This window comes from Papaver somniferum, chromosome 8 (genome assembly GCF_003573695.1).
Source record: "Papaver somniferum cultivar HN1 chromosome 8, ASM357369v1, whole genome shotgun sequence".
Taxonomy (NCBI): domain Eukaryota; kingdom Viridiplantae; phylum Streptophyta; class Magnoliopsida; order Ranunculales; family Papaveraceae; genus Papaver; species Papaver somniferum.
In genome coordinates this window covers 64,511,721-64,583,809 of record NC_039365.1, presented here as the reverse complement: position 1 = coordinate 64,583,809, position 72,089 = coordinate 64,511,721, and the positions used below count along the sequence as shown (strand labels likewise).

At 38.3% G+C, this 72,089-nt stretch overlaps 1 protein-coding gene across 1 annotated transcript; it reads right to left on the bottom strand.

Annotated features, from left to right (window-relative positions):
* Nucleotides 1-22,726: 22,726 nt before the first annotated feature.
* LOC113305629 lies at nt 22,727-25,423 on the bottom strand. Its single transcript, XM_026554643.1, has 3 exons — nt 25,240-25,423; nt 23,288-23,580; nt 22,727-23,203 (listed from the first exon to the last, which is right to left on the bottom strand). The coding sequence occupies exons 1-3, from the start codon at nt 25,421-25,423 to the stop codon at nt 22,727-22,729; spliced, it is 954 nt and encodes a 317-aa protein (XP_026410428.1).
* Nucleotides 25,424-72,089: the final 46,666 nt, after the last annotated feature.

Sequence of the window (72,089 nt, the reverse complement as noted above, 5' to 3'; positions counted from 1 at the left end):
AATCAATTGAATGTTGTTAGAACCCTCAGGAGTGGTAGAGTTGTAAACAATAAGGTAACCATGCCCGATAGTGAACATACTGTAGTTCACCCCTCAGGATCTCACCCCTCAGGACCAGTAGCTGAGGAGATTGATAAAGTTTCTGATGATGTGAGTTCGGTTTCTGAGAGGTCTGATTTTATGCCTAGAGACCTATTTCTACAGCTATTAGTACCAACAAATAAGGAATCGAACTTTAATGACATATTGGAGGTTTTTAAGCAAGTTACCATAAACCTTCCTTTATTAGATACAATTAGGCAAATTCCTTCTTATGCCAAGTTCCTTAAGGATATGTGTACGCGAAAGCGAAAACTTAGCGTCCATAAGAAAGCCTTTTTAGCTAGTCACGTAAGTTCAATCATTCAGAACACCACAACCCCAAAGTACAAAGACCCAGGTTCCCCTACCATTGCTTGCACAATAGGTAACTTCCGGGTAGAAAAAGATTTACTTGACTTAGGATCCAGTGTGAACTTACTGCCGTACCATGTTTACTTACAGCTAGGACTTGGTGAAATGAAACCTACTCAGATGACACTGCAGTTAGCTGATAGGTCTGTTAAAATTCCTCGAGGTGTTATCGAGGATGTTCTCATTGAGGTCAAAAAGTTTATTTATCCAGTGGATTTCGTGGTCCTAGATACCCAACCTATCCCTGACTCAGAGAACCAGATACCTGTGATTTTAGGTCGCCCATTTTTAGTTGCGTCTAATGCGACCATTAACTGTCGAAATGGTGTGATGAATTTATCTTTTGGTAATATGACTATGGAGATGAACATTTTTAATGTTAGTAAGCTACCTTATGAGATAGATGACACATGTGTTAAAGAGGTGAACATGATAGAAGCCTTAGTTCAAGAGTCATTACCAAACATTTTGTCTGAAGATCCATTAGAGAGTTGTATATCCCATTTTGGTTTAGATTTTGACGACGATAGCATTATTGAAGAAGTGAATGCTCTATTAGATTCTACCCCTGTGTTAGACACTGATAGATGGAAATCTAGGTTCGAACCATTACCAATTTCTGAGACTACCCTAATTCCTTCTTTAGAAGAGCCCCCTAAGTTGGACCTCGAACCATTACCAGATACTCTAAAGTATGTGTTTTTAGGCCCATCTGAGACTTTACCTGTGATTGTAGCTTCCGATTTGGATAATGATCAGGAAAGTAGGCTAGTAAAAGTACTTCAAGAAAATAAGGAAGCTTTAGGGTGGACTATAGCAGACATTAAGGGTATAAGTCCTACTGTGTGTATGCATCAGATTCATTTAGAGAAAGAATCCAACCCTTCCAGGTAGATGCAACGTCGACTGAACCTTAACATTAAAGAGGTAGTTCGAAAATAGGTGCTTAAGTTGTTAGATGCGTGTATTATCTACCCAATTTCAGATAGTAAGTGGGTCAGCCCCGTTCAGGTTGTTCCCAAGAAATCAGGTATTACTGTAGTCCAAAATGATAATAATGAATTAATCCCAACCCGAGTGACCACGGGATGGCGTGTTTGTATTGACTATAGGAAATTGAACAAGGTCACAAGGAAGGATCACTTCTTCCTTCCTTTTATCGACCAAATGCTAGAGAGATTAGCTGGACATAGTCATTATTGCTTCTTAGATGGCTACTCTGGATATAATCAGATTGTTATTGCCCCAGAAGACCAAGAAAAAACCACTTTTACATGTCCCTTTGGTACCTTTGCGTATATACGCATGCATTTTGGGCTTTATAATGCCCCTGCGACTTTTCAGCGTTGTATGATGAGCATATTTTTTGATATGGTAGAACGGTTTTTAGAGGTCTTTATGGATGATTTTTCAGTATTTGGTTCATCTTTTGATGAGTGCTTGCATCATTTGACATTAGTGTTGACTAGGTGTAAGGAAAAGAATTTAATGCTTAATTGGGAAAAACGCCATTTCATGGTTAAATCAGGAATTGTGTTAGGGCACATCGTTTCCTTAAAGGGTATAGAGGTAGATAAAGCCAAAGTTGACCTTATTAAGACTTTACAGGTCCCAAAAACCGTAAAAGATATTAGGTCATTCCTAGGGAATGCAGGTTTTTATCGTCGATTCATTAAGAATTTTAGCTTGATTTCTAGACCTCTTTGTAATTTGCTTGCGAAGGATGTTAAGTTTGTCTTTGATGATGCTTGTTTAGAGGCTAGAGAAGCCAGCGAACGGAAGCAGAAGAGGAGGCCGGTTTTGGGGCTGCGGCTGTAGCCGTCTGCAACTGGAAGTGAAGACTAGGGTTTGAAGTTTCATTTCCCATTTTCGTTTCTCCGCTTAGCTAGTTTTTATTTTGATATTTTTATGTCTTTTGAGAAATCCATATCTAGCTAGAGCCATGTTAGGGTCTAGATATAAGCCATATTTAATCGTATAAATTCTTCAATGATATTTCTAGTAATGATTCATTGAGTAGTAATTTTTCTTCATATATAGCTTGGTGTTTAATCGTTTATGTGATTTTCTTGATTATTTATGCTTTTCAATTGATATTTCGTGCTTGGGCTAGGTCCTTTGACGTGGTATGCTTTAGGATTGATAGGTAATACTTTAGAATTACTACCTATGAAGCGAAGGAGATTACAACAGAGAAACAATATTTAGAATTTAACATACCATCTTCCGGGACATGAGATTGAATTCAATATTTGTCTTGAGTAATAAATAGAAATTAGTAGAGTTTTATATGATTGAATTGGTGGAAATCGAAAACCCTAATAATATATTCTCCATTTGGTTTATTGTTATAATTATTTGTTATTTCATCTTGTCCCAAATTTCTGAAAAATCATCAAAACATCATCTTGTCGATTAGTCACTTTTGATATTAGTTAGTAGTAGTATTTCACACTCCTCGTGGGAACGACCTGTACTTGCCATTGTTATACTAGTTAGACACTGTGCACTTGCAGTATTTTATAGTAGGTTTCCCAACCTACCAATTGGTATTTTATTTGATGGACACAATTTCCTGTTTGTCTCGATTCTATATATTGATAGTGTTCATTTTTGTACTAATTTTGGTGTTTTATGTGTTTGTAGGTATTTTTGGTCAATAAACGATTTTGGAAAAATCGGCTCAAAAAGTTGTCTAATGCACCATGAGGAATTGATTTTGGCACCCACGGTTTTGATAAGGGGCACCCCCAGGAAACCCCCCAAGAGAGCTGCTATATGCACCCCTACTCTGGATAGGGGGCGGCCATCTTCTTTGTTTGAAATTCATATTTTGGCGGGAAATAGTAGCAGCAGCGATGCAGATTTAGGGTTGAAGTTGAGCGATTTCTGGTGAGATTCAATTGCATATATCGGTTGGGCTGGACTTCCTGGAGCTTAACAGGATTGATGTGTGTGTTTGGACCCAACCAATTGGGCTAGATAAGCCGAGAGAAGCAAACAGAGGAGGTGAAGTTTATCGGGTCTGTTAAAAGATTTCGGTGGAGATTGTGTTGGAGGTTGACGTGCAGATGGGTTTGGATTCACTTGATTTGTAAAAACAGGATTTGTATGTGTCACATATTCGAAAAAATAGCAACAAATCTTCGAATCAATCAAAAAAGAGGAGGAGAAGATATTACGGGTTCTGGTGAGTTTATATATGGCAGATACGTGATTCTGTTAGGTTTAATTCTAGATAGGATATTGCTCTAGCCTAGTTGGAGTGTAGACATCTCATCTAAACGCGTAAAGAAGATTTGGCAGGGAAACAAATCCCGAGACTTGAGGTGGAGGAAAAATAAGAATAACCGAAGATTTCTTGAGGTTTAATCGAGTTGTTGGCTATATATAGGTTGGTTGCAAGTCAGAGAAGGGTTAGGTAACCTTAGGAGAAGTTTAGAAGAGAACAGAGAGCTGAAATCACTAGTTGGAGTTTTATTTCTGCTGCGGCAATACCAAGAACACGAAGAACATAGACTCACACGCACCTGTCGCAGAACACCATCGCTATTCAACAGCAGAACCTATCTATCGTTTATCAACAGTGATTACCTTAGGTCTTTATCTACTGTTTCCTCTTTGTAACAGAGATTCTGCAACACCTTAAACCTGTTGCGAAGCGGCTGTGTTATCACTTTTTCACCTCCTTGTACACTTTTGAGCTATAAAAACATATTTTGAGAACATGATTAATATGAGGAGCTAAACCCCTTTGCTGAGGCGATAGAGGAAGCTATTTTTCTAACAAAAAGTGGTAAACTCTTACTTATTTAATAATTGCAATTATTATTATGATTATTTTCCTTGAACTATTATTGAATATTATTTTTATTTGAGCGATTGTGATCTATTTTTATGGAGGATGATTGTTTAGAGGCTTTTGAGAAGCTTAAGAATTTACTCACTACTGCCCCGATAATCCAGGCACCTAACTGGAACCTATCCTTTGAGAGTATGTGTGATGCTTCAGATTATGCTATAGGAGTTGTGTTAGGACAAAGAGAAAACAAATTACTTCATGTGATTTACTATGCTAGAAAAACTCTGAATGATGCCCAACTGAACTATACAACTACCGAGAAGGAACTGTTAGCCATCGTGTTTGCCTTGGATAAGTTTAGATCCTACTTATTAGGTTCTAAGATCGTAATCTATACTGATCATGCTGCTTTGAAATACACTTTTGTCTAAGAAGGATAGCAAACCTAAATTGATTAGGTGGATCCTATTGTTACAAGAATTTTCTCCAGACATTAGAGACAAAAAGGGTGCAGAAAATGTAGTAGCAGACCACTTGTCTAGGCTAGTTGTCAGTTCCCATAATGATTCCCTTCCTATAAGGGATAGCTTTCCTGATGAAAAATTGTTCTCTGTTTCCCAGTCACCTTGGTATGCAAATATAGTGAATTATCGTGTTACTGGTCGAACTCCTCAACATTGGGGTAAAAAAGATCATTCTAGGTTTTTAGCTGAGGTTAAACATTTCTTTTGGGACGATCCTTATCTGTTTAAGTATTGTCCAGACCAGATTATTAGGAGATGTTTACCTGAGGGTAACCAGTCTAGTATTATCTCCTTTTATCATGAACATGCGTGTGGGGGTCATTTTAGTGCTAAGAAGACTGCTGCTAAGATACTGCAGTGTGGTTTTTACTGGCCTTCGTTGTTTAAAGACTCTCATAGTCATTGTGTTTCTTGTGATCATTTCCAGAAGTTAGGGACCATTTCTCGTCAAATTATGATTCCTTTGAATTCTATTTTAGTGATTGAGGTCTTTGATGTGTGGGCCATTGATTTTATGGGTCCATTTCCTAATTCTTTGGGTTATATTTACATACTTGTTGTTGTAGACTATGTGTCTAAGTGGGTTGAGGCGGTTCCATGTAAAACAAATGACCATAGGGTCGTAATTAAGTTTTTGAAACAGAATATACTTACACGTTTTGGTACGCCACGAGCTATAATTAGTGATGGAGGTTCACACTTTTGTAATAGACCGTTTGCTCTTTTAATGAAACAATATGGTATTACCCACAAAGTAGCTACCCCATAGACTAGTGGTCAGGTAGAAGTTTCCAATAGGGAACTTAAACGTATTTTAGAGAAAACAGTTAATCCCAATAGGAAAGACTGGTCTTCGAGGCTTACTGATGCCTTATGGGATTACCGTACTGCGTTTAAGACAATCATTGAAATGTCACCTTATCGTTTAGTGTTCGTCAAGGCATGTCACCTTCCTATTGAGCTAGAACATAGAGCCTATTGGGCTATTAAGAACTTAAACTTTCACTTGACAAGGCAGGAGCCCACAGAAAGCTCAAGCTCAATGAGTTGGAAGAGATTCGTAGAGATGCATACGATAGTGCTAAGGAGTATAAGAACAAAATGAAACTTGTGCATGATAAGAATATTTTACGAAATTCATTTTCTCTAGGTCAAAAAGTTCTTCTGTAGGACACTCGTTTGCATCTATTCCCCGGAAAGTTGCGCTCTCGGTGGAGCGGTCCTTTTGTGATCCGTACTGTTTTTCCTCATGGCGTTGTTGAGATTGATACACCAAATGGTAGTAGTTCTTCAAAGGTTAACGGTCAGAGATTGAGGCCCTTTTTAGAGCCTTTTCCTACAGGTGATGTTGAGGAGGTCCCTCTGGAGGACCCTGTTTACCTTTATTGACCATCGAGGCGGTTTTGTATGTTGTATATTATTTTTGTAGGTTTTTGGTTACACTTCACCCAGGTACTATCTTTCCGACTTCTCTCTTTACTGATTCCTCATGTTATTTATACTTTTGGTACTGTTCTTTCATTATAAAAATTGAGGATAATGTTAGATTTAAGTTTGGGGGTGGGGTAGAAACTTTTTGTTACCTTTTTGTTGCAATAAATAAACTCTGCCTAGAAATTTATGCTTCTTAAGGATGGCACTAACCAATCTAAGTGGATGGAATCATTTTGGTTGTAGGAGTTGAGGAACCAATCTTATTAGATGGAAACATCTAAAGAGTCTATTCATAAAGCACAGAGCTCAGGTGTTAGAAAAAAAACATGGTAGTTTCGCTATATCTCGTTGAATCCTTTTCACTTCTATTTTTTTTTATTTTAATTTTTAAAATATGTTTCTCTAAGTGATTAGGTGGGGATCACGAATCAAGTTGTTACCACTGCTAGGGTGAAATAGAGTGATTGAGATTAAAAAAAAACAATTATAAAAAAATTTATAAAATAAAATAAATTGAGACTAGACCACTAGACCAACCGGAATAAATTCAATAAAGTCGACCACTGGTACCCTTGTATATGCCAGCTGAGTTGACCTAGAGTTAGGATTATCGACCACTGGTTCCCTTGTATATGCCAGTGTGTTGATATTAGTCCAGACCAGTATCTCAATCCATTAGGATAGGTTCGTTTTGGCAGTGGTCTTCAGAAAGATATGAGAAACACTGTTCACCTAGTCAACATCAAAACCATCTATGTTTTTCTCTATATACATCTCTTAATCTATCCATGTGATTGGTTGACTCCGGTTATGATGTCCAGAAACTATCTGAGTTGAGCTCTGTCACTTATATATGAATTTTAGTATGCTTGAGTGTAAACTCGTGTACATCAATTAGAATTTCGCATCAGGGTACTTCCTCCTGTAGTCAATAAGTATGTCAAACAAGGAGATTCTTTAGTTCCTTCCAAAGCTCTGTGTAGATAGTTAGGGTCTGGAGTAAGGTTTTGTGGGTATATCTCTGGTAAGCCCTCCCGAGACTATAACTCGGCCACTAGGGCCACCTAGGGGTTTAAAGGCTTATTCCATATGCTAAATGCAATCGACGATGCCCGCGACAGTGAGTTAGGATTTTATTTTATTTTATTTTTTCTCGAGGACTAGCAAATAATAAGTTTGGGGGTATTTGATGGACACAATTTTGTGTCCGATTTGTCTCGATTCTATATATTGATAGTGCTCATTTTTGTACTAATTTTGGTGTTTTATGTGTTTGTAAGTATTTTTGATCAATAAATATTTTTGAAAAAATCGACTCGAAAAGTTGTCAAATGCACCCGGGGGAATTGATTTTGGCACCCACAGTTTGATAAGGGGCACCCCCAAGAGAGCTACTATCTGCACCCCTACTCTGGATAAAGGGCGTCCATCTTCTTTGTTTGAAATTCAGAATTTGGCGGGAAATAGTAGCAGCATGATGCAGATTTAGGGTTGAAGTTTGAGTGATTTCTGGGGAGATTCAATTACATATATCGGTTAAGCTGGACTTCCTGGAGCTTAACATGATTGATGTGTGTGTTTGGACCCAACCAATTGGGCTAGATAAGCCGGGAGAAGCAAACAGAGGAGGTGAAGTTTATCGGGTATGTTAACAGATTTCGGTGGAGATTGTGTCGGAGGTTGACGTGCAGATGGGTTTGGATTCACTTGATTTATCAAAACAGGATTGGTATGTGTCACAGATTCGAAAAAATAGCAAAAAATCTTCGAATCAATCAAAACAGAGGAGGAGAAGATATTACGGGTTCTGGCGAGTTTATATATGGAAGATACGTGATTCTGTTGGGTTTAATTCGAGATAGGATACTGCTCTAGCCTAGTTGGAGTGTAGACATCTCATCTAAACGCGTAAAGAAGATTTGGCAGGGAAAGAAATCCCGAGACTTGAGGTGGAGGAAAAATAAGAATAAACAAAGATTTCTTGAGGTTTAATCGAGCTGTTGGCTATATATAGGTTGGTTGCAAGTCAGAGAGGGGTTAGGTAACCTTAGGAGAAGTTTAGAAGAGAACAGAGAGCTGAAATCACTAGTTGGAGTTTTATTTCTGCTGCTGCAATACCAAGAACACGAAGAACATAGACGCGCACGCACCTGTCGTAGAACATTATCGCTATTCGAAAGAAGAACCTATCTATCGTTTATCAACAATGATTACCTTAGGTCTTTAGCTACTGTTTCCTCTTTGTAACAGAGATTCTGCAACACCTTAAACCTGTTGCGAATCGGCTGTGTTATCACTTTTTCACCTCCGTGTACACTTTTGAGCTATAAAAACATATTTTGTGAACATGATTAATATGAGGAGCTAAACCCCTTTGCTGAGGCAATAGAGGAAGCTATTTTTCCAACAAAAAGTGGTAAACTTTTATTTATTTAATTATTGCAATTATTATTATGATTATTTTCCTTGGACTATTATTGAATGTTATTTTTATTTGAGTGATTGTGACCTATTTTGATGGAGTATGCTTAGTTTAAGACTTTTGATGCTTCATACTTGGTATTTACAATTATTGCTTTTGAAAATCTATTTTTTGCAATATTTTAGAATCAAATTAAACGAGAAAATTGCATCAATATAAATATTGTCTTAATCACTTTGAACTTGGAAAATAGTGGAATCTTAGCCTCAGTGTTCTTTTAATATTGATATCATCTTTGATTGAGTTTGCTACAACTTTTAGTGTGTTTTCTATTTTAGTTTTAGAATTTAAGTCTAAATATCATCCTTCACAAGTCTGAGAATCGAACCACTTTTTACCATTATCACAACCACACCAGTATCTTAGTATAACTAATCACAATGCCTAGACTTATGATTTGGTATGGCCGGTTTTGATAATTGATGTGACCGATCATGAGTGTTGTGTGACCGATCCTTGTAATTGGTGTAACCGGTGCTGGTAACTGGTGTGACCGATCACAAGTAATACCATGTGTAGATAGATGGTATGATCGATCCTTGTAATTGGTGTGACCGATCATGAGTGTTGTGTAACCGGTCCTTGTAATTGGTGTAACCGTTCCTAGTAACTGGTGTGACCGATCACAAGTAATTCCATGTGTAGATAGAACTGATCCTTGTAACTGGTGTAACCGATCCTAGTGACTGGTGTGATCAATCACAAGTAATTTCATATTTAGGTATAACAGATCCTAGTGATTGGTATAACCGATTGAACTCATGTATGTGATTTGGTATGATCAATCACATGGTAGTCTCTGAATACAGGCAAACCAATTCTAAACTTGTTTGGAAGTATGATATAACCGATTCCAAGAATGCAAATCCATGTAAATATGAAATAAGTATTTGCAGTGAAAAGATGTCAACATACTTTGAACACGAGCAGTAACTCTTATCATTTATTGTTCAAAGATATTCCTTGGTACTCAAGGTGATCCTGTGCCGGAATAAATTAAGAATCTTTTAATTAAGGTTTTTGGCTTTATATGCTTTAATTTCCAGCAATTAATGCATAGCTATAAAGAATAAAAATTAGTAATGTGCATTTACTAATTGGAGATTTTCCATTGAGAGGTTTCGGAAATATTGGATAAGAATTTATTGGAATTAGGAAAACCGAAATTCGCATTCATTGCATATCTTGAGAATACTTTCCATTTTGGAAATTCCTTGGTGTCCAAACATCATTGGTCTATAAATACCTAAGTTTTCCTTTCGAGCAAACTATCCTATGAGCCAGGAAAACTTCATTTCTTGTTGTTTCTGGTGGAGCCGTCTATTCGGAGAGGAAAGTATTCTAAGAAGCTCTACGAGTACCGTTGGTGGGAAACTAGATAACTGCAGTGTTATTAGTTTTCGATTGATTTGATTGACTAATTGTTGTTGAAAATTTGATTGCACCTAGTTTGTTTATGCTTGATAATCTTCTCTTCTGATATAAGATTCACTCAAACTAGATCAGAGTATCGAAAGGATCTTTAGAACTGTTGTTAGATCTAAAGACATATTGTGATAATCCATTGTTAACGGATTCCGTTCTGTGCATGATTGATCACAAGAGATTAAAGTGGTGTTGTGCAGGTTTTGAAGATAAAAGAAGATTTGAAGACAAAGAAGATTTCTAATTAGTTTTCGTATGTTGTGAATTGTGTGCACAAACCTTGATCGTATGGGATCCAACTAGAATTAGTTTATCTTTGATATATATGATTGATTAGTTGCGTGAGATCAACATTCTTTATATTTCTCTTTGGGATTTGTATTGATTGAGTGCGAATCTATACTTGACTATTTTGGTAGTTAAAGTTAGATTGATCTAACCAGATAAAGGAGTTTATGAGATTAAACGGAGAGCCTTTGTCAACGACTCATCTAAATCTTTAGCAATATTGATTAGAGTTTGGTTACCAAACAAATTCTTCCTTTGCTGTTTGGAATACGATCCAAAGGACTTGATATTCACGTGCGTGACTCTAGAAGTCGAAGGCGCATAGATACTGAGGGAACTAAGTATCTAGGGGTAGTATGCTTGGTCTCAACTATACGAAGTTGGTATTAGTTTTCTTATAGCGGCTTAATTCTAAGAGTATTCAAAACTGGACTAGATCCCGGGAGTTTTCTGCATTTGCGGTTTCCTCGTTAAAAAAATCTTGGTGTGTCTTTATTTTGATTTCCACATTATAATTATTTATCATAATAAAGTAAAATACTCATATACGTCAACTCCATAATACTTGATAGTGATCCTATAGAGTTTGGTTATTACTGAACCTATTATCAAGTAACACACTTTGTTGTAGTATTGTCTTGATCTTGTATCGATAGTCAATCACACAAGTTATCTTGTTGTTGTATTGTCTCGATCTTGTATCCATAGACAATCACACGAAGTGTGAACCAAATCGTCGCATTGTCTCGACTCTGTCCATAGACGATCACATTCGGTAGAGGACTTATAGGTTTAAACAAAAAGATTGTGGTGTATTTGGGTACCCCCGTCTTTCCATAATATATTCCAAACTGAAAATAAATTTGATAATAAACTTGACATACCAAGAACTATAGGTTCAGCGGAGCATTTTCTCTAACATACTCTTTGTTTACTCTTTGAGAATTTCTCTATGTTTTTTTTTTGCTCTTTCAAGTTCAGAAGTTATATGTTAGCATGTAATCTATGGATTTAAGGTTCAAACTGATAATAAACAATTGAGAAACTCTTTGGGCCCAACTTTAATACTTATGTATGTTGATACATGAAAATAGTAACCCTCTAATATGTCTAGGGAGTTCCCAAGAGAGAGGGCAAGCACATTAGGAAAATAGAGACTTGGGGACTAAAGCCCAAGTCCAATAGAGTATTTCCATGGAATAATAAGGTTAAGGAGGGGATTAATGAGAAACTAGGGGTTGTATTAGAGAGAGTGGAAACAATAGTAAATAAGAGGGTTCCAATGACATGTGGCATGATGTCATGAGAAGAAGGGATTTTGGGAAAAGACTATAAAAGGAAGGATATAGTACAATGGAAGGCAAGATCTCTCTCATACTATTCTAGGAAAAGGTGTAGTCATTATTGTGGCTAGGACGCATATGACATATATCATCTTTACCCTTCAATATTTGGCGACCACCCACGGAGGCTCGTCTCTCATCCACCATGACACACCCAGCAGGCATTAACACGGGCGCGCTAGAGGATTTACCAGTCAAACAACCGCTCAACCTCGATGACGAAGAAGTTGAAGTTGCGTGTGGAGGAATAGTAAAAAGTCCGAAGATACAAGGAAGAAGAATATAGGTTTCGCAAGAAAAAGATGAACATCAAGCGCCTGGGGACACACCACCCGTGCGTCCAACTTTACAAGATATGCAAATAGAGTTGGAGGATCATGTCTAAAGAGAGCAAGAACTGAGGAAATTGATGAAGGCGGCTGAAGCAGAATAAAGCGCTGCTGAAGAAGCGGTAAAAGATGTCGGACACGGAAGGAAAAACACGTGCGGTCATGTCACAGGAGGCGGTAGTGAAGTTCCTGGAAACAAACTACCGAGTGGTCAAACAAGACAATTATAATTCATGAACAGTCCATATTCCTCCGAAGTTTAAGAGTACTAGTACCTGTAGGATTACACCTCACCCAAGTTTAAAGTATACAATGGGCAGGGGAATGCGCGTGAATACCTCTGCCGGTTCCTGTCAATTATAAATGATCGAGCATCTGACAGAAAGCTATGAGAATTCCCCAAGTCACTCACAGACACAGAATGTACCTGGTATGACAACCTAAAGGCCGAAAGTATATACTCGTGGGTATCCATGTCCGCCCTTTTTCTCTGAAAATTTTACTCAGCCAAAAGGAAAGTAACATCATTAGACTTGAGTAGATGCAACCAGCGAATATGAGAAGAAGTAGGAAAGTACATCACCAGGTTCCGCCACCTCGCATTGGACTTCCATGAGGATATTAAGGAGGACGCATTGGTCGAGATTTGCATACGCGGAATGACACCCGCCTTCAAGAGGAATCTAGTTAATTTTCGGTTCCAGATCTTTGTTGAACTAGAGGATGCGACATCAAGGATCGCCGACTACGTGGACGTGTATAACGTGGATTATACTTGGTGCCATTCAGTTAACGCAACACTAGTGGCTCCCCGAAACACCCGCGCAACAACAGTCAGGATGGGTGGAATGCGCCAGCGCCTCCATCTTATAACCGAGAAGGAGTCAGAGGACCAAAATAGGATTTCATCAAACCACCCTCTTTACCTTACAATCGAGAACAAATTATAGGACTAGTTGAACAATGGTTGGCAAACAACAAAGTTTTATTGCCACCAGCAACGGTAGATCCCAGCACAATTTATCAAAAAAGCACCAAGTACTGCCATTTCCATCGAAGGATACATCACCCAACATTACTCCCTCTGGCGGATAATCCAATGGAAGCATGCGGCAGGGGAAATCAAAATAAAAAACCAAGGAACTGATAGACTTCCTCAGAACGAAGTCATAATGCTTACTCACGATCCAAGCGAAGATGTATGGAAGCCGTGGGAAGACACTGAAGACGATATATGTGAGGTGGAAATGGAAACCCCCGCATTCGAAAACACCGAGGGTATATCCATCAAATTCGCACAAATAATATTGGTTCGACAATTTTTCGACTCGCTGGGATTCAGTGAAGACCAAATCAAGGAAACTTCCAAAGAAATAACAGCTATTGTAGCCGGAAAACCTTACGACCCCATGCCCAAAGGAGCGATCGTGTTTACATATGAAGATATTTGCTATCCGGAGAAACATCTTAGGCCTTTGTATCTCACAACTACCATAAACATACAATAATTGAAGAGAGCTTTTGTAGATGGTGGCGCATCTTTGAATTTGATCTCCATGAACACTCTTGAACTCCTAGGAGTACAACGATCCTCCATACAACGACAACAAAAGGATTTGGGGGCCACACGCAGACGGCTATAGGAATCGTTAACTTGGAAATGAGGGTTGGACCTATAAGAGCACTCACTCTATTATATATCTTGGAAGATGATACCACATTTCATGTACTTTTGGGGAGAGGGTGGTTTCTTAATCATAATATCATGACGCCAACGTATCATCAATGTGTATCGGATTCCTGCGACGAGCAACCTGTTCGATCCGGAGGAAGTTTACATGGTGAATGCGGTGTTTTACGACACCCCTAAGGAGTCAAATGAGGTACCAGAGATACAACCCATCCCGCTACCCAAATGGGAAGAGGAGGAGAAGCCGAGAATGAAAAAGTCAGTATTCAGTCCTTCTAGGATGACCTGTTCATCCAAAAAGAAGCGGAAGCAACAAGATCAACCTAAATTCAAGAGCTTTTCGAAACCATACGGAGGACATGTGTACCGCTTATAGCAACTAGCCAAGGGAGCTCACATCAATGAACAAGTGCGTCATGTCATCGGTTGATGAGGAAATCGAGTCTCCCTCCAGAAGTGTCGACTAAGAGCTAGCTGAATTGCCATATGGAATGCTCGACGATAAAGAGCTGCGCGAGCAACAAGCAATAAACATACGTACCTCATCTGAAGAGCATACACCAGAGGACCTCACTATGGATGGAATGGAAGAATTCAATATCATAACTCAAACGGACAAGCGTCTTATCGAGATAAGTAAGAATTTAGGTAAGGAGGAAAAAGAAACGTTAATAGGGTTACTCCGGAAGTATAAAGACGTATTCGCCTTCGGATATGACGAGATGCCAGGACTCGGAAATAGCCTCGTCGCCCACAACCTCAGCATCTCGCCTGAATTTAAACCAATGAAACAGAGGAGCCGTAAATTCCCTCGGACAACGGCCCTGGAAATCAAGGAAGAAGTGGAACGCTTGTTGGAAGCTAAATTCATCCAACACCCAATATGGCTCGCAAACATCATCCACGTGACAAAAAAGAATGGAAATATCAGGTGATGCGTCGACTATCGAGACCTTAACCGAGCATGTCGTAAGGAAGATTTCCCGTTGCCCAATATTGATATGACGGTAGACGCGACAGGATGTAATAAGAGATTCCCATTCATGGAATTCTTTAGCGGGTACAATCAAATAAAGATGGAAACAGTAGATGCAATGAAAACTTCCTTCCAGACCTCATACGAAAATTTCTACTATGATGTCATTCGGTTTAAATAATACGGGCGCCACACACAAACGCGCTATGACGTAAATCTTCCATGATTTATTACACAAGACCGTAGAAGTATACGTTGATGATATATTATTCAAGTTGCAAATACTAGAAGACCATGTGTCGCACTTGAGGACAGTTTTCAAACGATGCCGCAACTTCAATCTTAAAATGACACCTCTCACATGAGCGTTTGTGGTAGCATCGGGGAAATTCGTAGGCTTCGTTGTAACCAATGAGGGACTTCAAGTGGATCCTGACAAGGTCGAATCCATCACAATAATGGCGCCACCGTCAAACGTCAAAGAGCTACAAGCCTTCATTGGAAGGGTATCCTATATAAGGCGTTTCATACCCGGGCTTTCCTATTTGTTATCCGCGTTCCTACCTATGTTAAGAAAGGATGTCGAATTCGCATGGGGTGAAGCAGAAAGTTCTACGTTTCAGAATCTCAAACAGTTTCTGGTCAGCCCACAAGTGCTCAGACCACCGATAAGGGGAGTCCCCTTGTACTTAGACACATGATTTACATACCTGGAGATAGGAGCTATACTGGCGTAGGATATGGAAAACGACAATCTATCACCCATCTACTATGTTAGACGAGTCTTGAGGGAAGTAGAGCTAAGGTACCCGCGCGTAGAGAAAGCATGCCTAGACCTCATTTATGATACGCATAAATTATGACCCTACCCGCTACCCCATGAGACAATTATCATAGCCTCCGTCAATACAGTAGCATACCTGGCATCAAATCCGGTGTTGACAAGGAGAACTGATCGAATTTTATATAGTGGTAAATACGGTTGTCGTTCACTCAGACTTTATGGGATTGATTTTAGACTTAAATATAGAAAATACTAATAAGAAAATATATATACCAAATATGGCCACAAGATGAAGAGATGATCGGGACTCGGGATTCCACCAAACTTGTAACATAAGGTTCAAATATTAATTCTTTAAACAATTATAGCTCAATAAATAAAAACATGAACTCTTATTTTTGCTAACACAGATTCTCAAAATATTAGTTGTAAATCCTAAGCATGGGACATCAAAACTTCTAAGCAAGCATGACCCATCAAATGAAATGACAACTAATTAGTCAAAATCATAATTCAATTTTAATTAGTGCAAAAGTCATAAAAAGAATTAATTAAAATTACCCACGTATGACATTCGGCTTCCTCCGTCATTCCATTGATGGGGTTTATCTCCTCATGTTGTGGGAACTCTCAAAATGATTTTTCATTGCTCAAATAGTGTTTACAAAGAAGAAATTATATAACTCAGTGAATTTCCAACGATGTTGTTGCGTTACAGAATTCACCGTTACAATATATGTCAAAAACTGAAGATAAACGTTACAAACAGATCTTTACAAATTGTTGGATATAAGACGCTGGAAACGACAGTTTTTGATGGTACTATGTTCTTCAGGTTCTTCTTCTCTGCAGCTGCAGAAAAATCTGCTCTGCAGCTTCCTATTCTTCTCTGTATCATCCCCAATCCCTCGACAACCTTTCTACAACAACCCAATACCCCTTTTATACTCTTCAGTGCCTTCAAATCTTCACAATAACTCCAAGAAATCTCCATTAATGCCTTACATCCTCGGAAATATTTTTTACCAAAGTTACGTAATTATTTCATTCTTTACCTCGTTCACGTGTTTGTTCAAGCTCTACACACTCCAAAGTCGTTCTTATACGCCTCATCTGACAACAAATACTCTCAGGCCACACGAAATCTCCAAAAATAACTCGGAGAATCCCGAATGTATCTTCCTTCCTTTGATCTCTTCAAATCGTGAATCTAGCCCAAATTAGTCCAAACAAAAACCCATACTACGCTTGTTAGGCTTAATCAAGTCATCCTAATCAATTACAACCATTTAGTCTTCCTAAGACACCTTCAAAAATCGACGAGAAAAACTCTGCAGTTGAGGTCAATTTTCCCGCCAAAATTGTTTTAGAGTGAGAAAGAAGAAGGTTGCCCCTTATCAGTTCCAGGGGTGTGAATACCTGATGGGTGCCCCTTATCCAAAGTGAGGATTTGTTTAGCAGTTGTCCTCCGGGTGCCAGTAACATTTTTCTGGGTCATCTCCGACATACTTCTGGGGTGCAAAAACCATTTTTCGAGGAACTTTTTCCATAAGAGTTTATTTCCCAAAAATACCTACAAACACATAAAATAACAAGATATGCACAAAATCGAGCACTATCAATATATACAATTGAGATCATATCAGACACAAAAATGTGTCTATCAGATATCCTCAAACTTATTATTTGCTAGTCCTCAAGAAAATATAATCTAGAAATTAAAAGTCCTAACTCACTGTCGCAGGAAACACCATTACGCTTAGCGTGTGCAACAAGCCTTTGAACCCCTAGGTGGCCCTAGTGGCCGAGTTGTAGTCTCGGGAGGGTTTACAAGAGGTGTACCCACAAAACCGTGACTTATAATTGATCACAAGTATCCAAAGAGCTTTGAGGACATACATATTCTCAACATATCGCCAAGTAACTAGAATACAAGAGAAATTAAAGGTATCCGCTCTACAGCTGAATGAAGAAAAGGGGAGACTCCGCTTTGCAGCTGGATAAAGAGATATCCTCTATACACCTAGATAAACATTATGAGATGTATCCACTTTTCAGCTGGATAAGATTATGAGAGAGTTAAAGATGAGAGGGACATCTGCTACACAGCTGGATAAATACGTGTGATGAGTTGAACCATTGCTAGGAAGATCTTGTGCCAGATGGAAAGCGGACTAACAAAGCAACCAATATGCATCTATCTTCGACTCTCTCATAGTGCTTAGTAGAAACAACGTCTTCTTCAGATTCAACTGTTGATGATAAATTCTCGAACCTCGTAGAACCTTGACAATTAACTCTTCTCCTTAATTTCTTGTTTGAAACTTCGTTATAGATTTCTACTTTCCCATGGCCATATTGAACAAAATTTAAATGTACATATATATTATTTTTTTCAATTTTTATTTTTCTTTAATCTTTTTTTTTTCTTTGCAACTTGTAATATCTTGGTATCATGAACTTCAACAACTTACACCGTTTGATTTTCTTTGCTCTTATAACTTCTTGTAACTGAGTCTTAAACTTCGATTTTGAATTTTGCTTTTCTATTGTTACTTATAAACCTTCAATTTTCTTCGTAGATTTTGATGTCGTTCCGCTTGTTGACGATGATAAGTTTATACTGAGAGAGAGCCGTAATCCAGTAACCAAGACTACATTATGAGGTTGTTTTGTCTTTCTGGCATTTCCTTCTGGCCTAATTTTCTTTCCATCATGGATGGTTAGGTCCATCACGATTACCCTCTAAAAGGTAGATTCTCTCTTCTGAGTGTCAATGATTTCTCAATAATGTATTTATCTCTAATGTCTCACTATGATGTTATCTCTAGCAATTCGAATTTCCATCTTTTCGGTGAGAAACAGTATATAAACTTAGCTAACTGAATACTATGTGACACTATAAGTTTCTCCCTTACCCCCAAACTTAAATCTAACATTGTCCTCAATGTTCTAAAGATAAAATTAAAAGCATGAAAAAGGAGAAATTGTTACCACTTGAAGGAAAGGAAAAAAGGAAGAAAAATATTACCGTGTCGCAAGAACATGGATTACCTCCAAAGAAGTGCTAAGTTTAAAGTCTTCATCCAGATATTAGAAGAGATTAGTTATCTCATAGAATCAAATAGCAGTATCCAGAATGACTGCGGGTCATCTGGATCAAAAATTGCTAACCACAAAAGAGGAAACTGCAACAAGCCAAGAAGATACCGAACATACCCTTATCTAAATTTTTGTTTAAGACAACTACATCTAGTTGTGGTTCAGATTTAGGCTTTATAAAAGGGTCTAGATAAAAAAAATCATCGGTTGGATTTCCTCAAAGGCAGGATCCTGAAGATCAGGTTGTAGAGTCTGGAAAAACTCAACTAAGAACCTAGAAGCACATATCAATAACCTGAATAATTGGGGATCCTCTAAGTCAAAAAGATTTGACTCACACAGATGACCACAATGAAAGAGGTGGTCTTCCTTACGCAAATGTGTCGATTCTAATTTCCTAAAGTAATTAGGTTTAGCCTCAAAACTTAATAATTGACACATCTGAAACTCATAAGTTCCCACAATTGGAAGAAAAGTTTTTGGTGGGAAAACAAAGTCAATCGTGGTATGGTATCCTGGGTTAACCACATCAACCAGAGGATGGGTTTCTAACAACTGAACTTCTTTATGGACACAACTAGGTTCAGGAAAAAGTGTATGAAGATAATCTTGTAAAATGGTTGAGGCACAGATGTCCAGTCCTAAGTGAGGGGACTTTCTGAGAGTTAATGGTAAGGCACTAGGAAAGTGATAATCACCCCCAAACTTAGAGTTTTTGGTGTCTCTAGATAGACTAGTCACAATCTCCCTAATTTCTAGATCATCAAATTCTTAAAAATGGTCAACTGATTCTTATAAGTTATTATCAGGTAGTGCATCTTTACTTATCTCTACGATTTCATCTTCTTTATCAAGGACTATTGTTTCTAAATCTCTAGAGTCTAAAGCACTATTCTCATAATAAACTCGTTCCTCTAAACCATCATTAGCTTTGTAATCAAAAGGAAATACTACATCGTCTAAAACGGTGATATCTCTAGTCAAATCCTCATCCTTTTGAATAGGTGAATAATCATTAAAATTATCGGGATTTGAACCATAAATAGTACTATCATTATGAAGCTCAAGTGGAGTAACAATTTTCTGATCACTATGCCTACATATGTATGATTCTTCATCAACGCTATACTCATCATAATCATCATTATAATAATAGGAAAATGGTTGAACCTCATTAAAACAAGTAGTGTTACCAATTCTAACCTCGTCAACTAGATTATGTGAATAACTATCCTCATTCTCAAGGGTAATATTAACACTATATCGGTAATTAAGATTATTTCGAGCAGTTCTTTTCTGGGCCTCTAACAAAAGCATTTGATTCGACTCACATGACTTCCTGATTGAATCTAGGAAAGAAGGTTTACTCGTTTCATTGCTTTCGTCCATAACTAAGTTATTTATTTCTGCTAACTTACGTATCGACTCAGCTAACTTACGTGTCGACTCGAGTAAATAGGAATTATAAGAATTTTGCTCGTATGACCGGTGGGCGTGTGGATAGTAATTGGGATCACCATGGTAGGGAACATAACCTTCAAAAGTTTGTCATTCCCAACCACTATTCACACTATACTCATAAAAAGAATAATGTCCATATTTCTCGGTTGGATATTCATTGTATTGGCTATTGTAATACTAGTTCAACATCCTAACTGCTAGGAAATTCTACACAAGCACAAACAAGGCTGACTCGACCAAAACAAACCTATTTAATATAGCAAACAAAAAGCATGATGGATCCACTTAGATTGTTTCTAGACCAGCTTATACTCTTCCAAGAGGCAACTAGGTACAACTTTAACAAACCTCGTAGGACGATCCGAATAAAGTAAGTCGAAGAGAAGCTGGAGAAGCTCAGAGGTGCTTTGATATCCCCACCTACTTTGCAACGCTTCCCTGGGTTACAAGGTGGCTCAAATCGACTTCCAGTAATCTTCCTGAACTTTGATCTAGGCTAACAAGATACCCAATACGATCATTTTGAACGACTTTCCTATAAGCTCGTTACCCTATTGGTCTCGTTCTAGTCAGTATTTTAAGCTTGGGTTCGCGTTTGGTATCTTTTTCCTAAGGCGTGGAAGAAAATAACGATGATGAAAACCGAATCCTTATCTTGTGTGGCCAGGCCTTGCCCTTTACTAGGAAATTAAACCGTTTTCAGTCATCAACATATATGCATACGAAGGAAGACAGTACACCCGCTGACAGGGGATTCACGAGTGTTTAGACAAACTTACCTCCCGTTCCAGACGAGGGATGAACCGTTGAAGTCGACTCGGACCACCGACTCCTATGTCAGTGTACAAACCCGAGGGGCCGAGACAGTATCGTAACTGTCACCCGTCCCTGTGCAGTTTAATATTTAAACTAACCTTTCTTTAGGGTTTAAAAAAATAGTAAATTCCAATGTCCCAAAAATAAAATTCAAAAAGTCTAAAATAAAAGATTACAACAATAAAACCCTAATTAAAATTTCTAAAAATAGAAGAAATTAATAAAATCTAAAAAATAAAATCGAATAAAAATAAAAGGTTCCACCTATTTCCCACCCTCATTTTTCCTATTTGCCACTCTTATCAAAATTTCTAAAGCAATTTTACTTTTCAATTCTACTTTTCTTATTTACCACCTACAAAAATCAAATTAAATTTGACTATATCTAGCACCACTGTAATTTTCCTTCTTCCCCATTAATCACTATTGTCAACTAAAAACCCGTTAAAAAAATAATAACCCCAACCTTTTTCACTGAATGCATAAAAATTTCTCATGATCAAATACCATGAAATTGGTCTTTTACGCATGTCTAATGTTTCTAATCGGTTTTGTGGGGAAAAAAAAGCTTGATGTTACCGTAGATGTTTCTCGTAGTATGACCTATGTCATTTGAATTGATTATTTGACTCGTGACTATAGATACTCAATCCTCTAAGTGGGGAGGATAGTCCTGTTTTTGAAAATGGCATGATAAATTAATACTCTCTAGAATGATTTTAAGCCTAGCAATGCCAAGATCCAACCCAAAAAAACATACCAATCACCTGAACTAGTTTTTGGGTTTATTTTGTTTTTATTTCTTGCCTTCTATTGGTTATTCTTTAGTCTTTTCGGTTTCTGATTCCAATTCCATCCATGTATTGATCAAGGTTTGAAAAACACCCGTTTTTACTGAAAAAACTGCCGTTAAAACGGTCACACCCATATTGATTATTCTTTAGTCTTTTCGGCTTCTGATTCCAATTCCATCCATGTATTGATCAAGGTTTGAAAAACATCCGTTTTTACTGAAAAACTACCGTTAAAACGGTCACACCCATATGCCGTGGTCGTGAGGGTCTCCGGACCCTGTGCCTTTATAAGGCCGATAAATAGGAAATAACGACAGTTTTTTAGGACCGTTTTTCAGTTTTCATACACGTTATAACCGTTTTCCTAAAATTAGTTTGAATGTTTTTTTCTTCTAAGTAACATTTTAACGTGCGTTTTTTAGTATTGTTTTCCCGTTATCACGCACATTATAATCGTGTAAATAACTTTTTTACCATTTTTTTAATTTTTTTTCTTTCTCTGGATTGAAAGTGTAAAACTTCGAATTAAATTTTTTTATATGATACAGGGAAAGTAACTACAGGATTAAAAACTTCAAATATAAAAAACAAAGGATTATTAAACTAGTGTTCATCATTTAAAAAGCTACGCGAACCAACTATGGCCATCACCTTTTTTTGATTTATTCATGTGTTCTTCATTTTCTCAGCGGTTACTTTCCACATCATAGTCATCGTCGTGGGGCTACTAGCTATCTTCGTTTGCATAAGTATCATCATCATAATAACCTTCATGTCAACATAATCTTCTTCATTTACATCATCATTGTTATCTACTTCATTATTGTTATCAATATTACAATTATATCATTCATTCATATATTGAACACCATGGTCAGAGTGATCGGAAGTGTAATGAGAATCATATTTTGGATTCACAATGTCATAACCTTATGTATTGTTTCCAAATGAAAGATTACCAAAGTCATAAACAAAGTCACTCACCGGCAACCTTTCGTATGGGATTTGAACTTCAGAATCATGTCAGTTGTATGGTAGAGGGACATGCTCTGGATTATTAACGGCTTCCTCTTCCAGCATATTTGACCATTGTTTTTCTTGAGGTAAAATCGGTGTTTCGTCTTCCCCCGTTATCCAGTCAAGCATATTTTCATCCCTCAGTAGATTATGAACGTCGTGAACATCAATGTTATGTCGCCTTGTTTTACCTTTAATTTTTTGTTGCTCCAACTTCAAATTGTACTGGACATACACCAGATCATTTATTCTCGATGAAAGCAAACGATTGCGTAGTTTGGTATAGATTATTTCAAACACACTCCAATTCCTCTCTAATCCAGACGATGTATTTGTTTGACTTAATATCTTTACTGCAATCTTCTGGAGGGATGGATACTCAACACCATAAGATAACCACCAACTTACAGGATCACCATGTTGAGCTGCAATACGTGCTGATGGTGATGCAAATTGACCTTGCATCATTCGCATTCTTCCCTCCTACAAATAAAAGTACAATTGATACTAGAATTTCAAAAATTACTTAATTAAACATATTTGGAGATAGTATTAGTAATTTTGTACCTCTAGCATGCATTTTGCTTGTTCTTGCGGGTCACTAACCATTTTTGATATAACTCCGGTAAGACAAATTTGGGGCTCAGAAATTTCATTATTGATGATATTAGTTACTGGGTTAAAGATGTAATAAGGATTGAGAAAATATGCTACAGCATGAAGAGGAGAACTCAACTGACTTTTCCATCGCTTCTTTATTACACCCACGACAGAAGCATTTCGATTTGATCCCAAACCCATTTGTTTAGTTTCCATACATGTCGCAAGTGCATGGAACAAATAACCCATGGTGGGTTTATCTGTGTCCAAGAAACAAACCATTTTCAATAAATTAGATAGGTTATGCACTCTCTTAAATTGGATAATTGCTGCCGAAAATATTCTAGTAGTGGATATATTGTACGAATTTTATCAAACTTTCGTAATTTGTATATTTAAAAGGATTTTAAAACCCTACGTAAAGAATATAAACATGAAAATCGAATTATACATATTTCTTATACTAACAATAATAAATTAAAATGGTAGTTTAGTGATATAGGTCATCTATTAGTGGGACAAAATTTAAAAATGAATGGCCATAACGTTTTTTAGGCACGTTATAACGTTTTCACGCACGTTATAACCGTTGCATAGGAATTTCATATCATGATTTTTTTTTAATTTTCTACTTAACCGTTATAGCGTCCGTTTTTATGAAAAAACGTACAAAAAACGCGATTTTTCTCTAAATAACGCGTTTTTCCCCAAAACGTGCTCACACCCGTCAAAATGCTATATAACGGTCACGCCAAGTGCACGTGACCTGAGCCGTGACCCGTTTTTCGAACCTTGGTATTGATTACGGTTGATATTCAAACTTAATTATGTTGAAGACTTGAATCATAGTGTCTGCAAGAATGGTGGAAAAGATGGAGAAGAAGAAGTGCGGTCCGAATAGAGTTTCAACTTAAGTTTTTTTTTTAGTTATTAGTTGGGGTGGTTCCATTATTGGGTGTAAACAAAAAGTCAAAGGTGTAGTATTTAGGATATTTGAAAAAAATATGGGGTGGCAAATAGGATAAATAGGGGTGGTAACTAATGAGAGTGGCAAATAGGAAAAGTAGGGGTGGCAAATAGGTGAAACCAAATAAAATAACTATATACAAAATTTTCTTCTTCACTCCGTTTGGATTTCTCTTTTCTTTCCTTTTTGGGTTTTGCTTTTCTTTTCAGCATTTTCTCTTTTTCTTTAGCTTAGCTCTGAATCTGAAAGCAAACATAAAATACCAAAACGCGTAAAAAGGAACAAAAATAAAAATAAAGCTAAAAACAAATCTAAAAGCAATGTCCGCAGCAGCGACGCCAAAAAATGATCGAATTTTATATAGTGGTAATATACGGTTGTCGTTCACTCAGACTTGATGGGATTGATTTTAGGCTTAAATATAGAAAATACTAAAAATAAGGAATTATATATACAAAATATGGTCACAAGATGAAGAGATGACCGGGACTCGGGATTTCACCAAACTTGTAACATAAGGTTCAAATATTAATTCTTTTAACAATTATTACTCAATAAATAAAAATATAGACTCTTATTTTTGCCAAGACAGATTCTCAAAATATTATTTGTAAACCCTAAGCATGGGACATCAAAAAATCTAAGAAAGCATGATCCATCAAATGAAATGACAACTAATTAATCAAAATCATAATTCAATTTTAATTAGTGCAAAAGTCATAAAAAGAATTAATTAAAATTACCCACGTATGACATTCGGCTTCCTCCGTCATTCCAGTGATGGGGTTTAGCTCCTCATGTTGTAGGAACTCTCAAAATGATTTTTCATTGCTCAAATAGTGATTACTAAGAAGAAATTATATAACTCAGGGAATTTCCAACGATGTTGTTGTGTTACAGAATTCACCGTTGCAATATATGTCAAAACTGAAGATAAACGTTACAAACAGACCATTACAAATTGTTGGATAGAAGACGCTGGAAACGACATTTTTTGACGGTACTATGTTCTTAAGGTTCTTATTCTCTGCAGAAGTAGAAAAATCTGCTATGCAGCTTCCTATTCTTCTATGCAGCTTCCCCAATCCCTCGACAACCTTTCTACAACAACCAAGTACCCCTTTTATACTCTCCATTAATGCCTTTCATCCTCGGGAATATTTTTTACAAAAGTTACGTAATTATTTCATTTTTTACCTTGTTCACGTGTCTGTTCAAGCTCTACACACTCCAAACTCGTTCTTACACGCCTCATCTGATGACAAATACTCTCAGGCCACACAAAACCTCCAAAAATAACTCGGAGAATCCCGAGAATATCTTCCTTCCTATGTTCTCTTAAAATCGTGAATCTAGCCCAAATTAATCCAATAAAAACCCATACTACACCAGTTAGGCTTAATCATGTCAGCCCAATCAATTACAACCATTTAGTCTTCCTAAGACACCTTTAAAAATCGACGAGAAAACTTCTGCAGTTGAGGTCAATTTTCCGGCCAAAATTGTTTTTTAGTGAGAAAGAAGAAGGTCGCACCTTATCAGTTCCAGGGGTGCAATTATGTGATGGCTGCCCCTTATCAATTGAGGTTCCCCTTATCCAAAGTGAGGATATGTTTAGCAGTTGTCCTCCGGGTGCCAATAACATTTTTCTGGGTCAACTCCGACATACTTCTGGGGTACAAAAACCACTTTTCGAGCAACTTTTTCTATAAGAGTTTATTTCCTAAAAATGCCTACAAACACATAAAATAGCAAAATAAGCACAAAATCGAGCACTATCAATATATACAATTGAGATCATATCAAACACAAAAATGTGTCTATCAAGAACCGCCCAATAGTTGTTGCAACTTTTCGAGTTCGAGCTCAAATATCAGAGACCTAGAAGAGTGCGGCCAAGCGATAGCAGACTTACTGGCGATGTTCTCAGAAGAAGGTAGCGACGAAGTGCATGAAAATATACCCGGAAAAGTGGCAGTTGTTGAAACGGAAAAACCGTGGGCCATGTATTTTTACGGTTCATCCTACGGGATTGGAGGAGGAGCATGGGTATTGTTCGAAGCCCCACAAGGCGATCTCATGTCTTACTCTTTCAAGTTGGATTTCCCATGTAGCAATAACGTGGCTGAATATGAGGTATTAATACTAGGTCTAATGATAGCCAAAGAGCTCAACCTTGGAAGCATGGAAGTGAAGGGAGATTCCAAACTGGTAACAATCTAAGTGAATGGGGATTTTCATGTTAAGGAAGCACACCTAGCACCGGACGGAAGCGAGAAGCCTCATCTCTCGGGATCAATAGTAGATCATACAGGCAGGAGTGGCTATCGGAGTGCGGATGCGCTAGCTACCTTAGCAAGAATGATGCAGCTAAACAGCGAAGACGGAGGAACGGTAACACTAAAAAGGAAAGAATTGCCTAGCACCTGGAAAGAGGACTTGGCATTCGACGAGGCGGATGATTGGAGGAAGGTATACGTTAAAGATTTGGAAAAAATCAATGAATATAGCATCATGCCCACCAAGGGTCTGAAATAATTTTTGGTAATACAAGGGGCACTATACTACCGGCCAGCGGGGGGTCACTTGCCAGTACGAAAACAAGAAGGAAGCGGAGAAAATATTACGAGAAATACAAGAAGAAATATGCGGGAAGACTGGTACTGTACTCCTGTACAGGAAGCTCCAACGACTCGGGATATATTGGCCAAGCATGTCAGTGCAAGCAGAAGCCATTCAAGATAATTGTGCCGATCTTCAAGCTCCGCTGCAACCTGCAGAAATATGCATAGTAGAAGAAGTCGATTGGAGGTAGTCGTACGTCGATTATCTTCAGCATAATAAATTACCAAAAGACAGACAAGTAGTGCTAAAGATACAAAATAAAGCGGTCTGCTTCTTTATAAACGAAAATATGCTCTACTGAAGGATACGGTAACGCAATCCTACGATGCATGTTTTCCCAGGAAGCAACGGAAGTCAGGACTAGATCCCATAATGCTGAACACCAAGGAATGCGAAAGTTATTCCTACTAATTTATGAAGGGGGATTCTATTGGACGACTATGGAAAGCGACACTGTTGAACATATTCAAAAAAATTTAAGCTTCCAGATGCACGGAACGCTAATCGGGGCGCCACATACACAGTTACGCAACTCATAGTAGCGCCATGGCCATTTCACAATTGGGGACTAGATCTGATAGGGCCCATAAACCCATATTCCTCAAAGTACCACAAATACATAATTACTACGATAGAATACTCATCCAAATGGGTGGAAGAAATACCATTGAAAGACTATGCGAGGGAAACTATAGCCGTATTCATCAAGGAATACATCATCTGGAGGTTTGGCGTACCAATGATAATCCGAGCAGATAATGCCAAGTCATTCGTGAATAAGGATGTAATAGAATTACTACAAAAAATACAACACGAGACTGCATACGTCAACTCTCTACTATCCCCAAGGAAATGGGCAGGCGGAGGCCACCAATAAGACCCTTCTTCGGATTTTGAGTAGAACAGTGCACGATCATCACAGAGGATGGCATGAGCAACTACCTCTAGCGCTATGGGCATACAGGATCTCGAAGCGTAGCCCAACAGGAGCATCACCATATTCTCTAGTCTATGGAGAAGATTCCATCCTACAGAAATAGTAATCTCATCGGCGAGAGTGGTAAGGGCGAACCACACTACACCAGATGAAGTAAGTTATTTTGCTCATTTGGGTACAATAGAAGAAAGAAAGGCTCGCGCGGAACGATTTGCAGATGCCTATAGAAAGCGTACGGCTAACTACTTCAACCAGAGCATTAAACAAAGAATTTTTAAGATTGATGAGTTAATTCTGAAGATCGCCCCACATGTGCAAAGAAACGCCGGTGCAGGGAAATTTGCAGCAAACTGGGAGGACCGTTAAGAGTAAGAAAAGCCGCCGAGAGCAGATACTACAAGCTAAAGCGGAGGATGGTTCCAAGATCAAGTCTCCCATCAACGGAAAATGGATGAAAAACTTTAATGCATAAGTTCAATTGATGTACAAGCAGTAATTTCGCATAATTAAGAAGATTTACAAATAACGAGCAAAGGGTATACAAATTTACAAAAGGCTACAGTTGCTCCGTACATCCGGTCGACTGACATAGAAATTTACAAAAGGCTACGAGTTTCTCTGCGCATCCGGTCGACTGACATACAAATTTACAAACGGATACGAGTTGCTTTGCGCATCCGGTCAGCTGACATACAAATTTACAAAAGGCTACGGGTTGCTCTACACATCCGGTCGGCTGACATACAAATTTACAAAAGGATACGGGTTGCTCCGCGCATTCAGTCGACTGATATACAAATCTATAAAAGGCTACCGGTTGCTCCGCGCATCCGGTCGGATGACATACAAATTTACAAAATCCATGCACCCGGTCGGCTAACGTGCAAGCCTACAGAAGGCTACGATTTGCCATATGCATTTGGTCGGCTACCAAACAGAAACGCGCCCTGTTAATTGCTGCAGGCCCACCTCACAAAAAAGAGAGGGGGAGCGCGTTTTATTCACTTTGAAAACAGTACAAAGGCCTCACGCAGCACCTTGAAAGAATAGGGAAAGGCGCGTTTCGCCCACCTTGAAAGAAGAGTGAAGTGCGTTTTACCTACCTGACAAAAACAAAAAAGCAAAGAACGTTTGGCCTACCTTAAGAAAACAAAAAAATGAGGGGGGAGTGCGTCGGACCTACCTTCATTATTTATCCTCATCTTAAACAGTACAAATGGCTCGCCCAACACCTTGAAAGAGGAGGGGTTTCGCCCACCTAGAAAGAAGAGGGAAGCGCGTTTTTCCTACCTAAAAAAATGAAGAGGGAGAAGCGCACATTGCCTACCTAAATAAAAAAAAGAGGGGGAAAGTGTGTCGGACCTACCTTCATTATTTACTCACCTTAGACAGTACAAAGGTCTCACTCAACACCACATAAAATTTCTCATTTCATCCGAAATTTTCCCACCCTTAACATCTCCAATCACGTGGAATAATTAGACATAGGCAGGCATTGTATAAAAAAGATTAAAAATAAAATAAAATAAAAATAAAAAAGAGAGAAAAAAGACAACAAATGAAACAAATATACATTTCAAAGAGAGGAACACCGGAAAAAAAAACACCACAACAAAGGATATACATTCAAAAAAAAAAAACAAGGTAAACGAACATGAAAAAAAAAACAAACACAAATAACAAAAAAAATAAAAAAATAATAGAGATAGGAGGAGGGAATCCCCAAACGCCATTCGTCTCTTCAAGATCGTTCTGCTATAAGAGCGCGGCAATTAGTAATATCCTCGTCCAGTGCCCGCATCATCAGGAGCGCTTCCTCACACTGCAGACTCGCTGAAACCAAAACTTGACGAGCCACACCAATCAATTTGTGAACATCTTCCATGATCTTTTCGGAAGCTCGTGCAGGAAAGGGTCTCCTCGTGTTTGTCATGAAGCTTGCGCACCTTGTCATGATGATCATCCTATGAGTCTGCACAATACCCACCTCATCCTTCAACACCAGTAGACGTGCAGTTCGTTCCGCATATCAACTGAACACACAAGCGCGGATACTGCCGCCATGGTTAAAGTATATCCATGAAGTCGTGGGGTCGCCTGTCCATACAAATATAGGCGACATTCTTCTACGGCGTTGTCTATGTTAGCGACCATTGCAATAGATTATCTGAATAGTCTATCAGCAGCGAAACGCGCAGTAACGGCGTCGTCCAATACGCGTTGGAATTCAAACGTCACACGTCCAGACGCATGTGCCCTCTAAGCAATCAAGTATGTCTCGTACTGCTCATCAAACTTGGCGTGTGTGGTATTCCTATTTATTTCCCTCAGTTCCCGAAGCATCTCCACCTCAGCTTTCACGAGCAACAGTCGCGCCAACTCATCCTGTTTTTCCAGGGGGTGACCTGCGTGGGTACAGAAGCCAAAATCAAAACATAACCATGGAGAAGACGTGTCATTTTGTCAGAATACTTGCGAAGGAAGAAGCAATAGGGAATAAGGAGTACGGATTCAGGGCAGAAGTAACTATGAGGACCACAAACCATGTATTTATAGATAAGTTCGTGCCATAAATAATACAATAACCGCACATATCCACCAATGCATGTGAGGATATACAACCACCCCAATAAATGCATGGTAAGAATCCCAGAGCAGTACAACCATAGAAGGTGAATGGCCATGAAAAGTGGAGAATCAAGAAATCGAGAGTGAACGGCTCTTGTACCTACTCTTTACTAGCACATCGACAGGCTACCGCCACGGGAGCCATTGGAGCTCCAAAGACGGCTAAGCGGAAGGACAAAGCGATTTGATTATCATCCCGGGGACTTATAACTCAAAGTGAGAAGAAATACACCTCGAGTGAAGTTCAAGATGACTATAGGGTTATTTGACAATCAACTCATAATCAGGGGACTAGTGTTGATACATGAAAATAGTCACCCTCTAATAGGGGTAGGGAGTTCCCAAAAGAGAGGACAATCCCATTAGTAAAATGGGGACTTGGGGACTAAAGTCCAAGTTCAATAGAGTATGTCCATGGAATAATAAGGGTAAGGAGGGGATTAATGAGAAACTAGGGGTTGTATTAGGGAGAGTGACAACAATAGTAAATAAGAGGGTTCCAATGACATGTGACATGATGCCATGAGAAGAAGAGATTTTGGGAAAATTCTATAAATGGAAGGACATAGTACAATGGAAAGCAAGCTCCCTCTCATACTATTCTAGGAAAAGGTGTAGTCATTGTTGTGAGTAGGACATGTAGGACCTATATCATCTTTACCCTGGCCTTCAAAAATGTAAGACGTATATGTTATTACCTTTACTACCATTTGTGTGTAACTTTTCTTTCATAGGGAAATTCATTACTGAAATCAAATATGTGTGACATTAGGTTTCTCTTTGATTACGAGAGTACACACCCAATCAGTGTGTAACTAACTCAAACAAATGGAATCATTTAGAACATATAGTGTAGTACGACCTAAACCAGCTCCCAAAGATGTTTTAAACCTATGTGATTTCTCATAGGCAGAGCAGGTTGTAGAATTATAATTTTCCCAAAAATTGACTTGAGAATTGATCAACGATTTATCAAAAGAGTTGAATCGCCATATTGAGTTTCATCATCCCTCAAAATCCTAATTTTTCCAAAGTTTTCGTTAAATAATGACTTTTTAAGATAATAGGAAAAAATGATTTTCAAAATTGGTGAACTCAATCAATGCATAAAAAGGTTCCTGATCACGCCTAGGTATCTCTTCTAAAGCCTGACAATCTACTTATGCATGCAGCTAAGTATCAACATTACTAGAAATACCCTTAAGGATTTTACTTTATTTCTTCTCTTTCTTTCTTAATTTATTTATTTAAATACTCATTGTTTCCTTTTTTTTCTTTGCGAAAAAAGTTGTGCGATACTGAAATCTCCAGCCATTTATTTAAAACAACTATCTCAAAATTTTGTTCAAATGGAGTAGCATGTGAAAAATATACAGCTCCTTTAATACCACGTGCAGAATATGTGGAAGTTGAAGTGAAGATCTGATTTTATTTTATATAGTGTTTTTAATTTATTCTTTCATATACTTTGTTTTCTTAGTTTGTGTGCTTGTACTTTAGTACGAGTACATGGGAATTTCATTGGAACAGTTGTATGTTGTTTTTCACGTGATAACCATTTTGTTTATGCTTGGGGAGATTCTATCCCAAAAGTTAACATAAGTAGAGAAATTATTTCTACATAGTAGCAAATATAATACATAATCAATACATGTTGATCAATTAGTATTAGTAGTGATTTATTTTGTGAATAAAGGTATTTTGAAAGATATATGAATTCAAATCCTTCATCGATATATTGAGTTAAATAAAATTTCCAATTTTTCTCCAATGCAATTATCCCAATGTTTATGGTTGTATTTATCTGCGTGCCAGATTAACTACGGTAATAGAAAGAGTTGGTCAAAACATCTTTAACAAACACTACTATCAGAGTCGTATGAAAGTTTCTGGAGGCTCTAGGAAAAGTTACTAAAGGTAGCTTCATATAAGGAAGTTATATTAACTAATCAATTATTAAAAATACAAGAATGACTATAATTAATAAAAAACTACTAGTCGATAAATTCTAGAAAGAGATTTTTCGTTTATGTTATGGAAGACAATAAAGTTTAATAAGCAAAGCAAGATTAATAATTGTTGATGGTGGATTTTCTACAAAGGTCAAAACCGTAAAATCATGATACTGCATGTTTCTGACACGGCTTCAGGAATCCATGTGACGATTCGTGTTTTACGAAGTATGATGCATATGTCGCTCGAAAGGCCTCTCCGGAGCGTTCGACACCGGGCATTTCATCATAGCCTCTATGTAGAATAACGTAGTTGGGCGGTTATCCGTAATATTGAGAGCTTAACGCCTTCAGGATGTCGGTGACACTCACTGTTCCCTGACTACATAGAGGAATTCGCCTCTACATAGAAGAACAATTGGGCAGTTCTCCGTAAGATTGAGAGAAATAACGCCTTCAGGAGGCCGGCGACACTCACTGTTCCCTGACTATGTAGAGTGTCCGTGTGTAGACTCAGGATGTCCTCCATACATGAAATGTTGAGAGGGAAAAACGTCTTCAGGACATTGGCAACACTCGCTGATTCACTGACTATACACAAGAGATTAAATTCTACGTCATATTCACCACTGAATTCCTAGAAGATAATCTATCTTATCTTATTGCTCTTATTCCATGGTCAAACTCATGACTGGTTCTATGGAATGGTAATAGATAAATGTATTACTCCGATTTCATGATCGAATCCACGGTTGATCTCATGAAATGGTAATAGATATTACTCTGATTTCATGGTCGAATCCACGGCTGATCTCATGAAATGGTAATATCACCACCTATCTCATTACTCTGATTTCATGGTCAAGTCTACGAATCCATGAGATGGTAATAAAATTATCATTTTATTATTCCGAATCCATGGTCAAATCCACAGCTGATTCTATGGACTGATAATAAATGATTACTCACTTTTATTGCTCAATTTCATGAATCATTCTCCACTGAATTTCATAAATTAATAATAAATACTCAACAATCGGGCATCTGGATTATTCCTGAGTGAGTCCCATAAAATGGTGCAAGTGTACTCAACCATGATGCACGAACGAGCACCCAAATGCGCGAACGAGCATCCAAAATATGGACGAATGAGGAATCCTACACTAAATAGGAGAGAGAAAATAATAACATTAAAATAATGAAGAGGCGCCCATGGGTCGGGCCCACCGGCCGGCCGGCCATGCCCTAGCCGTGGCCGGTCCCATACCTCTCCCATTATTTTTTCCTTATTTTTTTTATGTTCATGAACTCATGAAAACTCCTCTATTATAACAACTTTCCTTGTTTGAGAAAAATTCATGGTTTCTCCATATTTTCATGGTTTCATGAAAAATTATAATACAAAACAGGGAAAGGTGTTGCGGGATCGGGCAACTTAGCCGGCCAGCCATACCCTGGTCGTGGTCGGTCCCACACCTTGCAATACCTAATCTTTCATAAATTCTTATTTCTCTCATCTTGTGAAACTTCCCTGTTTCAGCAAAAATCATGGTTTCTCCATATTTTCTCAAACATTGCTCAAACCATAAAAAAACCAAAAGTCAACATGGTCACATGACCGATTAGGCTACTTACGAAGAATATATTAAAATATTATTATTTTAATATTCACGAAATATTGATCAAACGGGCATTCTTGCTCATTCGAGAAAAATCGAGAATTTCCAGTCAAAAATCGAACTCTTCTGAAAATCCAAGATATTGCTTAAACGCACATCAAAAATGCCGAAACTATCAGGACTGAGACACGGGCATTATGGTGACACGAGCATGCTCCCTTGACCGACCAAGGGCGGCTCTAAGTCTTGCAACAAGCCGGTCCCACACATTTTTACAATTTTGACCTAATTTGCGCAATTGCTCATATTGGGTCCAAATTCTTTCCAACCAACTTGAGTTTGCTCGAACGCCCACCAGCTGTCCCACGACCACCAAGGGTCGGTATCGTGCCATCTTGGTCGGTCCCTGACTTTTCCATAATTAGGTTTTATCACCTAATGCTCAATCGAGCACTATTTCAATAAATGATGAAACCCGCATTTAATCAAAGTTCCTTCACCAACCGGTCAATTCAGGACCCTAATCCACACTCACTCGAGCAATTGGGCATCACATGGACGTTCATAATCCCATGTGGTTGGTCCCTTCTTCGCTCATGACCTATTTTCAGTAATTCGTCAATTAATGAGCAATTGATCAAAAATTAGGGTTTCGAACAAACGCTCAACAAATCATCATTCCGAGCAAGTTCAAACACTAAATAAATTTATGTTGATCCAGCAAACAACAAGCGGATTAATTATATAATATTCGGTAATTTACCAATATTTTAATTAATATTTTATTGGGTCACGTCACCAATAAATAAATAATTCGCCGAATTGAGAAATCTTTGCTCAGTTGCTCAAATATTGATCCACTATCAATATTCAGTAATTTATCAGTAATTCGTCGAATTGAGCAATACTTGCTCGAATATTGATCCAACTATCAATATTCAGTAATTCGTCGAATTGAGCAATACTTGCTCAATTTCCCAATTATCAATATTCAGTAATTCGTGGAATTGAGCAATACTTGCTCAATTGCTCGAATATTGATCCAACTATCAATATTGATCCAACTATCAATATTCAGTAATTCGTCGAGCAGTACTTGCTCAGTTTCTCAAATTTATAATATTCGAGCAATGTCTAACATGTTCCATTAAGCATTCGATCACTCATGCTCGATTCAACGAAAACTTAGATTCACTATCTAAACAGTCAACAACTGACTAATAAAATACACGTCTGTCATGCAGACTCCAAAATTCGTGAGACTCCAATCACGTCACATGGGGGATATCAATTATAGTTTTGGTCTGGCGGCCTACGGCACGTGGATTCATCCACGATGAGAATGTGAGTAAGTCGTGCAACGGTTGAAGGAGTTGGCAAAGTAGTGGGTGGACGGTTAACCAAGTCTCTTCACGACCTGGAACTGGTTTCACCACGATCTTCCACTTTCCCACTCTTTCACTCAAGAAACCGTCACACTTACAGGGATCATGGTGTTCATCATTCTTGCAATATAAATAAGTCTAAATCGAGGACAAAAGATCGGGATCATCATTTGTCAACAACTCGATTAGAATTATTCACAGAACTCAACTTCAGCATTTCATCAATTTGCAGAAACCTTCAACACATCCACAATCCTTGATCATCATTGATCCCATACAATTCTCAGCTTCGCTCCTACAGATCAACTCATCTCCTGATTTGTGACTGAATTGATTCTGGAACGACCATTGACTTGGTTTAGGCCGTAGTTCTACAGATTAATCTCTCGAATCTAAGCACTCCCTTTGCAGTGCATCTGTGTGAGGTTCAGCAGTTTGCTCGATCGAGGAGTCTCGTCCGCACGCTCGGCTCTTCACTTTCCTAAAAACCAGCAAACTGTTTTTCCCCATCCACAGATTGGCGATCACAGTGGGAGATTAATCTCTCGGTTGCAATCTCTCATTTCACAAAATGGTTGATCTTAGGTCAGGTTCAGTTACCAATCCTAACCCAAAAAATGTTAGCACTAGCAACAACGGTGGTACTCCAGAAACCATTCCTGCTTCCAACAATGGCGGTAATACTACTCCTCCACAAACCAATATCGGAAGTAATCCTCTCTTTGTCCGGCCTCCCGAAGAAATCAGAGAAAATCCACCCACTATCGCCGATCTCATGAAAGTCTCAGGAAGTTCTCGCCAAAAATCAAACTGATATGGCTACTACTCAGAAGGAGCTGTGTAACTACCTCAAAACTCTTACTGACAAGATGTCAGATAAAACTCAGGAGAAGGGAAAAGACAAAGAAATATCTCCAACGGATCTCGAATTTATTCCGGTCCCTGACGGTGATGAAGCCCGCAAAGCTGCAGAACTTGAACCTACCGGTTTCATCACCCGTGAAGACCTGGAACGTTTTATGGAGAATCGGGGAAAGGACCATAACCGTCCTTGCACCGTCATCAACCTCCATATCCCGCTGATACGCAAAGAATCCCTCTCCCAAAGGGCTACACCTCTCCAACGTTCACACTCTACAATGGAACGGGGAACGCTCGAGAACATGTTTCTCGATTCTTGGAAGCATTAGGAGAGCATGAACATAACCATGTTGTCCGTTTGAAGCAGTTTTCAAAATCCCTGACGGGTCGAGCATATACTTGGTATAACAACATTGCACCACGAAGCATAGCCAATTGGAGAGAGATGATTAATACTTTCTACAGGAAATACTTTTTTGTTTCTGAGAAGATTACTCTTTCTGACTTAGGAAGGATGGCTCGGAAAACTACTGAAAATCCGAATGATTATGTGAAGAGGTTCATGATTAAAGCTTTGGATTGTCATGATCCTAATGTTATTGAGCAACAACTGGTGGACTTGTGTATCAACGGAATGATTCCAGTCTATAGAGCCTTGTTGGGAAATCTCCGATTTCAAACCTTTTCAGAACTTCATGAAGCGGCCAAGAGATCAACAACCACTTCTCCAGCTTTGTTAGAAAGAAAAAAAAAATCAAAGTTGAGGAACCGAACGCTCGAAGCAGCACCAACAAGCGTTTAATCAACAAGCAGTACAACATTGAAGCTTCCATGAATGTTGTTAAAGGGAGAAAGAGAAAAGCTGAGGCACAACAACACAAGAATGCTCCTCCGACGTCTCACCCTACAAAAGCACCAAGGAAGGACAACCATGCTAGAAACGTGCAACCACAAGTTCAGCATCAACAGAACGATCAGGAAGCGCCTGACTTCCCTTTACCCATTGAAGAAGTGATCGAACTATTAGAAGTCTGGATTCAAGATGGTGTAATCAAATTACCTCCTGTCAAAAAGGAACCAACTGAAGAAAAAATGGAAAATGCACGCTACTGCCATTTTCATAAGTATGTCAGTCATCCAACAAGTGATTACAGAAATTTGAAGCGCATATTCAAGGAAAATGTCGACTCAGGGGAACTGGGGACTGAAGGAGTGCACAAATCCTCTCTCAATCAAAACATTTGCACTCTCCGAGCAACCGGTCAAGGAAGTAGTTCAATCCTTAATTGAGCATGTCTGCGAGTTGTTATACTTGTCAAAGCCCCAAAGAGACGACATGTTTGCTGCACTGAACCACATTGTGTCAGGGAAACGACTAACAATTCAGGATACACTCCCTGACCTCTAGAAACAGACAAAGAGATGTATGACTGGGGACTTCTCACTACAGTCAATCTCAAAGGAAATGAAATCAAGCGAGCATTGGTCGACGTTGGCACTGCCGTTAATATCATTCCGTTGAAAACTCTCAGAGCTGCAGGCATCACTCGACAAGAAGAAACTCACGCTCCTGCCTCAGTCAGAGATCATGAAGGAATCCCCAAGGATGCTTACGGTTACATCATTCTCAAGATGAAAACTGACTCAACTTGGACTGAAACCAAGTTTACATAATTAGAGAAGATCCAGGATACGAAATGATCCTTGTACGGACATGGATTCATGCTGAGAAGGTAACTTCAACATCTTCAATCACTCATTTCTCTGTTGAAGAAAGCTCTGACTCTGGGGAAAGCTCCGACTCAGAAGACAATCCACCATTCGAGCATTTGGAGAAAGTTCAATCCCTAATAGGACTTACACAAAAACCCGAGGAAAGCGCACATGAATTTGTCAGAAGATTCCGCACTCAGGAAAGTCTTATTCCCCCTCATGCGTCTATATTATCAACTTTCAAATATGATGCCTTTGTATGGGGACTCAATCTTACTCATGACCAAGCTATCATCAAATGTTATGAGTGGATAGCCTCACCTCAACAGTATTACACTAAATGGTTAGAGTCTCTCCAAACTGAGCATCCCATTATCTCTGAAGGCATGGATTAGTTCAACAAGAGATACCCATCATACTCTCCCTTGCGTGAGTGTCCACATGTGTCGCAGAATTGGAAAGCTCCGCCAATATGGAATCCTACTGTACGAGGAATTCTGAACCAACAGAAGATATTCAGAGCATGAGCAACCAAACCCACCAAATTTCATGAAGGAGATTTAGTTCTCAAAGCAGTTAAACTCAAAGAGCGTTCAAGGAGGAAGCCTAACTGGGAAAGGCCTTTCATGATCACCAAATCCTTGGTCGGTGGGTACTACAAGTTGATCGACGTGGATGATAAAACCATTGTACCAGTGATTCGTGAGAAATGGCTCAAAGCTTTTGAAGCCTAAGCATGGACATTTGAGGTATTGGAGTTCAAGACATGAACGTACAAAACATCTGGATTTGGCATTTAGGATTTTCTTTCATTGTATTTTCAATCCCTCTAAAATGTTTGCAATACTTGCATCCAGTATCTGAATTCAGTAATTTATCAAAGTCTTTTATTATGAAGAATCTCTATCAAACCCAAAAGAAAATTCTCAATCACTCACTTATCCAAAACCAATCAAAAAATCAAAACCAAAGTAAAATCTCACATCTCTCAGAAGTTCAAGGTTCAAGAGACTATGGAAAAGAAAACTAAAGGAAACCATCAAAGTAAGATTTTCGCTTCTCAGCATTCTCCAAAACTTGCAAAGCTGCTTTCTCCAACTCCAGCTTTTCAGTCAGCTCGGCAATCCTGGCCATTTTCTCCACCACGACATCACTGGTAAAGAGTATGTTATTCACTACTGCATCCTTGATGGTGTCGATCTTCTGACGAAGTTACTTCAAGTTAAAACAAAGTTCTTCGGATTTCTCCAAGTTGTACTCCCAATCAAAGAGTACATCCCGAGTAACAGTATTTTTAGCGCTGGTACGAGTATCATCTATGACAAACAATATGTTCCCTAATTGCATTGTCAAGAAGTGGATACGTTCAGGATCTCTTGTAACGACAATATGTCCATACCTCTTCCACAACTTCTCATACATATTGTCATACCCGGTGGGAACGCTGAATCCGCCAATAAATACGTGATATATGAGCAAAGTACCAAATGGAGGCTCATAGAGAATCCCTGAGTTACGGTATTCATGCACTATCATGTGGTTCTCAATGACCGGAGCTATAGGTGCAGATTCTTCTGGAGCAGTTTCTTTCATCCTCGACTCGGCTTCCTCCATTCCTGAAGCCAACACAATTGGGGTTTCAGTCACTTCCGCGGTATCAACAAAAATCATTTCAAGATCTTGAAGTGCAGGGATGCGTGTCTTGTTATCAACAGTTCCAGGGTTGCTCAAGTCGGCATTATCGACTCCATTATTCCCAACTTCCGCATTTGGCACCTAATGAGAAGATTACATGGGATTAGAGTGGTTTAAGCATGGAAAACCAACACAATCATAAAATCCAGCATGTAAGTGACCTAACACTATCCAAGTTCTCTATTATGCATCCAATACATGAGAAAATAGTGTAGAAGTCATGAAATACGTTTTTCAAACAAGCTCATCTGAGGAGATTTTACACTGCCATGTATGAAATGATGAACAGGGAACAGTTGGTAAGGAATTTAAGGCTGAGCCATATACCATTATCTTGGTATGGATGTTCTCTACAACATATCAAAATTTCATAACAATCGTATGAACGAGCAAGGAGATATGGTTAAAATATTGGGCAACATACAATCTGAAAAATTCTGAAAGTCTGCTGGAAGTTTACTGTTTCGCCTTTTTCAGGCCCTAAACATGCCTAAAACTCAAAAGGATTCTTTGATAAAGCTTGGAAATTTTCTGGGCTTGAATATACATATGCATACCGCGAAAATCCAACTTCGGACGAAGATTCTACAGTGTTTTTACTAAAAGGCTGAAGTTTGAAATTTTCTGGTGACGTATTTCAGCAAAATTACTCGTATACTCACATGGATTCTCATTCATTCATTCACAAATCAGCAATATTATACTTCTATAAAGAGAAATAAGAGTGGATGCTTACTTGAGGAGTTTCTAAAGTGCTCGGAGGATTAGTTTGGTCGACATCAACGTCAGAAGCATCATTAATTTCTTCCGATCCCGAGACCTGGGAACTCTCTTGCTCACTACCACTTGATGGCGGATGGACGGTATGACCGTGTTGATTCTCTGAAACAATGTCCTCCTAGATACATCCATGATTATTATTACTCTTACTCAAGAAATATCATGATCGATTATGTGAAGAAATACTTACATCGATTTCTTCATCACTGGATTCGTGAGCCGCTTGCCCAGCAGCAGTAAATCGAAGATCGTCAATACTTGACGGAGCAAAATTTTGTAACGAAGTAACAAACATTTGTTTCATGATCTTGGTTTCACGGATAAGAAGAAATCACGGGGAAGGAAGTTTCGACATCTTACTAATGAAACAACTGGGGACTTTACAGTGTTGAACAACATTCTCTAAGGTGATGGTGAACTCTCCACATCTACATACGAGAGTGCGAGTTGGAATGTACCAGCGAGCCATCAAAGACACTATACCTCGCGCATCATGATAAATAAACAGGTCTCCATATGCCTGAATAGGTCTTGTCACCTGTGCACTGTCCAGCATACCTCGAACGTGGGGAAAAGTCAGTATATGTCTTGCCCATCCAGAGAACTTTTCTAAGGGTCGACGAGAAAGCATAAATTCTATGATCGAGGCATAAAATTGTCTCTGCTGAAGACAGAAACGAATAATTGCTAAAGGAGTCACCAATTTCTTCTGAGTAACACCCCTGGGATTTATCAGAAGACGAAATGCTGGGGACTAGAGACGTTTTTCACGACGAATATGCTGAATCACGAAGAAAGAATCCTCAGTATTTGGAATGTTTTTGGTTCCAGGTGCTTCCTCCTCCCGTTCTTCATCAACGGAGACCTCATCCATACTTGCGTCGTCTCTGAAGGCATCATTATTCGGAGAATCAGGCATTCTTGCAAAATTGTTACGACATCCACATTCAGATTTTGTTAAAACAACAAAATCAAAGCATAATTAAGATACTCTCAATCACAAAAATGTTAATCCTCAAATCTTACCTATTTTATGATTTCACTAGACTTTAGTGATGACACGAAACTTCGAAAACTTGCTCACTCCTTCGAACCTGCTGATAGACACATTTTTGTGTCTGAATTATCCTCAGTGTCTCTATTACTAGTGCTTGATTTTGTACTTATTATGGTGTTTTTATGTTTGTGTAGGTGTTTTTGGAGAAATACACTTGTGTGGAAAAAGTTGCTCAAAAAGTTCTATTTGGACCCTCGGAGGATATTTGCTATACAGACCCCCAGATTTGGCTAAGGGGCACCCAAGGTTATGTGATGTGATTTTGAATTGAGTTGTAGTAAAAAGTTCGTTGAGACTTGTGAAAGCAATAGATTTTAGACTTAATTTTAAAGCAAAGAAAATAAAGCAAATAAATGTTGATATGTTGTGAAAATTATGGAGAAGTTGGAGCTAGGATTTCACCATTCATCAATACTTATGTGGTTCTAAATTAATTTACATCATGCAATTTAAACAATTGATTCGATTCTAAAATATTGCCAAAATCAGATTCCCAAAATATCAAATGTTAGTCGCAAGTATAACGCATCAAGAGTCTAAAACTAAGCATGCATCATCAAGAGAAAACACATTCGATTAATAAGAATCATTTAATTTATTTTTTTATCAATGCAAATAATCATATAAAAATATTGCATAAATTTATAAAATAAATATTACCACATAATTCTTGAGAGAATGGCTTCCTCCGTCGCCCCAAGGATTGGGTTTAGCTCATCATTAGGAAAACACGCTCAAAAATCATTTTTTATTGCTTAAAGGTGGTGTACAAATGATGAAATGGGAGAAACAATGACAAACCGGGTTTGTAACAGTTATATGTGTTACAAACAGAAAATAATGATAGAACTGTATTGTCGCTGATTCTCGACCCACGCCTGTGTGTCGTTTCCACTGTTGAAAAACGACTGTCTTGGATGGTCTGTTCTTCGCGTTCTTCAAATGAGCAGCAGCAGAAGAAGGTTTCTCCGGTGATCGTATTTTGCCTCTGTGATGTTCCAAAACTCTCCCAAACTCTCCGTAACCCTTCTATGATACTCCAAGAGGCTATTTATACTCAACATGTGAATAAAATCATGTGTAATAACTCACAGTAATCTCCTTTTACTCGACAATGAAGAAAATATTCTCGGGAATATTTTCTTTCCATTCTTGTCTTCTTCATGCGTCTGTTGTAGTCAACCTCCATCCAAACACTCTTCCACACATCCCAGCATGTATCAAACACGCTCAGGCCACAAGAACTCTTCCCAAACATAACCAGAAATCCCGTGATATCCTCGAGTAAATATTCTTCCCATGTTTTGCTTGACACAAGAATTAAACCATGTTTTATCGAATCTGGAGTGATTACCAACCCTGTTTAGTCGAAACAGGGTATATCCAATCCAAAGAACTCATTGAATCCGGCCAAAACTCCAGCAAAATCTTGTCTGAAATACCCGTGAAAAGTTCACACCTCTGTTTCCTTCCAACTCGAGTTCTAGCCAAATTCAATCGACAAAATCACTCCTACTATCCATGTTATGCTCTAACAGATGCTTGCCATCAGTTTCAGCCATTGAGTCTCCTCGGAAGAGCACCAAAACTCGAACCCTAATTCTTCCATTAAAACACCAAGTTTTCTCGCCAATTTCCAAATTCAAAGGTGAAGAAGGTGACCTCCCTCTAACCAAACCGAGGGTGCAAATAGCAGATGTCCAACTGAGGTGCCCCTTATCCAAAGTGAGGGTGCCTTTAGTAATTTTTCTCCAGGTGTCCGAAATGCACTTTTCGAGCAACTTTTTCCACACAAGTGTACTTCTCCAAAAACACCTAAACCAACATAAAAACACTATAATAAGTATAAAATCAAGCACTAACAATACAGACACTGAGGACAATTCAGACACAAAATTGTGTCAATCAAATACCCCCAAACTTATTATTTGCTAGTCCTCGAGCAAAAATAATCTAGAAAATAAAATGACTACACTTAGCACGTGCAGAAAGCCGTTTAACCGCTAGGTGGCCCTAGCGACGGAGTGTTTTCTCCGGAGGATTTACCAGAGGTGTACCCACAAAATATTTACTCCAGACCCTAGCTATCTGCGCAGAACCTTGGAAGGCACTAAAGAATCTCCTTGGTTGGCACACAATCATTGACTATAGGAGGAAGTACCCTGATGCGAAATTCCAATTGTTGTACACGAGTTTGCACTCAGCATACTAAAATTCATATATAAGTGACAGAGCTCTACTCAGATAGTTTCTAGACATCATAACCGGAGTCAACCAATCATATGGAAAGATTAAGAAGATGGATAAAGAGAAAAATAGATGGTTTAAAGTCAACGGTGTTTCCCATATCTGTATGAAGGCCTCTGCCAAGATGAACCTATCCTAATGGACTGAGATATCGGTCTGACTAATATCAACACAACTGGAAAATACAAGGGAACCAGTGGTCGATAAACCTAGCTCTAGGTCAACACAACTAGCATATACAAGGGCACCAGTGGTCGACTTTATTTATTTTATTCCGGTTGGTCTGATGGTCTGGTCTCAAATTTTTTTTTTTTTTTTTTGGTATCTCAATCACCCTAATTCACCCTAGCAAAGGTAACAACTTCAATCGTGTGCCCCACCAAATCACTTAAGAAATAAAAACAGAAGGGATTAGGACTCAACGAGTTATGGCGAAACTACCATGTTTTTTTTTAATTCTAACACCTGAGCTCTGTGCTTTTATGAATACACTCTTTATATGTTTCCATCTAATCAGATTGGTTCCTCAACTCCTACAACCAAGATGTTCCCATCCACTTAGATTGGTTAGTGTCAACTTAATAAGCATAAATTTCTAGGATCTGGAGTTTATTTATTGCAACTAAAATCTAACAAAAAGTTTCTTCCCCACCCTCAAACTTAAATCTAACATTGTCCTAAATGTTTCTAATGAAAGAGCAATGCCAAAAAGCAAAGTAACATGAGGAATCAGTAAAGAGAGAAGTCGGAAAGCTAGTACCTGGGTGAAGAGAGAAATAAAAAACTAATATACAACATACAATCGCCTCGATGGTCAATCAAAGGTAAACAGGGTCCTCCATAGGGACCTCCTCAACATCACCTGTAGAAAAGGGATCTAAAAAGGGTTTCAATCTCTGACCGTTAACCTTCGAAGAACTACTACCATCTGGTGTCTCGATCTCAACAGCCCTATGAGGAAAGACAGTGCGAACAATAAAAGGACCCGTCCACCGAGAATGTAACTTGCCAGGGAAAAGATGCAAGCGGGTATCATACAGAAGAACTTTTTGACCTGTAGAAAATGACTTCCTTAAAATATTTCTATCATGCACAAGTTTCATTTTGTTCTTATTCTCCTTCGCACTATCGTAAGCATCTATACGAATCTCTTCCAACTCATTGAGTTGGAGTTTCCTATGGGCTCCTGCCTTGTCAAGTGAAAAATTTAGCTGCTTAACAGCCCAATAAGCTCTATGTTCTAACTCAACAGGGAAATAACATGCCTTGCCATACACAAGACGATAAGGCGACATTCCAATGGGGGTCTTAAACGCAGTACGGTAAGCCCATAAGGAATCAGTAAGCCTAGACGACCAGTCTTTCCGATTAGGATTAATTGTTTTCTCTAATATACGCTTTATCTCCTTATTGGAAACCTCTACCTGACCACTAGTATGTGGATGATATGGGGTAGCTACCTTATGTGTAATACCATATTTCTTCATCAAAAGCCTAAAAGGTTCAACACAAAAGTGCGTCCCTCCATCACTAATTATAGCTCGCGGTGTACCAAAACGTGTAAGTATATTATCTCTCAAGAACTCAATAACAACCTATGGTCATTGGTGTTACACGCAACCTCCTCAATCCACTTAGATACATAGTCTACAGCGACAAGGATGTAAATTTTACCAAAAGAATTAGGAAACGAACCCATAAAGTCAATACCCACACATCAAAGACCTCAAGAACTAAAATAGGGTTCAAGGGCATCATGTTCCTACGAGAAATGGTTCCTAATTTCTGGCAACGTTCAAAAGTAACACAGCAACTGTGGAAGTCTTTAAACAACAAAGGCCAATAGAATCCACACTGCAATATTTTAGCAGCAGTCTTCTTAGCACTGAAGTGACCCCCACAAGCATGATCATGACAAAAGGAAATAATATTGGACTGGTCATTCTCAGGTATACATCTCCTAATAATCTGGTCTGGACAATACTTAAACAAATAAGGATCATCCCAAAAGAAGTGCTTCACCTCGGCTGAAAACCTAGAACGATCTTGTTTACCCTAATGTTGGGGCATTCGACCAGTAACAAGATAATTCACTATATTCGCATACCAAGGTGCTTGGGTAACAAAGAACAGTTGTTCATCAGCAAAACTATCCCTAACAGGAGGAGAATCATTAAGGGTATCCACAACAATCCTAGACAAGTGGTCTTCTACTACATTTTCTGCACCTTTTTTATCTCTAATGTCTAAGGAAAATTCCTACAACAATAGGATCCATTTAATCAATCTAGGTTTAGTATCTTTCTTGGAAAGAAGATACTTCAAAGAAGCTTGATCAGTAAATATTATGACCTTAGAACCTAAGACGTAGGATCTAAACTTGTCTAAGGAAAACAAAATAGCTAATAGTTCCTTCTCCGTAGTGGTATAGTTCAACTGGCCATCATTCAGAGTTTTGTTAGCATAGTAAATCACATGAAGTAACTTATTTTCTCGCTGACCTAGCACAACACCAATAGCATAATTTGAAGCATCACACATGATCTCAAAGGGTAGGTTCCAGTTGGGTGCCTGGACTATGGGGGCGGTAGTGAGTAAATTATTAAGCTTCTCAAAAGCCTCTAAACAAGCATCATCAAAGACAAACTTAACGTCTTTTGCAATAAAATTGCAAAAAGGTCTAGAAATGAAGCTAAAATCCTTAATGAATCGACGATAAAAACCTGCATGCCCTAAGAATGACCTAATATCTCTTACGGTTTTTCGGACCTGTAAAGTTTTAATGAGGTCAACTTTGGCTCTATCTACCTCTATACCTTTCGAAGATACTATATGCCCTAGAACAATTCCTGAACGAACCATGAAGTGACATTTCTCCCAATTAAGCACTAAATTCTTTTCCTTACACCTAGTCAAAACTAATGACAAATGATGCAAGCACTCATCGAAAGACGAACTAAACACTGAAAAATCATCCATAAAGACCTCTAAGAACCGTTCTACCATGTCAGAAAATATGCTCAACATACAACGCTGAAAGGTCCCAGGGGCATTACCTAGTCCGAAAGGCATGCGTCTATACGCAAAGGTACCAAAGGGACAGGTAAAAGTGGTTTTCTCTTGGTCTTCTGGGGATATGACAATCTGATTATAACCGCAGTATCCATCTAAAAAGCAATAATGGCTACGTCCAGCTAATCTCTCTAGCATTTGGTCGATGAAGGGAAGGGGAAAGTGGTCCTTCCTAGTGACCTTGTTCAATTTCCTATAGTCAATACAGACATGCCAACTCGTGGTCACCCGGTTTGGGATTAACTCATTGTTATCATTCTGGACTACAGTAATACCGGATTTCTTGGGAACAACCTGAACGGTGCTGACCCACTTACTGTCTGAAATGGGGTAGATAATGCCTGCATCTAACAGCTTAAGAACCTCGGTTCGAACTACTTCTTTCATATTAGGGTTCAGTCGACGTTGCATCTACCTAGAAGGATTGGTGTCACTATCTAAATAGATATGATGCATACAATCAATAGGACTTATACCCTTAATGACTGCTATTGTCCACCCTAAAGCTTCCTTGTTATTCTGAAAGACAGTCACTAGCCTACTTTCCTGATCACTATCCAAGTCGGATGCTATAATCGCAGGTAAAGTTTCAGATGGGCCTAAAAACACATACTTCAGGGAATCTGGTAATGGTTTAAGGTCCAACTTAGGAGGCTTTTCTAACGAAGGAACTAGGGTAGACTCAGAAACGGGTAGAGGTTCGAACTTAGGTTTCCTGCCATTACTAGTGTCTAACAAAGGGGTTGAATCTAAGTATTCACCTCATTAATCACATCGTCATCATCAAAATCAATCCCAAAGTGGGCTAGGCATTTCTCTAATGGATTTTCTAACAAAGTGTTTGGTAATGACTCCTCGACTAATGTTCCTATCATGTTCACCTCTTCTATGCTCGAGTCATCTAGTTCAGAGGGTAGCTTACTAATATTAAAAATGTTCAGCTCAATAGTCATGTTACCAAAAGACAAGTTCATAATACCATTTCAACAGTTAATGATCGCATTGGATGTAGCTAAAAACGGGCGACCTAAAATCACTGGTATTATGTTCTCTGGGTCAGGAACAGGTTGGGTATCTAGGATAACAAAATCCACTGGATAAATAAACTTGTCGACCTCAATAAGAACGTCCTCGATCGCACTACGAGGAATTTTAACGGACCTATCAGCTAACTGAAGTGTCATCTGGGTAGGTTTCATCTCACTGAGTCCTAGCTTAAGGTACACATGGTATGGCAGTAAGTTCACACTGTCTCCTAAGTCAACAAAGCTTTCTCGACACGGTATTTAAGTATAGTGCAAGAAATATTAGGGGACCCTGGGTATTTATACTTAGGAGTAGTGGTATTATGAATAATAGAACTCACATGACTAGCTAGGAAGGCTTTCTTCTAGACGCCAAGTTTTCGCTTTCGCGTACACATATCCTTAAGAAACTTGACATAAGCGGGAATATGCTTAATCACATCTAACAAGGGGAGGTTGATAGTAACCTGCTTAAAAGCCTCCAATACATCATTAAAGTTGGACTCCCTCTTAGTTGGAACTAGCAGTTGGGGGAACGGGGATCTGGAAACAAAGCCGGGCTCAGCATGACCCTCATTGGTCTCTTTGGAGACTCTATCAGTCTCCTCATTTTCTGGCTCATCAGGGTGAACTACAACATGTTCACTATCAGGCATGGCACCCTTATTGTCAACTTTCTTTCCACTCCTAAGGGTTGTTATAGAATTAACATGATTGTATGATTTTTCTCCTTCAGGGTTAGGATCAGTTTGATTAGGGAATCTTCCATTTTCTCTTTCACTAAGAAACTTAGCTATTTGGCCGACTTAAAGGTCTAAGTTAGCAAGAGACTGGGAATTATTCTTAAAATTCTGCCTGGTTTCTTCTTGAAAACCATAGTGGTTCTTTGATAACATCTCATGGTTCTTTGCTAACATGGTAAGGGTTTCTTCTAAGGTGGAGATCTTTTTCTCATTCTGAAACTGGGGTTGACCTGAAGAGTTCTTAGCATAACCAAATCCTGGGGGAGTATGAGAATTACTAGACTGTCCTTGATTCTGACCCTTAGACCAAGAAAAATTAGGATGGTTTCTCCAACCCGGGTTGTAAGTCTCTGAGTATGGGTCAAACTTCTGACGGGTCTCAAACCTAGCATTGTTATAGACAACATGGGCTTGCTCTTCACTAACCTGACCTTCCTAAAACGAGTTAATGGGTTCTAATCCACAACTAGACACTTGAGAGGCTCTAAACCTATCATCAGTTTCAGCAAAAGACCTATGTTTAGGATGATTCAACTCCAAAGCTTCTAACCTTCTAGACAAAGCAGCAAACTTAGCATCAGACCCGAAGCTTGTATCTACCACATTGGTGCTACTTCTATTGACCAAGAGTATTTTGGGGGGGTTCAACACAATACTCCCACTGTTGGGATTTTTCAGCGACAGCTCCTAAGAAGGTAAAAGCATCATCAGCACTTTTACTAGTGAACTCACCAGCGCACATAGACTCAACCATGACTTTGGTTGAATAGTCTAAACCATCAAAAATAATCTCTACTAGTTTTATCTTATCAAATCCATGGTGAGGACACTGGGATGGGAGATCATTGAATCTCTTTAAGAACCTATAAAGAGACTCTCCCTCTTGTTGCACACTAGCACTAATTTTCTGCCTAACAGACGCAGTTTTATGCTTAGGGTAGAATTTCATATAGAAAGCAGCAATAAGTTCCTGCCATGTTTCAATGGATTCAGATGGTAGGTTGTTCATCCAGGTCTTGGATTTATCTCTCAAGGAAAAGGGAAACATATTAAGTTTCAAGACTTTATCAGTAAGGTCTTTTATTCTAATTGTCCCACAAATTTCCTCAAAGTCTCTAATATGAAAATAAGGGTTCTCATCATATTTCCCTAAGAATATAGGGATCATTTGAAGAATACTAGGTTTTATCTCGAAATTAGCCGTAGTAGCTGGAAGTTTAATGCACGAAGCTCGGGTGGACCTAGTTGGGAACATGTAATCTTTCAAAGTTGCCATCGCTGGCACAGCTGAAGTACTTTTCCTCACAAAGCCATGGTTGAGTCTATGTGCGCTGGTGAGTTCACTAGAAAAGTGTTGATGATGCTTTTACCTTCTTAGGAGCTGTCGCTGAAAAATCCCAACAGTGAGAGTATTGTGTTGAACCCCCCAAAATACTCTTGGTCAATAGAAGTAGCACCAATGTGGTAGATACAAGCTTCGGGTCTGATGCTAAGTTTGCTGCTTTGTCTAGAAGGTTAGAAGCTTTGGAGTTGAATCATCCTAAACATAGGTCTCTTGTTGAAACTGATGGTAGGTTTAGAGCCTCTCAAATGTCTAGTTGTGGATTAGAACCCAATAACTCGTTTTGGGAAGGTCAGGTTAGTGAAGAGCAAGCCCATGTTGTCTATAACAATGCTAGGTTTGAGACCTGTCAGAAGTTTGACCCATACTCAGAGACTTACAACCCGGGTTGGAGAAACCATCCTAATTTTTCTTGGTCTAAGGGTCAGAATCAAGGACAGTCTAGTAATTCTCATACTCCCCCAGGATTTGGTTATGCTAAGAACTCTTCAGGTAAACCCCAGTTTCAGAATGAGAAAAAGATCTCCACCTTAGAAGAAACCCTTACCATGTTAGCAAAGAACCATGAGATGTTATCAAAGAACCATTATGGTTTTCAAGAAGAAACCAGGCAGAATTTTAAGAATAATTCCCAGTCTCTTGCTAACTTAGACCTTTAAGTCGGCCAAATAGCTAAGTTTCTTAGTGAAAGAGAAGATGGAAGATTCCCTAGTCAAACTGATCCTAACCCTAAAGGAGAGAAATCATACAATCATGTGAATTCTATAACAACCCTTAGGAGTGGAAAGAAAGTTGACAATAAGGTTGCCATGCCTGATAGTGAACATGTTGTAGTTCACCCTGCTGAGCCAGAAAATGAGGAGACTGATAGAGTCTCCAAAGAGACCAATGAGGGTCATGCTGAGCCCGACTTTGTTTCCAGAGCCCCATTCCCCCAACTGCTAGTTCCAACTAAGAGGGAGTCCAACTTTAATGATATATTGGAGGTTTTTAAGCAGGTTACTATCAACCTCCCCTTGTTAGATGTGATTGAGCATATTCCCGCTTATGCCAAGTTTCTTAAGGATATGTGTACGCGAAAGCGAAAACTTGGTGTCTAGAATAAAGCCTTTCTGGCTAGTCATGTGAGTTCTATTATTCAGAATACCACTACTCCTAAGTATAAATACCCAGGGTCCCCTACTATTTATTGCACAATAGGTAAATACCGTGTCGAGAAAGCTTTGTTGACTTAGGAGCCAGTGTGAACTTACTGCCATACCATGTGTACCTTAAGCTAGGACTCGGTGAGATGAAACCTACCCAGATGACACTTCAGTTAGCTGATAGGTCAGTTAAAATTCCTGGTAGTGTGATCGAGGACGTTCTTATTGAGGTCGAAAAGTTTGTTTATCCAGTGGATTTTGTTATCCTAGATACCCAACCTGTTCCTGACCCAGAGAACATAATACCAGTGATTTTAGGTCGCCCGTTTTTAGCTACATCCAATGCGATCATTAACTGTCGAAATGGTATTATGAATTTGTCTTTTGGTAACATGACTATTTAGCTGAACATTTTTAATATTATTAAGCTACCCTCTGAACTAGATGACTCGAGCATAGAAGAGGTGAACATGATAGGAACATTAGTCGAGGAGTCATTACCAAACACTTAGTTAGAAAATCCATTAGAGAAATGCCTAGCCCACTTTGGGATTGATTTTTATGATGACGATGTGATTAATGAGGTGAATGCTTTGTTAGATTCAACCCCTTTGTTAGACACTAGTAATGGCAGGAAACCTAAGTTCGAACCTCTACCTGTTTCTGAGTCTACCCTAGTTCCTTCGTTAGAAAAGCCTCCTAAGTTGGACCTTAAACCATTACCATATTCCCTGAAGTATGTGTTTTTTCGGCCCATCTGAAACTTTACCTGCGATTATAGCATCCGACTTGGATAGTGATCAGGAAAGTAGGCTAGTGACCGTCCTTCAGAATAACAAGGAAGATTTAGGGTGGACCATAGCAGTCATTAAGGGTATAAGTCCTACTGATTGTATGCATCATATCTATTTAGAGAGTGACACAAACATTATAGGGAGATGCAACGTCGACTGAACCCTAATATGAAAGAAGTAGTTCGAACCGAGGTTCTTAAGTTGTTAGATGCAGGCATTATCTACCCCATTTCAGACAGTAAGTGGGTCAGCCCCGTTCAGGTTGTTCCCAAGAAATCCGGTATTATTGTAGTCCAGAATGATAACAATGAGTTAATCCCAACCCGGGTGACCACGAGTTGGCATGTATGTATTGACTATAGGAAATTGAACAAGGTCACTAGGAAGGACCACTTTCCCCTTCCCTTCATCGACCAAATGCTAGAGAGATTAGCTGGATATAGCCATTATTGCTTTTTTTATGGATACTGCGGTTATAATCAGATTGTCATAGCCCCAAAAGACCAAGAGAAAACCACTTTTACCTGTCCCTTTGGTACCTTTGCGTATAGACGCATGCCTTTCGGGCTATGTGATGCCCCTGCGACCTTTCAGCGTTGCATGTTGAGCATATTTTCTGACATGGTAGAACGGTTCTTAGAGGTCTTTATGGATGATTTTTCAGTGTTTGGTTTGTCTTTCGATGAGTGCTTGCATCATTTGTCATTAGTTTTGACTAGGTGTGAGGAAAAGAATTTAGTGCTTAATTGGGAGATATGTCACTTCATGGTTCGTTCAGGAATTGTTCTAGGGCATATCGTATCTTCGAAGGGTATAGAGGTAGATAGAGCCAAAGTTGACCTCATTAAAACTTTACAGGTCCCAAAAACAATAAGAGATATTAGGTCATTCTTAGGGCATGCAGGTTTTTATCGTCGATTCATTAAGGATTTTAGCTTCATTTCTAGACCTCTTTGCAATTTGCTTGCAAAAGACGTTAAGTTTGTCTTTGATGATGCTTGTTTAGAGGCTTTTGAGAAGCTTTAGAATTTATTCACTACCGCCCCCATAGTCCAGGCACCCAACTGGAACCTACCCTTTGAGATCATGTGTGATGCTTCAGATTATGCTATTGGTGTTGTGATAGGTCAGCGAGAAAATAAGTTACTTCATGTGATTTGCTATGCTAGAAAAACTTTGAATGATGCCCAGTTGAACTATACCACTACAGAGAAGGAACTACTAGCTATTGTGTTTGCCTTAGACAAGTTTAGATCCTACCTCTTAGGTTCTAAGGGCATAATCTTTACTGATCATGTTGCTTTGATGTATCTTCTTTCCAAGAAGGATACTAAACCTAGATTGATTAGATGGATCCTATTGTTGCAGAAATTTTCCTTAGATATTAGAGATAAAAAAAGGTGCAGAAAATGTAGTAGCAGACCACTTGTCTAGGCTTGTTATGGATACCCTTAATGATTCTCCTCCTGTTAGGGATAGTTTTACTGATGAACAACTGTTCTTTGTTACCCAAGCATCTTGGTATGCGAATATAGTGAATTATCTTGTTACTGGTCGAATGCCCCAACATTAAGGTAAATAAGATCGTTCTAGGTTTTTAGCCGAGGTGAAGCACTTCTTTCGGGATGATCCTTATTTGTTTAAGTATTGTCCATACCAGATTATTAGGAGATGTATACCTGAGAGTGACCAGTCCAGTATTATTTCCTTTTGTCATGATCATGCTTGTGGGGGTCACTTTAGTGCTAAGAAGACTGCTGCTAAGATATTGCAGTGCGGATTCTTTTGGCCTTCGTTATTTAAAGACTCCCATAGTCACTGTGTTACTTGTGATCATTGACAGAAATTAGGAACCATTTCTCGTAGGAACATGATGCCCTTGAACCCTATTTTAGTTGTTGAGGTCTTTGATGTGTGGGGTATTGACTTTATGGGTCCGTTTCCTAATTCTTTTGGTAAACTTTACATCCTTGTCGCTGTAGACTATGTATCTAAGTGGATCGAGGCGGTTGCGTGTAACACCAATGACCATAGGGTTGTGATTGAGTTCTTGAAAAATAATATACTTACACGTTTTGGTACACCGCGAGCTATAATTAGTGATGGAGGGTCGCACTTTTGTAATGGACTTTTTAGGCTTTTGATGAATAAATATGGTATTACACATAAGGTATCTACCCCATATCATCCACATACTAGTGGTTAGGTAGAGGTTTCCAATAGGGAGATAAAGCGTATATTAGAGAAAACAGTTAATCCTAATCGGAAAGACTGGTCGTCTAGGCTTACTGATGCCTTATGGGCTTACCGTACTGCGTTTAAGACCCCCATTGGAATGTCACCTTATTGACTTGTGTATGGAAAGGCATGTCACTTACCTGTTGAGTTAGAAAATAGAGCATATTGGGTTGTTAAGCAGCTAAATTTTTCACTAGACAAGGTAGGAGCCCATAGGAAACTCCAGCTCAATGAGTTGGAAGAAATTCGTAGAGATGCATATGATAGTGCTAAGGAGTATAAGAACAAAATGAAACTTGTGCATGATAAGAATATTTTAAGAAATTCATTTTCTCCAGGTCAAAAAATTCTTATGTATGATACCCGCTTGCATCTTTTCCCTGGGAAGTTACGTTCTCGGTGGACCGGTCATTTTATTGTTTGCATTGTCTTTCCTCATGGAGCTGTTGAGATCGAGACACCAGATGGTAGTAGTTCTTCGAAGGTTAACGGTCAGAGATTGAAACCCTTTTTAGAGACCTTTCCTACAAGAGTTAGGTTTATCGACCACTGGTTCCCTTGAATTGGCCAGTTGTGTTGATATTAGTCAAACTAGTATCTCAATCAATTAGGATAGGTTCATTTTGGCAGAGGCCTTCAGACAGATATGGGAAACACCGTTCACTTTAAACCATCTATTTTTCTCTTTATCCATATTCTTAATCTTTCCACGTGATTGGTTGACTCCGGTTATGATGTCTAGAAACTATCTTAGTAGAGCTCTGTCACTTATACATGAATTTTAGTATGTTGAGTGCAAACTCGTGTACAGCAATTGGAATTTCGCATCAGGGTACTTCCTCCTATAATCAATGATTGTATGCCAACCAAGGAGATTATTTAGTGCCTTCCAAGGTTCTGAGTAGATAGCTAGGGTCTGGAGTAAAGGTTTTGTGGGTAAACCTCTGGTAAACCCTCCGGAGACAACACTCCGCCGCTAGGGCCACCTAGCGGTTTAACGGCTTGTTGCACGTGTTAAGTTTAGTCATTTTATATTAGATTTGCTCGAGGACTAGAAAATAATAAGTTTGGGGGTATTTGATAGACACATTTTTGTGTCTTAATTGTCCTCAGTGTCTCTATTGCTAGTGCTTGATTTTGTACTTATTATGGTGTTTTTATATTTGTGTAGGTGTTTTTGGAGAAATACACTTGTGTGGAAAAAGTTGCTCAAAAAGTGCTATTTGGACCCCCGGAGGACATTTGCTATACGGACCCCAGATTTGGCTAAGGGGAACCCAAGGTTATGCGTAGCCCAAATTCATCCTCAGCACCCAAATTCATCCTTAGCACCCATCTTCTTCTTTTGAATTTCATTTTGGCGGAAAAATAAAAAAAACAGAACTGTGTAATTTTCGATCGAAGTTTGAAGGAGTTCTGGGTTGATTAAAGGGCAGAAATTTGTTGGGTAGTTGTGATATGTCCCAACAAAACTATCATGAGTGATTTAATCGATTAAAATTGGCTGGATTCTCGCGTAGAAGTAAACAGAGCAACACGTACACCAGGAAAAGATTTTCACGCGTCTGTTGTTGTTGGGAGAGTTTGGAATGTGCTGGGAGAATGCTACAGGCGTGTAAAAGTTAAACAAGGAGAGTTTGCAGCTGTAAAACGCGTAAGAAGATAAAACAGGAAAGAAAATATCCGAAAACATTTTCTTTCACTGGCGAGAATTTGTGAAGTTATGGAGGAGATTCGATGCATTTTTCGGGTATAAATAGAGTCCCTTGGGTCATATAAGGGGTTACTGGGAGTTTGGGAGAGTTTTGGAGAAGACAGAGTGATGGACACATTTTTGTGTCCAATTTGTCTCGATTCTATATATTGATAGTGCTCATTTTTGTACTTATTATGGTGTTTTATGTGTGTGTAGGTATTTTTGTCCAATAAACATTTTTGGAAAAATCGGATCGAGAAGTTGTCGAAAAGCGCACCCGGAGGACACTTGCTATTCGGACTCTCACTATGGATAAGGAGTACCCGAATTACTAAGGGGCACCCTCAGGACATCCCAAAGGCACCTGCTATCGGCACCCCTACTCTGGATAGGGGGCACCCTTCTTCACATTTCAAACAGATTTTTTTGGCGGGAAAATGAACCCACACACCTGCAGATTAGGGTTCGGAGTTCAACAAAGTTTTAGAGAGATTCAAGGTCTGATTTTCGTTGGGATGGACTTCCTAAAACTTTACAGGGTTGTTACATGTGTTTGGGTCGAATGAATTGGGCTGAATAAGCCGGGAGAAGGAAACATTGGTGTAGGAAGTTCACGGCTTGTAGCGAACTTCTGGATTTGTTTTTGTCTGAGACACAATCGGATTTGGTTATCGCTTTGGAGTCAGTTAAGCCTGTTTATATAAAACAGGACTGGTAAGTCTGTCAGATTCGATAAAGTCGTGAGATTTTGTCGAGTTCAAGCTAAACAGAGGATAAGGAAGTTTCGGGATTTTCTTCAACTATAATTGGAAGTTACGTGAAGTATTAACAGTATACTGATGGATATGATTGCGGATACCATCATTGAGAGATTCTGGTACGTTTGATTAAACTTGGAAGACGCGTGCATAGAAAGCTATAGAGAATTATTCTCGGGACTTGCTGTGAAAGAATAATCAAGATAAACTTGAGTTGTTTAGGGTTTACTTGAGAGTTGTTGCCTATATATAGGTTGGTTGCAAGTCATAGAAGGGTTACGAAAAGTTTGGGGTAGTTTAGATAACCACAGAAGCTCAAAATTGAAATTACAGACATTCAGTTCTGCTGGTGTAGGGAGAACACGAAGAACATACTTACTCCCAGAGACAGTCGTTTCTTCTACAGCAGTTTTCTATATCGTTTCTGTAAAACAATTTTGTAACGCTTATGCACGTCGTTGCAAACTGTCTGCTTAACTAGTTTCTCTTGTTCTTCACCCTTGAGTTATGAAAACTATTTTGAGTATGTGAATAATATGAGGAGCTAAAACCCCTTAGACGAGGCGACGGAGGAAGCCATGTTCCATGAAAGTGGTATATTTCTATTTAATTAATTCTTGCAATTTCTTTATGATTATTTGCATGGAACTAATATTGGAAATTGATTTTTATTGAATGATTGTGATCCGTTTTGATGAAGCATGCTTATTTAAGACTTTTGTGTTTCATGCTTGATGTATACAATTGTTACTTCAAAAATCTACTAGAGGCAATATATTAGAATCACTTTAAACGCAAAGAATTGCATGAATATGATTAGATTAAATCATTTAATGGTCAATGGTGGAATCCTGAGTCTCGGTGGTTTTTATAATCTTGATAACAACTTCATCTTGAGTGTTTATTTTAATTAAGTCTAAAACAAATCTTCACAAGTCTGAGTGAACGACAACCTTTTACCACTATCTACAACAACTAAAAAACCACATCAACTTTTGGCGCCGCGACGCGGATTTGTATTAGGTTTTAGGTTTGATTTATTTTATTTCTTTTAGAATTTTTGTTCTCTTTTACGCCTTTGGTATTTTCGATTTCTTTTCAGTGGAGCGAAGCTACAAGGAAAGAAAAACCGTACTATAACAGAAAGCATCGCCAAAGGAAAGAAGAGAGGAATCCAAAAGGAGTGAAGAAGAAGATTTTGATATAGTTATTTTGTTTTATTTTTAGAAACTGTAAATAGGGTTTATTTTTTGTAATTTCTTTTTTTTTGGACACTTTTTGGACTTTTTTGGACTGGGACATTATTATTTTTAAACCCTACGGAAGGGTTGGTTTAAATAAAAAACTGTGTGCAGAAGGACGGTGATTACGATATCGTCTCGGCCCTCGGGTTCGTACATGACATAGGAGTCGTGGCCCGAGTCGACTCAGCGGTTCTTCGCCCGTCTGGTACGGAGTAAGTTTTTCGAAACACCCGTGCATCCCTGTCAGCAGTTTACTGTATTCCTTCGTTTGCATATATGCTGAGGACTTGAAAACGGCTGCTTTATTCCTAGTAAATGGAAAGGACTGCCATACAAGATAAGGGTTCGGATTGCATCACCGTTCTCTTCTTGCCCGCCTTAGGAAAACGAAACCAAACGCGAACCTAAGCCTAAAATTTTGACTAGAACGAGACCGATAGGGTAACGATCTTAATAGGAAATCGTTCGAAAAATATGGTACTTCTTTTGAGCATACTTCGAAGTTCATTATGGTTTCTGTGAGTTGAATGCGTGAGCGCTCCTTGTAACCCGGTGAGGCCTGGTATCAAAGCTCCACTGAGCTTCCTCGCCTCGATTCAACTCTTACTTTGACTCGTATTGATTCTAGAGGGGTTTGCTCAGATTGTAACGAGTTCCTTTCGAAAGATAGAAGCTGGTCTAGAAACAATCTAAGTGGAACCATCATGCTTTTTGTTTGCTAGAAAATTAGGTTTGATTGGTTGAGTCGCCTTGTTTTGTGATTGCATAGAATCCCAATATCCCGATAGTGCCAGAAATGACAACTTTAAAAGCTTTGTTGAACCCCTACTAGGACTATCTTCCCTATGTATCAGGTTAGCTGAAAACTGAAGCAAATTATGAACTTAGGCTGGGACCCTACAGATGCTCCCAATCTTTTAGGGAAAGAAAATGAAACCCATAATTCCATGTTAGGGACTTTTGAGGAATTGTGTACCCTAAAAATTAGAAACGTTGATGATGATGCTTTGAAACTCAGGTTATTCCCCTTTTCCTTAAAAGATAAAGCCAAGTCGGGCTGTATAGTTTGGCTTCCAAATCAATCAAAACATAATATGAACAACTTACATCTGCTTTTTTGAACAAGTTTTTCTAGGCACCCAAAACATCGTCTATTAGGACGCAAATCTGCACATTTTCTAACAGGGAGGGAGAGTCTTTGTATAGGTATTTGGAAAGGTTCAATGACTTATTAGCCCAATGTCCATCATGGTTTAGAAAAGGGTTAGGCTAGTTCAAATCCTTTATGAGGGTTTAGATTATTCGAAACAACCATAGTTGAGTCTCTATGCACTGGTGGTTTGAAAACAAACTGTTGATGCGGCGATGGAATTTTTGATGAATCGCCGAAAAGACCCAGCAATGGGAATAGAGTAGGGAACCCAAGAAAACAATTCTTCTAGGTAGAGGAAACGTTAATAGGGTAGAAGGAGGCTATGAATCAGATGCCAAAATTGCTGCTATAGCAAAAAGGTTAGAAGCCTTAGAATTGGGTCATACTAGTGGTAGAATAGAGCCTTTTTGGGAAGGCCAGAATAATGAAGAGCAAGCCAATGCCTTCTATAATAACACTAGGTTTGATAACCGTCAGAAGTTTGACCCATATTCAGAAACCTATAGTCCTGGTTGGAGAAACCATCCGAACCTTTCATGGTCTAAGGGCCAGAGTCTAGGTCAGTTTAGTAATTTTAATGCTCCCCCAGATTTTGGTTACACTAAGAATTCATCAGGACCAGAAAATAAAACGACTAGCTTAGAGGAATCTATTAAGATGTTAGCAAAAACTCAGGATATGTTAGCACAGAGCCAAATTAGTTTTCAGCAGGAAACCAAGCAAAACTTTCAAACTAATGCTCAGATCCTTGCTAAGCTAGAACTTCAAGTCGGCCAAATAGCTAAGACCTTAAGTGAGAGAGATAACGGAAGGCTCCATAGTCAGACTACCCCCAATCCTAGAGGAGTTCATGAAGTAGGTGCAAAACCATTTAATCAAGTGAATTCTGTCACAACCCTTAGGAGTGGTAAAACGGTAGACAATATGGTAGCCAAGCCTAATAGTGGACATACTGTAGATCCACCTTCTAGTTCCCAAGATGAGCCCCAGAAGGAGCCACTAACTGAAGAAACCGATAAAATTTCTAGTGATGCCAATGTGGTTCCTGACAGGTCTCATTTTGTACACAAAGCCCCATATCCACAGTTGTTAGCTCCAACAAAGAGAGAGTCGACTTTCAACGAAATACTAGAGATATTTAAGCAGGTAAACATTAACATCCCTTTATTAGAAGCAATTAGGAAAATGCCTGCTTATGCCAAGTTCCTTAAGGACCTTTGTACACGAAAGCGTAAGTTTAATGTCCATAAGAAAGCCTTTTTAGCTGGTCAGGTAAGTTCAATCCTTCTGAACCAAACAACCCCTAAGTATAAAGATCCTGGATACCCCACAATATCTTGTGTGATCGGTAATTATTCAGTAGATAAGGCATTGCTTGACTTAGGATCTAGTGTGAACTTACTCCCTTATCATGTATACAGCCAGCTAGGTCTTGGAAAGTTGAAACCGACTAAAATGACATTGCAATTAGCTGATAGGTCTGTCAAAGTACCTCGTGTGTGTCATAGAGGATGTTCTGATTGAGGTTGATAAATTTATTTATCCAGTGGATTTCATTGTTCTAGATACTCAACCTGTTCAGGATCCTAGTGCTCAAATACCGGTGATTTTAGGTCGCCCATTTTTAGCCACAGCTAACGCTGTCATCAACTGTAGGACCGGACTTATGAACATCTCCTTTGGTAATATGACCACTGAACTAAATGTCTTTAATGTTAATAGACAATCTTCTGACGATTTAGAGGAAGTGAATATGATTAGCAGTTTAGTTCAGGATCTAACTCAGGATAATTGGGACACTTTATTTGGTGATTCCTTAGATGAACTTGATGAGGAAATTCTCTTAATTCAGTTAGGTGAGCAAACTTTTGAACTAGAAGAAGCTCTTGAGTATTTTAAAGACTCTGAGGATCCAGAAATTCAAGAAATAGTTAGAGGTTTGTCCGAGAATACTTACTACCCTAAGTTTGGGGGTAGTAATGGTCAATTATCCCCATTAGAAGTCCCTAACTTGGGACTCGATCCTAGTGTAACTGAGGTATTACTTGAATCACTTCCGACTCTGCAACCGGATCCTCCTGATATTTTCCAGGAGGAAATTCTAAAGACTTGTTGTTCGAATGAGTCAATTTGTCAAGACACTCATATGAAGCCCAAATGGGCACAACAGAAAAACCCAGTTGTCTTGCAGGAAACCTTGGATGAGGATGTGCTATGTCTGTTCATTTTTATGATTTGGTGCAGTTGTCTGATAATTGTGGCAATTTTATTTGCTTTTGTTGACCCACAATTGTTTCGACTATTGATATATGATTTGAAAGGTAATTAGCCATTTTGTGGTATTTGACGTCTCGTTGAAGACTTTAAATTTAGCACTTTTTGGGAGGTAACCCAATCTCATACAACATGGTAATATCTTTCCTTATCTCTTTTGCTTCAAATGGTAACAATTTCTCCTTGTTCATGCTTTTAATTTTATCTTTAGAACATTGAGGACAATGTTAGATTTAAGTTTGGGGGTATGGGAGAAACTTTTTAGTTGCAGTATGAATAAATAAACTCCAGAACCTAGAAATTTATGCCTATTGAGGATTGCACTAACTAATCTAAGTGGATGGAAGCATTTTGATCGTAGGAGTTGAGGAACCAATCTGATTAGATGGAAACATCTAGAAGAGTCTATTCATAAAAGCACAGAGCTCAGGTGTTAGAAATAACATGATAGTTTCACCATATCTCGTTGAGTCCTTTTCACTTCTATTTTTATTTTATTTTGTTTTTAAACCATGTTTCTCTAAGTGATAGGTGGGGCCCACGATTCAAGTTGTTACCAATGCTAGGGTGAATCAGAGTGATTGAGTTACAAAGAAAAGGAAAAAAAAATACCAGAACAATTAGACCAAACGGATCAAAAAAAAATAAAAATCAGTGAATAAAGTCGACCACTGGTTCCCTTGTATATGCCAGTTGTGTTGAACTAGAATTAGGATTATCGATCACTGGTTCCCTTGTATATGCCAGTTGTGTTGATATTAGTCAGACCAGTATCTGAATCCATTAGGATAGGTTCATTTTGGCGGAGGCCTTCAGACAGATATGGGAAACGCCGTTCACTTAGTAAACATCAAAACCATCTATGTTTTTCTATATCCATCTTCTTGATCTATCCATGTGATTAGTTTTGACTCCGAATATTGATGTCCATAGTGCGACTATCTGAGTAGAGCTCTGTCACGTATATATGAATTTTAGTATGCTTGAGTGCAACCTCGTGTACAGCAATTGGAATTTCGCATCAGGGTACTTCCTCTTGTAGTCAATAAGTATGCCAACCAAGGAGATTCTTTAGTGCCTTCCAAGGTTCTGCGTAGATAGTTAGGGTCTGGAGTAAAGGTTTTGTGGGTATATCTATGGTAAGCCCTCCCGAGACTATAACTCGGCCACTAGGGCCACCTAGGGGTTTAAAGGATTATTGCATACGCTAAATGCAATCGACGATGCCTGCGTCAGTGAGTTGGATTTTATTTTTCTATTTTGTCTTTGCTCGAGGACTGGCAAATAATAAGTTTGGGGGTATTTGATGGACACATTTTTGTGTCCAATTTGTCTCGATTCTATATATTGATAGTGCTCATTTTTGTACTTATTATGGTGTTTTATGTGTGTGTAGGTATTTTTGTCCAATAAACATTTTTGGAAAAATCGGCTCGAGAAGTTGTCGAAAAGCGCACCCGGAGGACACTTGCTATTCGGACTCTCACTATGGATAAGGGGTACCCCGAATTACTAAGGGGCACCCTCAGGACATCCCAAAGGCACCTGCTATCGGCACCCCTACTCTGGATAGGGGGGAACCCTTCTTCTTCACATTTCAAACAGATTTTTTTGGCGGGAAAATGAACCCACACACCTGTAGATTAGGGTTCGTAATTCAACAGAGTTTTAGAGAGATTCAAGGTCTGATTTCGTTGGGCTGGACTTCCTAGAACATTACAGGGTTGTTATGTGTGTTTGGGTCGAATGAATTGGGATGAATAAGCCGGGAGAAGGAAACATAGGTGTAGGAAGTTCACGGCTTGTAGAGAACTTATGGATTTGGTTTTGTCTGAGATATAATCGGATTTGGTTGTCGCTTTGGAGTCAGTTAAGTCTGTTTCTATAAAACATGACTGGTAAGTCTGTCAGCTTCGATAAAGTCGTGAGATTTCGTCGAGTTCAAGCTAAACAGAGGATAAGGAAGTTTCGGGATTTTCTTTAACTATAATTGGAAGTTACGTGAAGTATTAACAGTATACTGATGGATATGATTGAGGATACCATCATTGAGAGATTCTGGTACGTTGGATTAAACTTGGAAGACGCGTGCATAGAAAGATAGAGAGAATTATTATCGGGACTTGCTGTGAAAGAATAATCAAGATAAACTTGAGTTGTTTAGGGTTTACTTGAGAGATGTTGCCTATATATAGGTTGGTTGCAAGTCATAGAAGGGTTACGAACAGTTTGGGGTAGTTTAGATAACCACAGAAAGCTCAAAATTGAAATTACAGACATTCAGTTCTGTTGGTGTAGGGGAAGAACACGAAGAACATACTACTCCCAGAGACAGTCGTTTCTTCTACAACAGTTTTCATATATCGTTTCTGTAACAGCTGTTTGTAACGCTTATACACCGTTGCAAACTGTCTGCTTAACTAGTTTTCTCTTGTTTTTCACCCTTTTGAGATATGAAAACCTATTTTGAGTATGTGAATAATATGAGGAGCTAAACCCCTTAGCCGAGGCGACGGAGGAACCCATTGTTCCATGAAAAGTGGTATATTTCTATTTTATTTAATTCTTGCAATTTCTTTTATGATTATTTGCATGGAACTAATATTGGAAAATTGATTTTTATTGAATGATTGTGATCCGTTTTGATGGAGGATGCTTAGTTTAAGACTTTTGATGTTTCATGCTTGATGTATACAATTGTTACTTCAAAAATCTACTAGAGGCAATATATTATAATCACTTTAAACGTAAAGAATTGCATGAATATTGATTAGATTAAATCACTTAATTGGTCAATGGTGGAATCCTGAGTCTCGGTGTTTTTATAATCTTGATAACAACTTCATCTTGAGTTTTTATTTTAATTTAAGTCTAAAACAAATCTTCACAAGTCTGAGTGAAGGACAACCTTTTACCACTATCTACAACAACATAAAAAACCACATCACAGAGGCGATAATCAGAACCACCAGAAATACTTTTCTGTTGCTGCTCATCTGAAGAACGTGAAGAACATACCATCCAAGACAGTCGTTTTTCAACAGTGGAAACGACACACAGGCGTGGGTCGAGAGCTACAGAATCAGCGACAGTACTGTTCTATCGTTCTTTTCAGTTTGTAACACATATAACTGTTACAAACCCGGTTTTATCATTGTTTCTACCATTTCATCATTTGTACACCACCTTTGAGCAATAAAAAAAATGATTTTTGAGCGTGTTTTCCTAATGATGAGCTAAACCCAATCCTTAGGGCGACGGAGGAAGCCATTCTCTCAAGAATTATGTGGTAATATTTATTTTATAAATTTATGCAATATTTTTATATGATTAATTGCATTGATAAAAAATAAATTAAATGATTCTTATTAATCAAATGTGTTTTCTCTTGATTATGCATGCTTAGTTTTAGACTCTTGATGCGTTATACTTGTGACGAACATTTGACATTTTGGGAATCTGATTTTGGCAAAACTTTAGAATCGTATCAATTATTTAAATTGCATTATATAAATTAATTTAGAACCACATAAGTATTGATGAATGGTGAAATCCTAGCTTCAGCCTCTCCATAATTTTCACAACATATCAACATTTATTTGCTTTATTTTCTTTGCTTTAAAATTAAGTCTAAAATCTATTGCTTTCACAAGTCTCAACGAACCTACTACTACAAAACAACTTGAAATCACATCACCTGCGAAGACGAGCAAAACTTATCATTCTAGAGTCAACACTGACTTTTCACAAAATTATGAACAGTTTATATAACTTCTTCGTGTGAACGTCCCATGATTTTATGTCACAAATTCATAAAATCATAGCATATAATTGTTTATCTCTAACAATTGCTCAAAATTGATTTTTGATTTTTTATCAAAAAATTAAAAAAAAAAAAAATCACGTGCGGTTCAAAAAAAAAATTTACGTGAGTTTTTCTTAAGAAAAAAACTTTATTTTTGCTCAAACGAGCATTTTTCTATGAGACGAGCATCTTTTCTATTTTTGAGAAAGTCCACATATTCCAAATAAAATTTCAAAGGTTCACAAACAAAAATTTTATTATAAGGTAGTATGTTCCAAAAATCTCTTTAATACCATGGGTTATTGTTTATTTCTTTAAACTAGCGAACGTACGAGCATTCCTAAAATATTTGGAACCCTGTACTTTGAAAAATAAATTTTGTTTTCATGAAAACTTCATAAACAAAATTTTATCTACAACAATTAAACCTCATCTATTCACAATATATATATATCTCTTTCATGCTAGGGATTTTTGCTCGTTTCTTAAACTATCGAACGAACGTGCATATATATTTCCATAAAAACAAATTTTCATAAATCCTATGCATCCATGCAACTATGGATCCTTAGAATTTCCAACAACTCATCAAACATACAGCAAAAAAAAAATATAATAAATTTTTTAGGGGTTTCTTCCCTTTTATATGAATTGTTTCCAATAACCTAATAAGATAAGGATTTCCTTTTTTGGGCCCGGACCCGTAAATCCTAAACCGACCAAAACTAGACCTTCGGTCGCTCAAATCAGCAGTGCCTCATCTCTCTGTGCTCACGGGATAACGCTCTATCATATTACCAGGGTCTCCACCCGAACATTTACTCGCTTACGGCGTCATTGGATTAAATTGGAGATTCTGAGAATGCCTTTGTAGACTGAGTTCAACCACTGATCTCTCGTCGACTGAAAATCACCATCTAATGCTTACTTCGGAACTGAATTCCTAGAAGATAATCTATCTTATCATATTGCTCATATTGCATGGTCAAACTCATGACTGGTTCTATGGAATGGTAATAGATAAATGTATTACTCTGATTTCATGAGCGAATCCACGGCTGATCTCATGAAATGGTAATATATATTACTCCGATTTCATGATCGAATCCACGGCTGATCTCATGAAATGGTAGTATCACCACCTATCTTATTACTCTGATTTCATGGTTAAATCTATGATTCCAGGAGATGGTAATAAAGTTATCATTTTATTATTCTGAATCCATGGTCAAATCCACATCTAATTCTAAAGACTGATAATAAATGATTACTCACTTTTATTGCTCAATTTCATGAATCATTCTCCACTGAATTTCATAAATTAGTAATAAATACTCAACAGTCGGGCATCTGTACTATTCCTGAGTAAGTCCCATAAAATGGTGCAAGTGTACTCAACCATGATGCACGAACGAGCACCCAAATGCGCGAACGAGCATCCAAAATATGGACGAATGAGGAATCCTACACAAAATAGGAGAGAGAAAATAATAACATTAAAATAATGAAGAGGCGCCCATGGGTCGGGCCCACCGGCCGGCCGGCCATGCCCTAGCCGTGGCCGGTCCCATACCTCTCCCATTATTTTTTCCTTATTTTTTTTATGTTCATGAACTCATGAAAACTCCTCTATTATAACAACTTTCCTTGTTTGAGAAAAATTCATGGTTTCTCCATATTTTCATGGTTTCATGAAAAATTATAATACAAAACAGGGAAAGGTGTTGCGGGATCGGGCAACTTAGCCGGCCAGCCATACCCTGGTCGTGGTCGGTCCCACACCTTGCAATACCTAATCTTTCATAAATTCTTATTTCTCTCATCTTGTGAAACTTCCCTGTTTCAGCAAAAATCATGGTTTCTCCATATTTTCTCAAACCATAAAAAAACCAAAAGTCAACAGGGTCACATGACCGATTAGGCTACTGACGAAGAATATATTAAAATATTATTATTTTAATATTCACGAAATATTGATCAAACGGGCATTCTTGCTCATTCGAGAAAAATCGAGAATTTCCAGTCAAAAATCGAACTCTTCTGAAAATCCAAGATATTGCTTAAACGCACATCAAAAATGCCGAAACTATCAGGACTGAGACACGGGCATTATGGTGACACGAGCATGCTCCCTTGACCGACCAAGGGCGGCTCTAAGTCTTGCAACAAGCCGGTCCCACACATTTTTACAATTTTGACCTAATTTGCGCAATTGCTCATATTGGGTCCAAATTCTTTCCAACCAACTTGAGTTTGCTCGAACGCCCACCAGCTGTCCCACGACCACCAAGGGTCGGTATCGTGCCATCTTGGTCGGTCCCTGACTTTTCCATAATTAGGTTTTATCACCTAATGCTCAATCGAGCACTATTTCAATAAATGATGAAACCCGCATTTAATCAAAGTTCCTTCACCAACCGGTCAATTCAGGACCCTAATCCACACTCACTCCAGCAATTGGGCATCACATGGACGTTCATAATCCCATGTGGTTGGTCCCTTCTTCGCTCATGACCTATTTTCAGTAATTCGTCAATTAATGAGCAATTGATCAAAAATTAGGGTTTCGAACAAACGCTCAACAAATCATCATTCCGAGCAAGTTCAAACACTAAATAAATTTATGTTGATCCAGCAAACAACACGCGGATTAATTATATAATATTCGGTAATTTACCAATATTTTAATTAATATTTTATTGGGTCACGTCACCAATAAATAAATAATTCGCCGAATATATTAAACGGGCATTCTTGCTCATTTCCAGTCAAAAATCGAACTCTTCTGAATATTATTATTTTAATATTCACGAAATATTGATCAAACGGGCATTCTTGCTCATTCGAGAAAAATCGAGAATTTCCAGTCAAAAATCGAACTCTTCTGAAAATCCAAGATATTGCTTAAACGCACATCAAAAATGCCGAAACTCTCAGGACTGAGACACAGACATTGTGGTGACACAAGCATGCTCCCTTGACCTACCAAGGGCGGTTCTAAGGCTTGCAACAAGCCGGTCCCACATGTTTTCACAATTTTAACCTAATTTGCGCAATTGCTCATATTGGGTCCAAATTATTTCCAACCAACTTGGAGTTTGCTCGAACGCCCACCAGCTGTCTTACGACCACCAAGGGACGGTCTCATGTCATCTTGGTTGGTCCCTCACTTTTCCATAATTAGGTTTTATCACCTAATACTCAATTGAGCACTATTTCAATAAATGATAAAACCAACATTTAATCATTATTTCTTCACCAACCGGTCAACTCAGGACCCTAATGCATACTCACTCGAGCAATTTGGCATCACATGGACGTCCATAATCTCGTGTGGTTGGTCCCTCCTTCGCTCATGACCTATTTTCAGTAATTCGTCAATTAATGAGCAATTGATCAAAAATTAGGATTTCGAACAAACGCTCAAAAAATCATCATTCTGAGCAAGTTCAAACACTAAATAAATTTATGTTGATCCATCAAACAACACGCGGATTAATTATATAATATCCGGTAATTTACCAATATTTTAATTAATATTTTATTGGGTCACGTCACCAATAAATAAATAATTCGTCGAACTGAGCAATACTTGCTCAGTTGCTCAAATATTGATCCTCTATCAATATTCAGTAATTTATCAGTAATTCTTCGAATTGAGAAATACTTGCTCGAATATTGATCCAACTATCAATATTCAGTAATTCGTCGAATTGAGCAATACTTGCTCAGTTGCCCAATTATCAATATTCAGTAATTCGTGGAATTGAGCAATACTTGCTCAATTGCTCGAATATTGATCAAACTATCAATATTCAGTAATTCGTCGAGTAGTACTTTCTCAGTTGCTCAAATTTACAATATTCGAGCAATGTGTAACATGTTCCATTGAGCATTCTATCACTCATGCTCGATTGAACGAAAACTTAGATTCACTATCTAAACAGTCAACAACTAACTAGAAAAATACACGTCTGTCATGCAGACTCCACGATTCGTGAGACTCCAATCACGTCACATGGGGGACATCAATTAGGGTTTTGGTCTGACGTCCTACGGCACGTGGATTCATCCACGATGAAAATGTGAGTAAGTAGTGCAACGGTTGAAGGAGTTAGCAAAGTAGTGGGTGGACGGTTAACCAAGTCTCTGCACGACCTGGAACTGGTTTCACCACAATCTTCCACTTTTCCACTCTTTCACTCAAGAAACCGTCACACTTATATGGATCAGGGTGTTCATCATTCTTGCAATATAAATAAGTCTAAATCGAGGACAACAGATCGGGATCATCATTCGTCAACAACTCGATTAGAACTTATTCACAGAACTCAACTTGAGCAGTTCATCAATTTGCAGAAACCTTCAACACATCCACAATCCTTGATCATCATTGATCCCACACAATTCTCAGCTTCCCTCCTACAGATCAACCCATCTCCTTTTTTGTGATCGAATTGATTCTGGAATGGCCATTGACTTGGTTTAGGCCGGAGTCCTACAGATTGAACTCTCGAATCTAAGCACTCCCTTTGCAGTGCATCTGTGTGAGGTTCAGCAGTTTGCTCGGTCGAGGAGTCTCGTCCGCACGCTCGACTCTTCACTTTCCTAAAAACCCAGCAAACTGTTTTCCCCATCCACGATAATATATATAGTAGTACATATTTCATAATGTATGTGATGTGATATGATTACATATTCTCTTAACTTGAGTTTATTACATATTATCACACGTACCAAGTGATAATTATGATATACACAAACAAATAAAATAATATCGATACAAAACACATTATTAGAGCATTGCTCGGTTAAAGCCACCAAGCATTGGTATGTCAAGTTTTTTGTCGAATTTAGTTCCAAAACTCGAAGCTGCTTGAGTTGACTTCTAGAGTCAACTTAGTTATGTTAGACTAGGAACATATAGATTTTGATACCTCCTCTTATTACTTATGAAGAACCTGAAGACCTACTATTGAAAAGATGAGGGTACCTAAATACATCACAATCTTTTAAATATCAACCTATAAGTCAGATACCAAGTGTGATCGTCTATGGACAAAGTCGAGACAATACAATAACTATGGTATTCACTTTATGTAATAGTCTATGGATATGAAATCGAGACAATACCACAACAAAGTGATAACTTGATGATATGTACGGTATTAAACCGAAACTCTATAGGATCAATATCAAGTGAGGATTAACGTACATGTGTAATTTACTTAATTATAATAACAATTATAATGCGGAAAAAAAAGTAAATGACACAAGAAGATTTTTTTAACGAGGAAACCGCAAATGCAGAAAAACCTCGGGACCTAGTACAATTTTGAATACTCTCAGAATTAAGAAGCTATACAAAATCTAATACCAACTACGTATAGTTGAGACCAAGTAGACTAACCCTAGCTACTTAGTTTCCTCAGTATCCCTGCTCCTTCGACTTCAAGAGTCACGCACGTGAATCACTAATCTTTTTGATCGTATTGCAAACAGTAAAGGATAAAGCTACTTGGTAACCACTTTATTCAATCTCAGTAATAAGATATTTATGATACGTTCAGAAAGGCTCTTTCGTTTAAACTAATAAACTCCTTTGTCTGGTTAGATCAACCTAAATTTTGATTACCTAAATAACCAAACTCTAGATTTGCAATCAATCAATATAGATCTCAAAGAGAAACTATAAGTTGATGTCGATCTCACGCAACTAGACAATCAAGTCTATCAAAGATAAACACGATTGTAGTTGGATCCAGCCGATCAAAGATTGTGCACACAATTCACAAGATACGAAACTAATAAGAAAAACTTCGTCGTCTTCATATCTTTGTTTGTCTTCAATAATAACATGTGCAACACAACTTGAATCCTCTTGTGATCAATCACACACAGAACAAAGTCTGTTAACAATGTATTATCACAAGATGTCTTTAGATCTGAAAAATGGTTCTAAAGATCCCGTCAATACTCTGATCTAGTTTGAGTGAGCCTTATATCAGAAGAGAAGGTTCTCAAGAATGAACAAACTAGGTGCAATCAAAGTTTCAACAGTCGTAAGTCAATCAAATCAATAATCAAAAACTAAAATAACAATACAATTATTTAGTTTCCCACCAACGGTACTCGTACAGCTGCTTGATCCCACAGAAGTCTTTAAACGAGTGGTCGTAAGAGATTTTTCCTAATTAGGGTACTTTTCTCTCCTGATATACGACTCCACTAGAAAAAACAAGAATGAAGTTTGCCTGGACCTTAGGATAGTTTGCAAGAAATGCAAACTCAAGTATTTATAGACCAATGTTGTTTGGACAAGAAGAAATTCCAAAACCGAAAATATTCTCAAGATATTCATTAAAGTACCTAAATTCGGTTTTCCTATTCCAATTAATTACCAAACCATATTTCTGAAAACTCCCTTAGAAAGCTTCTATTATTAGTCTGGAACATTAACTTATAATATTTTCCAGAGGATATGCTTTAATTGATAGTAATTAAAACATATATTATAAAAATCATAATTAAATCTTTTTGAATTTTTCAGTATAGAATCACCTTGAGTATCAAAGAATATCTTTGAATAATTAATGATAAGAGTTATGTACATGTTCAAATAACGTCGCGACATCTAGAAGTTTCTCAGCAAACATTGACGCCTCAACTACTAAACCTGCTTAGCTAATAGGATTACTACCTAAATGAAATATTAAATCTAATTTACCTATTTTAAGAATCTTTATTACATAAATGGAACCAACATAAACACAAAACTCTCTGGTACTTTATAATGAGAATCTCTCAAAGTGATAAGAATATATTAATGTGTGGTTTTTACAAATATCCAAGAGTACATATCTAAAAGATGGCGTAATCTAATTCTGTAAAGCTCTACACTACAGATATCTTCACGTACACCAATTCTCATGATAACTGCAACTGAAGTGGGAACGAGTGAGCACATCATCCCAAAAGGGTGCTTAATGAAAACATGTAACTCTCAAGTAATCC

Excerpts from the sequence above, each read along its gene's own strand:
- LOC113305629 (XM_026554643.1), bottom strand. The coding sequence starts at position 25,423 with ATGGAGAGTATAAAAGGGGTACTTGGTTGTTGTAGAAAGGTTGTCGAG. Across the intron at positions 23,581-25,239 it reads CTATCCAACAATTTGTAATG|ATAAACCCACCATGGGTTAT; the intron begins GTCTGTTTGTAA and ends TCTTGGACACAG. Across the intron at positions 23,204-23,287 it reads AAGCAAAATGCATGCTAGAG|GAGGGAAGAATGCGAATGAT; the intron begins GTACAAAATTAC and ends TTTTATTTGTAG.